Raw genomic sequence first — 72,089 nt, forward strand, 5'->3', positions numbered from 1 at the left:
AGATTGTCGCACAGATGACAAAATGGTAGATATCGAAATAGATGACAGAGGGATAGAGAAACAATTAAAATCGCTCAAAAGAGGAAAGGCCGCTGGACCTAATGGGATACCGGTTCGATTTTACACAGGGTACTCGGAGGAACTTGACCCCCTTCTTGCAGCGGTGTACTGTAGGTCTCTAGAAGAGCGTAGCGTACCAAAGGATTGGAAAAGGGCACAAGTCATTCCCGTTTCCAACAAGGGACGTCGAACAGATGTGCAGAACTATAGACCTATATCTCTAACGTCGATCAGTTGTAGAATTTTGGAACACGTATTATGTTCGAGTATAATGACTTTTCCGGATACTAGAAATCTACTCTGTAGGAATCAGTATGCCTTTCGAAAAAGACGATCGTGTGAAATCTAGCTCGCGCTATTCGTTCACGAGACCCAGAGGGCCATAGACACGGGTTCCCAGGTGGATGCCGTGTTTCTTGACTTCCGCAAGGCGTTTTTTACAGTTCCCCACAGTCGTTTAACGAACAAAGTAAGATCATAAGGACTATCAGACCAATCGTCTGATTGGATTGAAGAGTTCCTAGATAACAGAACGCAGCATGTCATTCTCAATGGAGCGAAGTCTTCCGAAGGAAGAGTGATTTCAGGTGTGCCGCAGGGGAGTGTCGTAGCAAGGTTGCTATTCACAATATATATAAATGACCTTGTGGATAACATAGGAAGTTCACTTAGGCTTTTTGCGGATCATGCTGTAGTATATCGAGAGGTTGTAACAATGGAAAATTATACTGAAATGCAGGAGGATCTGCAACGAATTGACGCATTGTGCAGGGAATGTCAATTGAATCTCAATGTAGACAAGTGTAATGTGCTGCGAGTACACAGAAAGAAAGATTATCATTTAGCTACAATATAGCAGGTCAGCAACTGGAAGCAGTTAATTCCATAAGTTATCTGGGAGTAGGCATTAGGAGTGATTTAAAATGGAATGACCATATAAAAGTAATCATCGGTAAAGCAGATGCCAGTTTGAGATTCATTGGAAGAATCCTATGGAAATGCGGTGCGAATACAAAGGAAGTAGGTTACAGTGCACTATTTTGCCCACTGCTTCAATATTGCTCACTGTAACAGATAGGGTTGATAGAAGAGATAGAGAAGATCCAACGGAGAGCAGCGCGCTTCGTTATAGGATCATTTAGTAATTGCGAAAGCGTTACGGAGATGGTAGATAAACGCCAGTGGAATACTCTGCAAGAGAGACTTTCAGTAACTCGATATGAGCTTTTCTTGAAGTTTCAAGAACATACCTTCACCGAGGAGTCAAGCAGTATATTGCTCCTTCCTACGTACATCTCGCTAAGGGACCACAAAGATAAAGTCAGAGAGATTAGAGCCCACACAGACGCAAACCGATAATATTTCTTTCCACGAACAGTACGAGACTGGATCAGAAAGGAGAACCGATAGACGAACTCAAGGTACCCTCCGCAACACACCGTCAGGTGGCTTGCGGAGTATGGGTGTAGATGTAGATGTAGATGTAGAAACTGTACTGAAGAGTTAGTCGAAAGAACGGTTGCTTAAGTTGCTGACTTTATCAACGAGTTCCCAGTCCGTTAGAATTCTTACATTTAACATTTCAATTCCCACTGCTCTCTTAATTTTTAATTTCTCCGATTTATCTGATGACGCACTAGAAGAAGAAACAGGAGTGGACAAGGAAGAGATATGGATCCCCTATTAGAAACAGAGTTTAGGAGGACTCAAGATCAAATAACAAAGAACTGTTAAATAACACTCTATCGAAATTTCTAAAATCTTTGGCCGAAATCGCAACTGAACTATTTACGTCGTTGTGTAGAATGAATGGGACTGGCGACTCTATCAGGCTATCTGAAAAACATCATCCACATAATACCGAAGATGGCAAGAGCCGACAGGTCGAGAATTATAGCACTATCAGCTTAACAACGCATGCACTCAAGTTTCTTACAAGAATAACCTTCAGAAGAATGGTAAAGAAACTGATGATGTATTAGGTTAAGGTCAGGAAGGTAGTTCTCACATTGCGGTTTACAGGCCGGCCGGTGTGGCCGAGCGGTTCTAGGCGCTTCAGTCTGAAACCGCGCGGCCGCTACGGTCGCAGGGTCGAATCCCGCCTCGGGCATGGATGTGTGTGATATCCTTAGGTTAGTTACGATTAAGTACTTCTAAGTTCTAGGGGACTGATGACCTCAGATGTTAAGTCCCATAGTGCTCAGAGCCATTTGAACCATTTTACGGTTTACAAATGAAGCAAGACGAAGAAATATCAAGACGACGTTAATAGGATTTTTCGACGTGGAAAAAGCGTTCGACGACGTAAAATGTTGCAATATATTCGAAATGTTGGGAAAAATAGGTGTAAGCTAACATGAAAGACGGATAACTGGGCTGCATAATACGTACAAAATGATGATGATGATGACTGGTTTGTGGGGCGCTCAATTGCACAATTTTCAGCGTCCGTACAAATTCCCAACCTTTGCTCAGTCCGATCTCGCCACTTTCATGAATGATGATGAAATGATGAGGACAACACACACACCCAGTCATCCCGAGGCAATACGTCCAAGAACTATGGGTGAACAATAAGAGCGGAAGACCTAGAACGCAATCTAGGTTTAAAAATTGTGTAATACAAGGACGTAGGGTTCCGCCCATAACAATCTGTACACCTAAGAAGCACTGGAGTAAATAAAAGATGCAAGAGTAGGATTAAAATTCAAGGTGGAAGCATATCAAGATTCACTGATGACGTTCCTATCATGAGTGAAACGGAAGAAGAATTACTGGATATGCTGAACGGAGTGAATGAGTAAAGAATATGGACTGAGTGTAAATCGAAGAAAGACGAAAGTAATGAGAAGAAGAATGATGGACGGAGCAAGAACGACATAAAAAGCAAGCTATCTCTCTCTCTCTCTCTCTCTCTCTCTCTCTCTCTCTCTCTCTGTCTCAGTCTGAACAGGCCTCCGAAGACCTACGGACCGACCGCCGGGTGTCATCCTTAACCAATAGGCGTCACTCTGTTTCTAATAGGGGATCCATATCTCTTCCTTGTCCACTCCTGTTTCTTCTTCTAGTGCGTCATCAGATAACTCGGAGAAATTAAGAATTAAGAGAGCAGTGGGAATTGAAATGTTAAATGTAAGAATTCTAACGGACTGGGAACTCGTTGATAAAGTCGGCAAGTTAAGCAACCGTTCTGAAGGGCTATGTGGTCAGCACATCGCTCTCCCGGCCTTTTTCAGTTTTTGTGACCAAAGCCGCTACTTCTCTGCCAAGTAGCTCCTCAGTTGGCCTCACAAGGGTTGAATGCACTCCGTTTGCCAACAGCGATCGGCAGACACGGACCGTCACGTCAGCATCCAAGTGCTAGCCGGGCCCGACATTGCTTATCTTCGGTGATATGACGGGACCCAGTGTTACCACCACGGTAAACCCGTTGGTATAAATAGCAGACTAGCATAGACAATAGTTCAGTCCTGGAGAAGAGAACCCTGCTAGTGTCAAACATAGGCCTTAATTTGAGGAAGAAATTTCTGAGAGTCTAGGTTTCGAGAAGGGACAGGTTGACAGGACATCAGTTAAGACATCAGGGAATAACTTCCACGCTTCCAAAGGAAGCTGTAGACGGCAAAAACTGCAGATGGAGACTGCGATTGTAATACATCCAGAAAATAACTGAGGAAGCAGATTGCAAGTGGTAGTGCGAGATGAGGAGGTTGACACAGGGCAGGAATTCCTGGCAGGTCGCATCAAATCAATCCGAAGACTGATGACTGAGGGAAAAAAATCGTGCCATGGATCTCAGCCTATTGGCTCCTGTGTATCCACCGACAATACATACACTATCGGTTCATCTTTCACCCCTCCATGCACTCGCAAATGCCTAACGAATGCGACTGAATGAAGTGATTAATCCCTGAACTTGTAGGCATATGCTGTCGAAACATCTCTTCCATTTATGCCATAAGTGGAAAATAACAAACACTTTACATGAAGTAAACAGTCAGGGAACTTTGATTATTACGCTATTAAATGGAACTGTGTCGTGTAAGTACATATGAATTAAAACGGAAACAAGAATGCTTAAAGACTGTAAGGAGCAATATTAGATAAGATTCAAATATACGGGCAGTGAAATAGTAAACTCTAAACTACTAGCTTCAAACGTAATATTAGGAGACTTTCAGCCATGAAGTCACGAAGAGAAAATGCAAAAAAGAACTATTATAGAATTATGTTATTGATTTCATTCAACAGAAACAACTACACTGCTTTAAGGGGACGTAGTTGCACAGGAATAATTACAGGCAGTGAGTGACATCATGAAACACAGTAAATACATAGTAGAGGTGAAGTAGGCCTATATTTATAATAAAACATGATACAGATTTCACCAACAGACCACAAAAACGTTCATGTTTCACATAGGTCAGAATCCCAACAGTGTCGATACCGGACCCTCTGTAAGAAATATACAATCCTCGGGCGCTAATGCAGGTATTTCACCTGTTATTCATGCTGCATAAGATGCTACATGCGTCTTGATGATCTCATTCCCAAATACGTACAGGACTTTCCCATCTAATCCCTTTACGTGTTTAAATTGCAAAAGCAAATATAGTGCTTACTAGACTACGGTGCGGAATTACACCGAAAGGTGTTCATATTTCAAGGAAACCATGGCATCCACATCGGTTACTTAGACACTTCACGTTCCAGTGAATGAATACAGCTAGGTGAGTTTCACACTACTACTGTTTGCGCGATCCGTTATGTCTCTATCTTCCTAAATTCCATAGAAAACTGAGGTTATTGAGATGCGTCCGAAGTTCTGACCATGTGACTGCTAAACCTATTAAAGGACAGAATGACCTGCGAATTTTTCCGGTTCTGTAAGTTCTAACTGTAACGTGTGTGTTGGTGGGAGAATAGCAGTAGCTGTATTATTGCGATCTCGATTGTTGAATTTAACCTAAATAGCTGTAGTTATGATAGGGGTCTTAGTCATAGCTCTTGTTAAGAGTGTGAATTAATTATACCAACTATCATTGTCTTCGTAACCATTGACAGTATTCGAAGCATTGGTTCTCAATGATATTGATAAACATACACAACGATTATTGGCTGAGAGCCAGTTCGTAGTCACAAAAGAGAAACTTGTTCATCTCAGCTATCATTGTAATTCTTCATGCAGTTGACGGTTTTCTTCCACGTACTAGCACATTTCGCTAGTTATATAGAATTCACTACTCAACTTATGATTATTGTGGTGTCACCGCCAGACACCACACTTGCTAGGTGGTAGCCTTTAAATCGGCCGCCGTCCGTTAGTATACGTCGGACCCGCGTGTCGCCACTATCAGTGATTGCAGACCAAGCGCCGCCACACGGCAGTTCTAGAGAGAAACTTGTTCATCTCAGCTATCAGTGTAATTCTTCATGCAGTTGACGGTTTTCTTCCCCATACTAGCACATTTCGCTAGTTATATAGAATTCACTACTCAACGTATGATTATTGTGGTGTCACCGCCAGACACCACACTTGCTAGGTGGAAGCCTTTAAATCGGCCGCGGTCCGTTAGTATACGTCGGACCCGCGTGTCGCCACTATCAGTGATTGCAGACCGAGCGCCGCCACACGGCAGGTCTAGAGAGACTTCCTAGCACTCGCCCTAGTTGTACAGCCGACTTTGCTAGCGATGGTTCACTGACAAATTACGCTCTCATTTGCCGAGACGATAGTTAGCATAGCCTTCAGCTACGTCATTTGCTACGACCTAGCAAAGCGCCATTCCCAGTTACTATTGATGCTGTAAAACATGTACCGTCAACAGCGGTGTTCACCATTTACGGATTAAAGTTAAGTATTCCAACAGCTACGTCCTTTTTTGCTAAAGTCTAACTTCCATGTCCTGTTCCAGACCCCACGCCAGCCTGCGTGAGCTAAAACGCGTGCCTTTCGGCTTCTTCTCATAGTGGGTTGGCTCTCTTGCCAGTCCACAACAATTATATTTTACGTATAGCCTTAATTAAGAAGGTGTAGTTAGTTCGGACTCTCACCACATGCTCGGAAGTATGATCTGCATTATGTTATTAAAGTTGTATGAAATGAGAAGTTAAAGTGGAGTAGATAGTAAATACGATTAAAGAATGAGCAAGGTATAAGCAACTTTTTTCTTTTTTTTGCGCGGTAGCCCCTTTACATTTAAAAAAAATAGTAATATTTGAGAAGCCGACGGTATGCCTGATGATCTTAATTTCTTGTTCAGTGTTGAGTCTTCTGAATGGTTTGCTGTGGCCTGAAGCGAATTCGTCACATAGTAGCAGTTGCAACTTACAACTAAAATTATTATTTGTCGTGTGTATTCCAATCTCTGTCTTCCCCCATGGCTTTTGCTCTCTGCAGCTCCCTATAGCACCATGGAAGTTTCTCCCTGATGGCTTAACACGTCTTATTAACATGTGCCATCTTCTTGTCGGCGTTTTCCATATATTCCTTCCCTCGCCCACTCTGTAGCACCACATTTCAGAGGCATCGATTCTCTTCTTTTTCGGTTTTCCCACAACCCATCATTTACTGCTGCAATGTTGAGCTACAAACATATTGTCACAAATTTCTTCCTAAAATTAAGGCTTATGTTTGATGCTAGTAAACTTTTTCTAGCCACGTATGCCATCTTTTTTCTGAGCAAGTTGTTCTTTTCTCCCTCCTTGCTTCGTCCATCCCGCGATATTTTGCTTCCAGGGTGGCATAATTAGTGAACTTCCTGTACGTCGTGATCACTGTCGTATCTCGGGTTGTCAGTACTTCGTAGACTAGGAAGCAGGAGTCAGAGCAAAGTAACTAGGCACATTACAGAATGTCAATAGACAGTGCTGTAATCGTATAATGAAACACACTTACGTATCTTTTGAGGAGCAGTAATGTCGAACATAATAAATATCTCTAATCTCTGAATACAGTCTTTTGTCAGATCAACAGTAAACTATCATTATAGCCGTGTCGGTTCTCGTAGACCTAGGTAACTACGATGTTGGCAACCGCTGTCCCGTTGAGCTTACTTGTCGAAGTGAGGGGACAATCTGCGCTGATGGACCGCCTTTCCAATGCTGCCATCGACGTCGTTTACTCCAGCACCTGTGAGGTCGCTCGTGTCGCCTAGTCTTCCCGGAGAGGGGAGGTGCGGCGACTCATTTGCGTCTACTGCCCCGCAGACGCCAGCCCTCGGGGTCCGCAGATACTGGCGGACTTTCGACAGCCCACCTGTTAGTGGTGTCTCATGACGAAACCAAAGTCCCCAATTTTGGAGTTTTCTTTATCGCTAAACTCTCTTGTTGTAATCACCATAACTTTTGTCTTTGTTCGGTTTAGTTTCAATCCAGAATTTGTAGTCATTAGATTATTCATTTCATTCAACAGGCCGTGTAAGTCTTCTCGCTTTCACTGAGCATAGTAATATTACAAACGTCCGTTATTGGTATCTTTTCATTCTGAATTTTAACTCCACTCTTGAACCTTTCATTTCCGTCGCTGCTTCTTCGATTTACAGACTGGACAGTAGGGGAAACTGATTCCATCCCTGCATTGCGTCTTTTCTAATTCGTGCACGGTTGTCTGTCTTACATTCTTATTGTTCTCTCTTGGTTCCTCTACACTAATTACCCTTCTTTCACTATAGCTTACTCCTGGTTATCTCATATTTTTCCAACATGTTGTGTCATTTTATATTGTCGAACGCTTTTTCAGATAGGCAGATTCTATAAAATACATGAAATGTATTCGTAGTTGCGACCGTGGACTATTATTAGCTGTGTAATGGAATGACGACAGTGAAAACTCCTGTCAAACGACGACTCGATCCCGCGAGCAGTCGCCTTACCATTTGTTATCCGAGCGCGACTCGAGGCCAAACCCATACGTCCATGCATGCATGACCGAAGGAACTTCGCCTCGTAATTCGGAATAATAAAGGAGCTGAAATATCGTAAATTCTGTGAAGGTGTCTTAAGTTCTCATGAGTTTGGGGCATTATCAATCGCCTGCTCAGATCTGGCTCTTATTTGTCTGTACTTCTCTAAACTGCAAACTAATTTTCAAGCAGTATTCCCTCAGCTTCATTTTGTCTATATTATTCTGATCACCAGCTTAGATACATGATTATTTCAGGTGATTGTTCGAAAATTTCATCAGACCTTCGTACTTTTGCATGGATGATGTTCTTACGAAAGCTCAATAGTAGTTTGGTTCTCAGTTTCCCAAATACTGTAGAAACTGTGATGAAACGTTAGCGCATTCTGTCTAATTTGGACACGAGTCTTACAAAGCGGTTTAAACTCTGCTTCTTATACTGAATTCCATATGTCTTCCAAACAGTTTCCTATTTCTTCTTCTACCACGTCATCACACAAGTTCTACTCCTAGTAGAAACCTTCAGTGCACTGTTTCTACCTATGCTCTCGTTTCCTACAATAAGCAGTCGCATTTGGATTGTACTGTTAACGGTAACGCCTTCGTTTCTGATTTCACGTAAGATTTCCGGGCGAGGACTACTCCTCAGGAGGATGTCGTTATGAGGAGAAACAAAACTTGCGTTCTACAGATCGGAGCGTGGTAAGTCCGAGCCCCCAATCGGGCTGGTAAGTAATTTTTTTTTTTAATCATTCTTCTACTGGTTTGATGCGGCCCGCCACGAATTCCTCTCCAGTGCTAACCTCTTCATCTAAGGGTAGCACTTGCAACCTACGTCCTCAGCCATCTGCTAGGTGTATTCCAATCTCTGTCTTCCTCTGTAGTTTTTGCCCTCTACAGCTCAGTCTAATAGATGTCTAGAAGTCCTATCACCCTGTCACAGTCCGCCTAATTTTCAACAATCGTCTGTATCACCACATCTCCAATGCTTCTATTCTCTTCTGTTCCGAATTTCCCACTGTCCATGTTGCACTACCATACAATGCTGTAATCCAGACGTACATTCTCAGAAATTTCTTCCCCAAATTAAGGCAGATATTTGATATTAGTAGACTTCTACCTGCCAGGAATGCCCTTTTTGCCATTGCTAGTCTGCTTTTGATGTTGCTCCGTCCGTCATTGGTTATTTTACTGCCTAGATAGCAGAATTCCTTAACCTCATCTACTTCTTGACCATCAATCCTGATAAGTTTCTCGCTGTTGTCATTCCTACTACTTCTCATTACCTTCGACTTTCTTCGATTTACTCCGAATCCACACTCTGTACTCATTAGACTGTTCATTCCGTTCAACAGACCATGTGATTCTTCTTCACTTTCACTAAGGATAGCAATGTCATCAGCGAATCGTACCATTGATATCCTTTCACGAAATTTAATTTCACTGCTGAACCTTTCTTTCATTTCGATCATTGCTTCCTCGATGTACAGACTGAACAGTAGTGGCGAGAGGCTACATCCTTGCCTCACAACCTTTTTGATACGAGCACTTCGTTCCCTTATTATTCCCTCTTGCTTATTGTACATACTGCATATGCCCCGTCTCTCCGTATAGCTTACCCCCACTTTCCTCAGAATTTCGAAAAGCTTGCCCCATTTTACATTGTCGAACGCTTGTTCCAGATCGACAGATCCTATGAACGTGCCTTGACTTTTCGTTAGCCTTGCTTCCAAAGTGTGCAGCAAGGTCGGAATTGCCTCTCTGGAGCTTTTACCTTTTCTAAAGCTGAACAGATCATCATCTAATACATCTTCAGTTTCATTTCCCATTCTTCTGTGTATTATTCTTATCAGCAGCTTGGACGCATGAGCTGTTAAGCTGATTGTAAGATAATTCTCACACTTGTCAGATCTTGTAGTCTTTGGAACTGTACTGGATCCCCTATCAATTCTAAATCGCCTTCTGTTTCTGCTTGTATCACATCAGTCAAATCTTTCCCCTCATAGAGGCTTTCAATGTTTTCTTTCCACCTATCTGCTCTCTCCTTTGCATTTAATAGTGGAACTCCAATTGCACTCTTAATGTTATCACCGTAGTTTTTAATGTCAACGAATGTTGTTTAGACTTTCCTGTATGATGAGTCTGTCCTTCCGACAGTAATTTCTTTTGATGTCTTCACATTTTTCCTGCAGCTGTTTCGTCCTAGTTCCCCTACACTTCCTGTATATTTCATTCCTCAGCCACTTGTATTTCTGTATTTGTGAGTATCCCGGAACATTTTTGTACTTCCTCCTTTCATCGTTCAATTGAAGGATTTCTTTCGTTACCCATGGTTTTTTCGCAGTTACCTTCTTTGTACCTATGTTTTCTTTCCCAACTTCTGTGATGGCCCTTTTTAGAGTTGTTCATTCCTCTTCAACTGTACTGCCTACTGAACTATTTCCTAATCCTGTATTTATAGCCTTAGCGAACTTCAAAGGTATGTCGTCATTCCTTAATACTTCCGTATCCCACTTCTGTGAATATTGATTCTTCCTGTCTAATGCCTTAAACTTCAGCATAGTCTTCATTACTATTATACTGTGATCTGAGTCTGTATCTACTGCTGATTTCGGAATCTCTGTCTGACTATGATGTAATCTAACTGAAATCTTCCCGTATCACTCAGCGTTTCCCCAGTATACCTCCTCCTCTTGTGATTCTTGAACAAAGTATGCCGGCTGCTGTGGCCGAGCGGTTCTAGGCACTTCAGTCCGGAACCGCGCTGCTGCTACGGTCGCAGGTTCGAATCCTGTCTCCGGCATGGATGTATGTGAAGTCCTTAGGTTAGTTGGGTTTAAGTAGTTCTAAGTCTGATGTCCTCAGATGTTAAGTCCCATAGTGCTTAGAGCCATTTGAACCATTTGAACAGAGTATTCGCTGCTACTAGCTGAGACTTGTGACAGAACTCAATTATTTTTTCTTCTCTCTCATTCCTTTTTCCGAGCCCATATTCTCGTGTAACTTTTTCTTCTACTCCTTCCCCTACAAATGCATTCCAGTCTCCCATGGCTATTAATATTTTGATATCCCTTTCCATACTGTACTACCCTTTCAATATCCTCATACACTTTCTCTATCTTCAGTTTGCGACGTCGACATGTATACCTAAACTATCGTTGTCGATATTGGTGTGCTGTCGATTCTGATAAGAACAATCCTGTCACTGAACTGTTCACAGTAACACACTCTCTGCCCTACCTTCCTATACATAACGAATCCTATTCCCGTTATACCATTTTCTGCTGCTATTGATATTACCCTATACTCATCTGGCCAGAAATCCTTCACTTCACTGGCCCCTACTATATCTAGATTGAGCCTTTGCATTTCCCTTTTCTGATTTTCCAGTTTCCCTACCACGTTCAAGCTTGTGACATTCCACGCCCCGACTCGTAGAACGTTTCTTTCCGCTGAATATTCAATCTTTTTCTGATGATAACCTCCCCCAGGGGAGTCCCCTCCCGGAGATCCGAATGGGGGATTATTTCGGAATCTTTTGCTAATGGAGAGATCATCATGATAATTCTTCAATTACAGGCCACACGTCCTGTGGATACAGGTTACGTGTCTTTAATGCAGTGATTTCCATTGCCTTCTGCATTCTCATGTAGTTGATGATTGCTGATTCTTCCGCCTTTAGGGGCAGTTTCCCACCCTTAGGACAAGAGAGTGCTCTGAACCTCTGTCCGCTCCTCCGAGCTCTTTGACAAGGCCGTTGGCCGAATGAGGGGTGAATTCTTATGCCGGAAGTCTTTGGCCGCCAATGCTGATTATTAATCAAAATTTTAGCAGCGGCGGGATGAGAACTCGGGACCGAAGAAGGTTAGATTACGAATCAAAGACGCTACCCCTAGACCTGGTAGGTAAGAAAATTTAAAAAGTAAAATGCCCGGGTTAAAGCTAGTTATAATGGGAATTAGTGAAGTTCGGTAGCAGGAGGAACAGCACTTCTGCTCAAATGAATACAGGGTTATAAATACAAAATCAAATATGGGTAATGCAGGGGTAGGTTTTATAACGAATAACAAAATAGGAACACAGATAAGCTACTAGGAACAGCATAGTAAACGCATTATTGTAGCCAAGATAGACACTATGTCCACACCAACCACAGTAGCACAAGTTTGTATGTCAACTAGCTCCGCAGATGAAGAGGATATTGAGGAAATGTCTGACGAATATAAAAGAAATAATTCAGATAGTTAAGTGAGACGAAAATTTAATAATGATGGGGGACTGGAATTCGACAGTTGAAAAAGGAAGAGAGGGAAAAGCAGAGGTGAATATGGACTGGGGGAAAGGAGCGAAAGAGAAAGCCATCTGATAAAATTTTGCCCAGAGCATAATTTATTCGGTATGGGACTCATGAAAGTAGGTTGTGTACTTGTAAGAGACCTGCAGACAGCGGAAAGTTTCAGATTGATTATATGATGGTAAGACAGATATTTCGGAACCAGGTTTTGAATTGCAAGATATTTCTATGTGCAGATGTGGGCTCTGACCACACATTATTGTTTGTGAACTACAGATTAAAACTGAAGAAGCAGCTAAAAGGCCGTAATTTAAGGAGATGGGACCTGGATAAACTGAAAGAACTAGAGGTTGTAGAGAGCTTCAGGGAACAACTGATAAGAAGAGGGGAAGGGAATAAGTAGAAGAAGAATATATAGCTTTGAGAGACGAAATAATGAAGAAGGCAGAGGTCCAAGTAGATAAAAAGGACGAGGGCTAGTAGAAATAGGTATCACAAGAGATACTGAGTTTAATCGATAAAAGGAGAAAATATAGAAACACAATAAATGAGACAGGTGAAATGGAATACAAAACTCTAAAGAATGAGATCGATAGAAAGTGTTAAATGGCTAAGCATGAATGGCTGGAGGACAAATGTAAGGGAGTAGAAACGTGTTACCAGTGGTAAGATAGATGCAGTATACAGAATAATTAAAGAGACCATTGGAGAAAAGAGAACCACCTGTATGCATATCAAGAGCTCAGATGGAAAACCAGTGCTAAGCAAAGAAGGGATAGCAGAAAGGTGGACGGAGTATATAGGGGGTCTGTACGAGAGAGATGTACTTTACGGCAACGTTATGGAAATGGAAGAGGATGTATATGAAGATGAGAAGGGAGATATGTTACAGCCTGAAGAATTTCACAAAGCACTGAAAAAACAAAGTCGAAACAAGGCCCTGGGAGTAGACAGCATCCAATTAGACCTACTGATAGCCTTGGGAGAGACAGCCATGACAAAACTCTTCCATCTAGTGAGAAAAATGAATGAGACAGGTGAAATATTCGCAGGCTTCATGAAGAATACATTAACTCCAATTCCAAAGAAAACAGGAGCTGACAAGTGTGAAAATTACCCAACTATCAGTTTAACAAGTCACGGCTGCAAACCACAAACACGAATTCTTTACAGAAGAATGGAAAAAACTTGTAAAGCCGATCTCGCGGAAGATCAGTTTCGATCCCGGAGAAACGTTGGAACACGCGAAGCAATACTGACCCTACGACTTCTCATAGGCGGCAGGTTAAGGAATGACAAACGTACGTTTATCGCATTTTCTAGGTAGCCTATTTATATGTTTGTATGTTGGCATCGCTATAGACTGTAATAATATCTCTGACAGCGCTGTACGCCTTCTGTAAGAGACTCTGTGGCTGGTCGGACTCGCACTTGGGAGTTAATAGTTAGCACTGATGGAGGTGAGCAGTGTTAGCGAGAGCGGACGGTTTGGACGTGCGTCCGTCATGGAGATTTGGTATTGGTAGGACATGGATTATAAAGTGATGATTGATGTATTTTCTAATGCTTGGATAATGGAATTATTGATGATTATATAGTTTTTGTAACTTGATGTCGTATGATTAAGGTAAAATCTGCTAAATACATTGTTTGCTCAGCAACAAATCTTTCCTTTGCTAACCACATGCATATTAGTAGTTAGTCTAAAGTAGTTAGAATCTGTTCATTTAGCTGGCAGTAGTTGCTGCATGCTGTATTTGCTGTGGTTCGTGTCATGAAGATATTCTGTGAGGTAAGTGACTTATCAAATGAATGGGTTATTGTTAGGATTTCGTCTAATTCAGGGCCATTCATTTTTGTTAACTATTTGCAGTCAGAATGCGTTGCGTTTGTACTCGCATATTGTGGGTCATAAATGAATAGAATGAGTTTGAGTTGAATTTGTTAGAGAAAATTCTGTAGGTCAGTGTCTAAATGATAAAAACAAGTAAAGCATTCGGCAGTTTAAGAACATTCAGTTGCATTCAGTGCCGGCCGTGGTGGCCGTGCGGTTCTAGGCGCTCCAGTCCCGGAGCCGCGCTGCTGCTACGGTCGCAGGTTCGAATCCTGCCTCGGGCATGGGTGTGTGTGATGTCCTTGGGTTAGTTAGGTTTAGTAGTTCTAAGTTCTAGGGGACTGATGACAACAGCAGTTGAGTCCCATAGTGATTAGAGCCATTTGAACATTTTTTGCATTCAGTATTCAGCAGTGTCAGAATTAAATAGAAGTTTCAGTTTGTAGATTTCGAGAAAGCTTTTGACAATGATGACTGGAATATTCTCTTTCAAATTCTAAAGGTGGCACGGCTAAGACACAGCGAGTGAAAGGCTATTCACAATTTGGACAGAAACCAAATGGCATTTATAAGAGTCGAGGGGCACGAAAGGGGAGCAGTGATTGAGAAGGGAATGAGACAGGGCTGCAGCCTTTTCTCGATGTTCTACAATCTGTAGACTGAGCAAGCAGTAAGGGAAGCAAAAGAATAATTTCAAGTAGAAATTAAAGTTCAGGGAGAAGAAATAAAAACTTTGAAGGTTGCCGATGACATTATAATTCTGTTAGAGACAGCAAACGACTTGTAACAGCAGTTGAACGGAATGGACAGTGTCTTGAAAGGAGGCTAGAAGTCGGCCGTGGTGGCAGAGCGGTTCTAGGCGCTACAGTCTAGAAACGCGTGACCGCTATGGTCGCAGGTTCGAATCCTGCCTCGGGCATAGATGTGTTTAATGTCCTTAGGTTAATTAGGTTTAATTAGTTCTAAGTTCTAGGGGACTGTGACCTCAGAAGTTAAGTCCCACAGTGCTCAGAGCCATTTGTTCAATTTGGATGATATAAGATGAACATCAACAAAAGCAAAACGATGATAACTGAATGTAGCCGAATTAAAGTGATGCTGAGGGAGTTAGATTAAATGAGTTTTCGCTATTTGGGAAGCAAAAAAACTGATGATAGTCGAGGTGGAGACGATATTATAGAATGTAGACTGGCACTGGAAAGAAAAGTGTTTCTGAGGAAGAGAAATTTGTTAACATCGAATATAGATTTGTCAGGAAGTCCTTTCTGAAAGCATTTGTATGGAGTGTAGCCATGCATTGAGGTGAATCATGGGCGATAAATAGTTTAGACCGGAAGAGATATGATGCTACAGAAGAATGCTAAAGATTAGATGAGTAAATCAGGTAACTAATGGGAAGGTACTCATTAGAACTGGGGAGAAGAGAAAACTGTGGTACAACCTGAATAGAAGAAGTGATCGGTTTTGAGGTATCAGGGGATAACCAATTTAGGACTGGAGGGAAGCGTGGAGGGTAAAAATCGTAGAGACCAAGAGATGATCACAGTATAGATGTAGATTGTAGTAGTTACTCGGAGATGAAAAGGCTTGCACAGGATGGCGTAGCATTGATATCTGCATAAAACCAGTCTTTGGAGTGAAGGCCACAACGTACACACACACACACACACACACACACACACACACACAAATGACTGTTTTGACTTTTCTGTACGCTGAATCCCTCCTTCCTATGAGAATTTGTTTTTGATCACTTTTTCCTACAGCCATTTCGCCTTAGATTTGTATCTACTTCATTCAAAAGTGTTTTAAGGGGCTAAATTCCTGTCTTTCCCTGATTGTTGCTGAACTTCTTTCTTTAGTCGAACTGCTGAACTATTTCTCTGGTTATCCAGGGTTTCTATGGTGTTGAACTCCTTGTGCCTACGTTTATCTGTGCAACTTTTTAGGTAGCCCTTCTTAGGGATTTACATTTCTTTTTAACTGAATTGCCTATTGTGGTATTCATTATCACAGTACCTCAGGCTTAGTAAACTTCAAAAACATCTCATCATTCCTCAGTATTTAAGTATTCCATTGTTTTCCACACTGTTTTCTGGAACTTCAGCCTACTCTTCAACGTTACTATATTCTTCTCCAAGTCTGTTTAAGTTTCTTGGTATGTCTTACAATAGTATATTTGATTTTATGTTATTTGCGTTAAGGGCAGTTTTTCGGATGCAATATAACCTTAAAGATCTTTATAAGGCTCCTTTAATAGGCTAAATATTAAGTCAGTAGTAGCGTGAAACATATGTGAATCTCACAGACAACACAGAGAGCGCAAAATAAAAATGAGTGGAGAACCGGCAACGTGTCTGAAAGCCTTTCGTCGCTTTTGTGGATGTTCTGTTAAAAAACAGATCCAAAAAGTGACTTGACAGACTTTTTTAATACTCCAGATTTACGTCTAAAGGAGCCGCTTCGTTACACTCGATACACGTTGCAGCTGGTCAACGATATTAATTTTTTGACTGATTTAGAGTTCTGTGTCCGAACAAATGCCAGTGTCATTCAAAATACTGAACAGTAATCTCGTTGGGTAGTGCAGTCTTTGTGTTTCTATCGATGGATTTTATCCTACGCATTTTCCTGTAATACTTTTGAATGAAGAAGCCGTGGCAGGATTAATGCAATGGCAATAACGCCTGAAGGGTTTCGGGATGTGCAGATAACATGTAGGCAGCATTCGGCCATTCGGAATGGGGCTAACGCTTAATCAGTAAGTGCGATTTACGTTTCTATGCTTTACGTTTTTGTATTTCTCATAGCTTTTAGAATTTTCAGGTTTGATCGGTGTGCTGAATAGTTGACGACGTTTCGAGCACTTAGGCGGCTGCAACTGATTTCCTGACTGGTACTTCTGCAGTGTATCTCTCAGCCGCCTTATAACTCGATTTAATGAACATGCTGAGATAATACCACGACTGTGTTATTACACTAAGATTTAGCTGCACCACACACAAAGAATCTTTTACAGCCTGTCAAACGTGATGTGTATTAATTTGAATTTCTCTCATTCCAGTATCAGACGAAAAACAGTCAAATGTCCAAAACTGGTATATTATAGCTAGAGAAAATGAACAGAGCCTGTGAAACAAATGTTCAAAGGTAGCGCAATCTTTGGATTGTTTCAAACGATTCAATTTTCTCTTTTCTCTCGTGGAACATTTTCTTTGCAGTTATATTTAAAAACTTTAACCACATTTTCATATGAAAGTAATCTCATACAACCAGTCACCGTTTATCTAGCTTCAGAATTATATGTAGTGTACTGTTTGAATGAAGTTATATGTTTAACTTCCCATTTGTTATCTTAACCTTCATCTTCCCTTTTTACGAAAACAGGTGTTGCTAGAAATGAACAACTATGTATGCTCAGTATGAAATTTTGGAATTACGTGTGCTTCTTGAGAACATCCTGTAGTTTATACCTGCTACCGACATGGCAGGGCCCGAACTGCTGAACTAATTACTTTTCAGTTTGAAACTAATCAGTGTTAACTGCGAATTTTTGCAGGGTCAGGTGAACGACGGTGCAGAGGTCGTTTACGCACGACGTAATCTGTAATTATAAACCAATTTCCAATAACCGTTTATATACATTCCGGTGGCCCCTCTTTTTAAGGCTTTGAGCAGATAGTTGGAGAAGCAATTCGTGAGGGTAACGTCTTAGACCGCCTGGCAACGAACAGACCTGAACTTTGAAACGCGTACGTTTCATATGTATTCATTACCAGCGATGGCGAGGCATGACAGAATCTCTGACCAGAGAGTTATTTATCGTTGCTAGTCTTGGCTTGACCGTGCGAGTGTTCAGTTGCGAGTAGTCAGTTGCGAGTGGCACTCAGTCGGCAGTAGTTGTAGCGAACGGACGGTTGTACTGAGCGGGCGTTGGCATGCGTCGGCGGCGTGCTCTCCTTCCATCTCTGGTCACGATTCAGGACGAGGTATATTGTTTTAGATGGTAATGGAGCAGCATTGCGCTCAGCTAATGACACATGTTAATTGTAATTAATTTGTTCAAGAACTGCCCCAATAATAATTTTCTTATAAAGAAACTGTATTAAACAAAAAGATTCATTTCAAGTCAAGTAATATTTCCTATGCATTCCCTCCAAGAATTAAAATTAAACATGGGCCAGCATTGCACGGAGCTGTGCCGAAAAATAAGAGCAGATATTGATGGAGTTTACTGATGTAAGAATTTTGGTTGTTGTGTTCAGGTTTAATTATTGCACAGGGTCAAGGTCAGCGCCGCTGCCCTTATAAAATTTGTCAGGTTTAATTATTTGTGTTCAGATGTTACACATACTTTATGCTTCATTATTTAATTAATTTTATTGTGGGATTAATGAGCAATCTTCATTAGTTAATGTTTGTGGGGAGTTTATATTTGGACCATTATTATTCTTTAATTTTGCAAGGAAGTTACGCTTGGCTCATTTTCATTAACATTGACTTTTCAAATTTCTTGTGGGGAAGTTGCAACTTATCGAATCAGTTAACGTAGAGGGAGGTAGCAATGATCATAAGTCTGTGACAGCATCTATGACAACGGGTATGACAAAGAATTTTATTAGAAGTAGGAAGATATTTTTGTTTAGCAAGGGTGACAGCATACAAATTTCAGGGTATATGAAGAATCGGCATCAAATATTCGGTGATGAGAACGAAGATGTTTAAATGTATGGTATAATAACCGTTTTAGAAAACTTCTACGTTAACCAAGAGAACTTCACCTCCGGTTCAATAGAAGTAAAAATGTAGCTGACAAACAAAAGCTGAACGAAGCGAAATTGAGCGTAAGGAGAGCAATGACTGAAGCGTTCATTGATTTTGAAAGTAAAACGTTGTCAATCTGAGTAAAATCCCTGAGGGGTTTCGGTCGTATGTAAAATTTGTAAGCGGGTCAAAATCATCTATTCATTCACTCAGTAACCACATTGGCACCGAAACATAATATGACAAAAACAAAGCGGAAATGGTGGGTTCGGTCTTCCAAAACTGTTTCACCGCCGAAGATCGTAGCACGGTCCCCTCCTTTCAATCGTTGTACGAACGTGAAAACGGCAGTTATTGAGATAACCGATTGCGGAATAGAAAAACAACTAGAATCACTTAGTAGTGGAAAGGCGTCAGGACCAGCTGAGATACTTGTAAGATTCTATAAAGATTATGCGGAAGAACATGCTCCCCTTCTAGCAGAAATTATCGTAGGTCGCTTGAGTAACGAAAGGTACCTAGCGACTTGAAGAAAGCGTAGGTCATTCCTGTTTTTAACAAGGGTCGTAGGACAGATGCACAAAATTTTAGACCTATAATGTTGACGTCAATCTGTTGTTGAATTACGCAACATGTTTTATGATCAAGAATTATGACGTTTTTGGAGAAGAAAAATCTCCTGTATAAAAATCACCACCAATTCCGCGAACAGAGTTCTGTGAACTTACCTGACTTCAGTAAGGTATTTGATACCGTTTCGCATTGCCTTCTAGCGAAAAAATACGAGCTTATCGGGTATCGGAGTAGATCTGTGACTATATTGAAGACTTCCTTGCAGTCAGAACTCAACACGTCTGTCTTGAAGGAACAAAATCGACGAATGTAATTAACGGTGTACCCAAAGGAAGTGTGAGAAGAAGGCTGGCTCTGAGCACTATGAGACTTAACATCTGAGGTCATTAGCCCCCTACAACTTAGAACTACTTAAACCTAACTAACCTAAGCACATTACACACATCCACGCCCGAGCAAGGATTCGAACCGGCGACCGTAGCTGTCACGCGGTTCCAGACTTAAGCGCCTCGAACCGTTCGGCCACACCGGCCGGCCAGTTTTGGAAGACCGTTATTGTGTACGATACATTTAAATGGTCTATTAGAAGGCGTCGGATGTTCTCTACGGATGTTCGCAGATGATACCGTTGTCTATAACAAAGTAGCGACGGTAGAAGATGGTAACGATTTGCACAATGACCTCCAGAGAATTTATGAAAGGCTCCGGCAGTTGACCCTGTTCTTAAATAAATGTGATACATCGCTCATGCATAGAAAAAGAAATTCACTAATGTGTAGCCACACTATTGATGACAAACCACTGGAAAGAATATCTGCCGTAAAACATATAGGAGTAACTACCTACAGCGACCTTAAGGGGAATGAACATAAAAATCAAATAGTGGGAAAAGCAGATACCACAATCAGATTGATGGGAAGAATCTTAAGCATATGTAACTTATCCACGAAGGAAGTAGCATATAAGGCGCTTTTTCGAGCCATTCTTGGGTGTTCTTCGTCGATCTGGGATTCGTACCAGTTAGGACTGATAGAACAGACATAGAAGATCCAACGAAGAGCGGCACGTTTCGTCACGGGATCGTTTAGTTGGCACGAGTGCGTTACGGAGGTGGCAGACGTTACTAGAGACGCGTTGTGCATCACGGAGCGGTTTACTATTGAAATTCGGAAAGAGCACTTTCCAGGAAGAGTCGAACTACATATTACTTCCCCCAAATAGGTCTCGCGTAATGACCACGGGAAGAAAATTTGAAAAATTAGAGCCAATGCAGAGGCTTACCAACAGACATTCTTCCCATGCACTGTTCGCGCGTGGAACAGGGTTGCAGGGCTCAGCTAGTGCTACAAAAAGTAACCTCTGCCAGACACCAGCAGGTGGCTTGCGTTGTATGGTATAGATGTTGATGTCCGAAATAAAGGCAGGCCAGTCCAATTCAGGAATGTTACTGTCCACAGACCACTGCCTTACAGATGCTGCTTTTGAAAGGGTGCATTGTGCTACTGATACAATCAACCATCGTATCAAAACTATTCCACTGTTGTACGCAGTTCACAATGATGTGAAGTGCGTTCATATTGTTCTACGTTTTAGTGTTTCCTTAAGCACGTTAGGGGAGGGGAGGGATTCCCCAACTACGAGAAGACTCTCATACCGTACTTTAAGTAACATTGGGAACACACATTATCAAGATATTTGCCTAGCTCAAGCCTTTCCAAGTCAGCCACAGGGTATAGCCTGATTCACCACTCCAGATCGCTAGTTTCCAGTCATCCACTGTTCAAAGTTCTCTTAGCACAACCCCAAGCGTCACTTCACAATGACTACACAAATATGTGGCTTATGAGGAGCTTCTCGACCACTGCATCCCGTTCTTTACAACTCTGTCAGCACATGTTTGTACAACCCCCTGTTGCTAGCACTTGCAAACTCACGAGTGATTCTTCCAACAGATTTTATCTGAGTTGTCACAACCACTCTATCCAACGCTCGACACTCCGTGTACATGAGGTCAACTTGGTCTTGGATCAGTCGTGGTTGTCCCTTTGCGTTTTGTAAGGAACTTAATAGCTTTTTAGTATTGGAAAATGTATAGATAATTATTCGACTCTCTCAACAAAGATCCACTTGAAAAATATTTAACATTGACTGACAAAAGAAGTTTTACGCTCTTCGTGTATTAGTTTTAGTATTAGTTACCTTTCATTGTTCTCATGTCCTGTTGATAAGACGTGCTGTGTAATTTTAAAGTGAAATTGTGCTAAATAATGAAAGCTACTTATGAAACAGAACGACTTTCTCACTTACTGTACCATGGATCACAACTCCCGTAAGGGACTGATGACCCTGTAGTTTGGTCCCTTTCAACCTCAAACAAACCAACCAACAGTTCCTGTTACTCTGGAAGATTACTATTATTTTCATTTTATATCGAGAATGAAGATAGAGACGACGATCTTCAGGACGCCGCTGCTCAACAATAGAGGTACTCAACAATAGAGGTACGTGAATGTGTTCATCTCTTTCCCTTTGTGGCCGCCTATTTAGGTCATATTTGCCGCGACATTCAGAACCTGCAACTTTCTTTTCATTTCATTACGAAGTCCGATTATTTTCTTTGCATACATTTTAACCATAATTCTCTTTACCCAGGCCACAGGGAAAGAAAGTACTTAGAACGTGTGCCTCTATCCCGATAGTACGTTCACAAACAAATGAGTGTTTACCTACGTAATTATACTGATGACCCATTTCCCTTACAATATTAATTCTTATTTTGAACTACTCACTCGCGGATGTACGTGCCCTGTTATTCTGTGTAGTCAGTCGGGTGTATTCTTTAATAACGTTACTTATAGTATCCAGTGGCTTAGTGTCCAAAATTGACCTCTGCCTATGTCGCAATGGCGTTTCACGCGAAATACATATTATGCGACATCCCATAATAACTCTCACTTCAAAATAACGACACCGGATGACGAAGCTACTAATAATTTAACAGGGCGGTTACAATGGCGGCTGAGTGCCATGACCTTTGTTTCAGAAAAAATTAGTGCAAATTTTAGGTCGAAATATTTAAGTAATTTTTTCCTCCCATTATTGGGAATATAACCAATTGTTTCTGTTACATGTTACGCCAACTGCGAACCAGATAAGAAAATTACTACGGAAATAAGTCCATAAAATTGACAAATATTTATCCTAACAAAATTTCGAAAAGAAGGAAGTTGTGTAAAAACGCTAAACCGGCTACTAAGAAAACCGACTGGCAAAAGAAACTACGTAAGGTAAGAGCAACAGCACTTCTACGCCTTTGGTTGATCCTAAATGTGGGCTAGTTTTTCATTTTTTCTGACACCTACTGCGTAGAATACATTAATTTTTCCACATTATTTTATTTTAATTTGCGTAAAATTTGGTAGCCTACTTATATTATACGTGAATGTATCACAATATGGCTGATAATTTTCATTGATTGCGCAGTTAGAAGTCACTTATCAATCTTCTGTTTCACGAGAGACATATTTTACTACACTGAATTTTACGAACGAGCGCGACGTCGTCTGTGATTTGTTTACGTGTAGTACGAGACGCAATAGTAGTGAAGTTCGGCAGTATGCTGATTTACGGATATATATAGCTATGATGAAATTAAGATCTGAAACCAAAACGATGGATAATTCATCCGATGAGCAATCAGTTGCACAACCTATACCTAAAACAGAAGTAGAAAACATTGCAGACACTGGTAACGCTGTCGCAGCGATTAGTGGTACTCAGTCGCTACCGACAGACGATAAAATGTCAACTTTTGAGACTGTTCCAGATTCCGCAAATGTACAAGGTCCAGTAGAGCCAGACATTATGCAGATGTTTTGAGTAATGCAAACAGATTTGATGTCACAATTTGTAACTCAGATAACAGCCCAAATTAGTACACAGATAGGAAATATAACAGCCCAAATTAGTGCACAGATAGGGAATGTAACAGCCCAAATGAATACACAGATAAGAATGTCACAGCACAGATACGCAATGTCACTACACTGGTAGACAATCTCACGTCACAGATATGGAAGTTAACAACTCAAATGAACAGGCTTACCAGTGATGTAAAAAACCTTACTGATATCCACAATAACATGACAACACAACTGACTACTAAAAAGAGAGAGAGCGGATCAGGTAATAGAAGTGGTACGTGAAGATTTAGATTCCATCAATCAGGATATTGATAATTTTAAAAACACAGTTAAGGATGTGAAACCGAGCTCAATACAAAAATGCAGGAAGCTGTAAATCAAGTTGAGGAGATGACAAAACAGCAGAAACAGCGGTTTTAGAAATTTTTAGAAGAAAACGCACACACATAAACCGCACTTCAGAAACAGAGCCTCAAAAAGCAATAAGTAGAACAATGGAACAATCATACACTACACAAAACACATCTGTAGTTCAACTGCAAACTGACATGGGCCAGATACACGAAAATTTGACACAGACCTTACTAAGTACCGGCCGCGATGGCCGTGCGGTTCTAGTCGCTGCAGTCCGGAACCGCGGGACTGCTACGGTCACAGGTTCAAATCCTGCCTCGGGCATGGATGTGTGTGATGTCCTTAGGTTAGTTAGGTTTAAGTAGTTCTAAGTTCTAGGGACTGATGACCTAAGATGTTAAGTCCCATAGTGCTCAGAGCCATTTGAACCATTTTATTACCACGCTGGCAGAATCAAATAGTCGGGCAACTTAACAGGAAACTTAGTACAATGAAATAACGATACCAAGACGCAGAAGAAGAGCTTGACAACATACCCACAGGAAGGAGCGATAGTGCAATTAGTGACTATCCTACTTCGAATGTACATGTGTGGTCACCAAATTATGAGATGTACTGTAACCAACGACAGAGTGACGAAAGAAATAAACTGCAGATAGCTGAACTCACTTTGTTATCAGTTTTGTTACAAAACAGTCTTATAAAACACCGATAGTTTCAACTGTTTATCCCTAAAAAATTGTGAGCATCCGGTAATTTTTATAAAGTCATTCAAAAATATACTGCTTAAAACTTGGTCGGAAAGGCAAAAGCTATAATATGTTACGGGTTATACCCAAGACGATGGAGTGTTATGGATGATAGAAATGTCAGAAACTTGTCATAAATTAGAACAGTTTGAAAGCGCGTTCGAGTTATATCCATGGCGATGGAGCGTTATGGATGATGGAAATGTGAGAAACTTGTCATAATTCAGAACAGTTTGAAAGCGCGTTCCTTTCAAATTACTGGTAACATTCCCTTCAAGAGAAATTCAGAAAAGCACTATTCAACCCTGAACAATATAATCCAAAATTTGGATCATTCCGAAAGTATTTTAAGAAATATTTAAATAAGAGAGGTTCTGGGATGAGTCACTGCCACGCACTGACGTCCTACGCATTCTGAAAGCTAAACTACCGCGTAATATTCGGAAAAAGCTAGTACAAGTACCTGAAAGCGATTTGGAAAATTTTCTATCTGTCTTGGACTCTATTGACTTAATTAATGAAGATGGACGACAGAGCCACACCAACCAAAGCAATTTCCGTAGCAGCGGTGGCAACCAGCCGCCGTTGCGCCAGCCGCAGTACGGCTTTAACAAGGTAGCGTGCGCGGCTCAGTCACAACCGGCTTTTGTCGATCCCGTCGCAGCTGCGCATATGCCAGGCCCGAGTTCGGGAGGCAATTTTAGTAATAACTATAACCAAAATTTTAACACAGGGTATAAAAGGAAAAGGAAAAAAATGGTGACAGAAACTACTCTGACTACTCCGGTAACCGGAAACCTGATTAGAATAGAAAGGATAACGGGAGTCAGTGGGGTAACGCTACAGTAATTTTCTGCCTCAATTTTTCAACAACAACACGGCTGACGCACAAAATGTGCAGTGGCAGTACCCGATTAGTAATCAACCCTATCAGTCCAAAGCGCAAAGTAACATTAAGCCTATAAACGCAGGACAGAATCATGATCGCAGTGCGCAACAGAGGACCAACGCGTTGGAAGTGAAGATTATAGAAGTGACAAACGAAACGCCTGCAAACAGTAATAATGGGGCGTTAAACTAAACGTGGCCTTATTATGCACCCCAGTGTTGGCCAAGAATAGTCGTGGGGGTGATCCATGCTACCATGGTAGTAATTTGCTAAGGTATCAAGATGAAGCATCCCATTTGTTCCAAGAAGACCTGTAGATTTAAATGAAAAGGTAAGACAGATATTGGTCTCTATTACAGAACTAGCTCAACGTCGCAAGAAACAGTTTGATAAACAGTTCCACGGTATTACCAAATTTGTGGCTAGAAAAAAAGTATTGCTTAAGACCCATATGAAATCTTCTCTTTCTTCTTCTTCGCGGATGGATGACTTACGACCATGCGTAACTGGCCCAGACGGTATCCCCGTAAGATTTTATATTGACTATGCTACAAATATAGCACCGTTCCTATCCATCATCTATCAGAGATCATTGGAACAGCGAAAAGTTCCACGGGACTGGAAGAAGGCCCAGGTCATAGCAATCTATGAAAAGGGTAGAAAATCGGATGCGCATGAATACCGGTCAATTTCACTGACTTCGATTTGTTGTAGAATCATGGAACATACAGGGTGATTCAAAAAGAATACCACAACTTTAGGAATTTAAAACTCTGCAACGACAAAAGGCAGAGCTAAGCACTATCTGTCGGCGAATTAAGGCAGCTATAAAGTTTCATTTAGTTGTACATTTGTTAGCTTGAGGCGCTGTTGACTAGTCTGAAAACCAAACTATCCGAGGCAGCCCGTGACAGAGCACCTCATCACTGGCCTCCAAGAAGCCCTGATTTTACCCCCTGCGATTTTTTCTTATGGGGGTATGTTAAGGATATGGTGTTTCGGCCACCTCTCCCAGCCACCATTGATGATTTGAAACGAGAAATAACAGCAGCTATCCAAACTGTTACGCCTGATATGCTACAGAGAGTGTGGAACGAGTTGGAGTATCGGGTTGATATTGCTCGTGTGTCTGGAGGGGGCCATATTGAACATCTCTGAATTTGTTTTTGAGTGAAAAAAAAAACCTTTTTAAATACTCTTTGTAATGATGTATAACAGAAGGTTATATTATGTTTCTTTCATTAAAACACATTTTTAAAGTTGTGGTATTCTTTTTGAATCACCCTGTATTTTGTGTTCCGACATAATGACCTTTCTAAACTCTGAGAAGCTCATCTGCAGAAACAAGCACGGTTTTAGGGAACAGTGGTCATGCGAGACAAAGCTCGCCCTCTTTGTGCATGATATACAACAGGCTCCCAAGTTGATGCCATAGATCTCAACTTTCGAAAGGCGTTCGACTCAGTTCTGCTTTGTCACTTGCTACAAAAAGTGCGATTTGAAGACAGTTTCAATAAGCACTTTTGGTGCATTAATTTTTTTGTACTGTTGTTTCGATATACAAGTGCAATTGCAGCATTTACGTTAGTGAAGTGCTGTTGTTCTCGAAAACGTGTTCCCTTATGCCCTGTGAGATGTAAGATAGTATCGTGATCGCGAACTGTAGTACTAGAAGCACGTAATTTCTGAGAACACAATCACCTACTAACTTGGGAAATGAAATATTTTAAGCAGTATGTACGCCGATAAAGTTGTGAGAGAATACAGGAGCAAATAACGAACGTGGGCATAAACTACTAAAAACTAGCCAGTGGTCTCGTGAGCTCAGTTTTTCTTTAACGTTAAAAATAAACGGGACAGTGAATTATTCAGTGTCAGTGATTTATCAGTGACATGTGAGTTACACGCATAGAGGCAAGTGAGAACAAGTTTTATACCACGAGGCTTCTACTTCGAAATAAAGGAGTTTGGTGAGTCGAAGAAACCTGCTACGGTACGGGTGTTTGTGCAAATTATAGGACAGTGTGCCTTTGGCAAGCTAAATAATTAAGTGCAGCACTAACTTTCGTGCAGTGAACGTAGGAGGTGGCCTGTGGTCCCTTCTCACAGCCAACGTGTACGACGGAGTTGACAAAAGTGCAGTAGTTTCGTAAATGTAGCTAACGCTGCGTACTGATGCACTGACCGGCACGCGCGGCGTCGCTACGTGGCCGTTTGAGCACAGTTACTGGACTCCAAACGGTGCGTAGCGTGCTGCCAGACTAATTGTTGTGTGTGCGGTTACCTGTAACTGACGCATTATTGACTAACGGCGTGGTGAAGGAGGACAGTTTGAATGGGAAGCAAAATCTGCCTCCAAGTGGACACTCATCATAGTGCAAAGAGATGTAGTGGCACGATTTCCTGACCCACTAAATGAAGTCATACCACTACAGCTCATGATTTACGTCACGTGTTACGAAATAAAAACGACACCCATGTTAATTGAATAGCACCTATATTTATGTGTATGTTAGTGTTAACTTAGACTAAGTACTAACATCTGTGAATTTTGTTTGTTACATATTTATCTTGCCCATGACGAGACAACTATAAAACCCAGAAAGGAGATATACTGGGACGTTATCAAATAGATCCTGGTATAAGAGAGGGAGGCAGGGGAGAGCATAAGCAACTATAAGGAAGAATGTATCCCACTTACTGTTCCAGATACTCTTGCTAATCCTACAGTCTGGCTCGACACACAAAAATATACGACGTTCTTGTGAAACCTTTCTTTATTTTCAGGAAAAATGTGATTGAGGAATCATAGAAAATACTTGTGAAATATAACTTTGTTGTCAACGTGCTACTGAAAATGTTATTTCCACGCGGGAATAATGACGCTACAAACCAATTATAAGGAAATGAACTATGGGATTGTAAAAAATGTAATGTAATATTCCTATATTTGATGTAAAGGACGATGCAGGAATTTCTGTGTTTAGTATGTAAGCTAATGTATATTATGTGTACCCGAGTGTATATGCTTTGTTTTTATGGACAAGTGCCAGGGCCGCACCAGAACTATATAAGCGAAGTGCTGATGAGAAATCCCTTAAAAGACACGAACAGTGCAATTGAATTACATGTTTAAAGGAATGAAAGAACTACCAGTGTGTAAAGTGGTTGGGCTCATTGTCCGGAATTTGACATTTCTTCGGACAATTCGCCCAAGGGGGCGATATGTTGTTGTTGTGGTCTTCAGTCCTGAGACTGGTTGGATGCAGCTCTCCATGCTACTCTATCCTGTGCAAGCCTCTTCATCTCCCAGTACCTATTGCAGCCTACATCCTTCTGAATCTGCTTAGTGAATTCAACTCTCGGTCTCCCTCTACGATTTTTACCCCCCCATGCTACCCTCAAGTACTAAATTGGTGATCCCTTGATGTCTCAGAACATGTCCTACCAACCGATCCCTTCTTCTAGTCAAGTTTTGCCACAAACCCCTCTTCTCCCCAATTCTATTCAATACCTCCTCATTAGTTATGTGATCTACCCATCTAATCTTCAGCATTCTTCTGTAGCACCACATTTCGAAAGCTTCTATTCTCTTCTTGCCTAAACTATTTATCGTCCACGTTTCACTTCCATGCATGGCTACACTCCACACAAATACTTTCAGAAGCGACTTCCTGACACTTAAATTAATACTCGATGTTAACAAATTTCTCTTCTTCAGAGACGCTTTCACTGCCATTGCCAGTCTACATTTTATATCCTCTCTACTTCGACCATCATCAGTTATTTTGCTCCCCAAATAGCAAAACACCTTTACTACTTTAAGTGTCTCATTTCCTAATCCAATTCCCTCAGCATCACCCGGCTTAATTCGACTACATTTCATTATGCGATATTGAGGAACTTAATCATTTTTCTTATTGATAAATGTGTAGATAAGTATTCGACTCTCACACCAAAGATCCACTTGAAAAGTATTTAACACTAACCGATTACATAAGCTTTACGCTCTTCGTTTATTAGTTTTAGAATTATTTACCTTTCATTGTTCTCATGTCCATATGATAAGACGTGCTGTGCAATTTTAAAGTGAAACTGTGATAAATAATGAAAGCTGATTATGAAGCAGAACGACTTTCTCACTTACGATACCATGTATCCCACCTCCTGTAACTGTGAAGGATTGTTATTATTTTAATTGTATATCGAGAATTTAGATAGAGGCGACGATCTTCAGAACGGCGTTGCTCAACGACAGAGAAACGTGACCGCCTATTTAGGTCGAATTTGCTGCGTGCGACATTCAGAACCTGCAATCTTCTTTTCGTTTAATTACGGTGTCCGATTATTGTCTTTCTCAGTTGAATAAATGCATTTTAACCACAATTCCTTTCACCCAGGCCACGGGGAATGAAAGTAAGTGCGTATGTGCCTCTATCCCGATCGTACGTTTGCATACAACTGTGTATGTCGCGACGTAATTATACTTATGACCCATTTCCCTTACAATAATAATTCTTATTTTGAACCACTCACTCGCGAATGTGCGTGCCCTCTTGTCTAGTGTAGTCAGTCGGGTGTATTCTTTACTAACGTTACTTATAGTATCCAGCAGCTTAGTTTCCACAATTGACCTTTGCCTGTGTCGCAACGGCGCTTCACGCGAAATACTTATTACGCGACATTCGTAATAACTCTCATTTCAAAATTGCGACGCCGGATGACTAAGCTTCTAACAGTTTAACAGGGCGGTTACAGTCTCCACTTCACGTACGCATTACCAAAAGGCAACTTAGGCGGATTTAGAAGAGTTGGTTCGATAAGATCCAAGGACTAGTGCACTTTCAAAGTCACTAAATTCTGCTGACCGAGAGATGATACGTAGTTACTGACTTCTGTATGCCAAAAGATTTCAGTTATTCTTAGGGCAAAAGCAGCCAAACCTAAACGTTTCCGCAGGTCTGTTTTATAGTTTTTCCAGTTTAAGTTAGCATCAATACGCCGACGTAAGAACGTAGTTTTCTACCCCGTTTTTCCTTCTCGTTGGTATACTTGACTAGTATGAGGTGCGATATTTTTGAAAATAAGAAATTGGGTGAAATGCATATTTTCAAAGTTTGAAACTAACCCATTCCGTAACTTTCGCGGAAACTGATGTTACTATTTTATCTGTTGATGTTTCCTTTTCAGCTTCACTTCTCTTCAGAAGCATTTATGTCAATTTTCTAATTTCTTTTTAAAAACTAGTTTCTGAAATCTCTCTTACACATGAACATTCTTCTACAGTTCTCCCATTCCCTTTAACAGAAATAATATTTTTGTGGCGGTGTTCGTAGCGACAAACACTTGGCTGTAGAAATGGCTTACGAAGTCACCGCCACACTTTTAATAGCGGGCCGACCGGTCCGCTGGACCAGTGAACAGAAAGATGAAAGCCCAAACACTCATATTAAATAAAAGTCGGTACTTATCTTTTATTAATGAAGATACAGTAACACAGTAGTGAACTCGGTGTCTACAGAAATCTGTCTAGTTCGAGTCGAAGCGGCTAGGTCAGCGTCGGATGACGACAAACAACAACTCTGCCGCGATGAACACACAACTGACTAGCAAGTACACAATTCGGTGGCGAGTATACAACTGAGCGGCGAATACAGAACTGTCCTAGCGCTCGCGACTCCAGCGCTTAAGAACCCAGAAGCCAGCGGTGGCGCGCGCAGACTTGCGGCGATTTGCTGTCTCGCTGGCGCTGCTTATGCGGACGGCGTCCGGACTTTGATGCTGCCAACCTTTTGGCAGCGGGCTCGGGTGGCATTACTGGCTAGGATATAACAAATATCATCTTCCATTGCTTCTATCCCTGTACTTTGTAAGTAGGCTGTTTACGTTTTTGTGTTGGTAACGCCACGTAGTGCTCTGTATGAAAATCGCTGAGTGCGCTGTGTGCAGTTTGTGGCTGGTTGAACTCATTGTTGGAATATTCGTTAGTGTAGTGTTGGGCTGTTGGATGTGAACAGCGCGTAGCGTTGAGTGATTGGAGGTGAGCCGTCAGCAGTGGTGGATGTGGGGAGGGAGATGCCAGAGTTTTGAGAGGTTACTATGAGCGGACGATCTGGACATGAGTCCATCAGAAAAAGGAAATTTATAAGACTGTATATCATATATATATATATATATATATATATATATATATATAATGACTTTTGAACACTATTAAGGTAAATACATTGTTTGTTCTTTATCAAAATCTTTCATTTGCTAACTATGCCTATCAGTAATTAATGCCTTCAGTAGCTAGAATCTTTTATTTAGCTGGCAGTATTGGCGCGCGCTGTACTGCTGTAGTTCGAGAAACGAAGATTTGTGGGGTAAGTGATTCATGAAAGGTATACGTTATTGGTGGTCAGGGCCATTCTTTTGTAGGGGTTATTGAAAGTCAGATTGCGTTTCGCTAAAAATATTGTGGCAGCTTAGTGATGATCAGAATAAGTAAAGAGAGAACTGACCGAGTAAGTTCAGTTTTGCTCAGCTGTTTGAAAATCAATTAACGTTAGAGTTTTTCCAGCACTGTCATTCTTTACATACAAAGGGGAAATTTCACTTTCTTATAACAATTTCCCGTACTGATGTTATGTTATTAGGTGATCTTTCAGTTCCTGACAAGATGTGGGTACTCCTGGATTTTGGACAACTTTTCTTAAAGTTTTTCATTAATTTTTATAATAACGAAGTGTTTCTGACTCATGAGATCAAGGATAAGCAACTATATAATTTCACAGACACTAACCCTTAAACTAATGTAATTAAGCTTATATATATTTGCAACTAGAAGGCAACGGCCTTGCCGCAGTGGCTACACCGGTTCCCGTGAGATCACCGAACTTAGGCGCTATCGGGCGTGGTCGGCACTTGGATGGGTGACCATCCAGGCCGCCATGCGCTGTTGCCATTTTTCATGGTGCACTCAGCCTCGTGATGCCAATTGAGGAGCTACTCGACCGAATAGTTCGGTCAATAACACCGTCATAACGACTGGGAGAGCGGTGTGCTGACCCCACACCCCTCTTATCCACATCCTCCACTGAGGATGACACGGCGGTCGGATGATCCCGGTAGGACACTCGTGGCCCGCAGACGAAGTGCTTTTATTTACAAATATAAGAATATCTGAAAGTAGCTTTAAACTCCTATGTAAGTGATCATAAGCGAAAGGAGAATTCCAAACGGTCTAGCAGGCAAAGTGTTGCCAATCATCAAGCAGCGGTGCACCTTGACGCCATTTTTAAGCATTATAACAAAACAAAATGGCTTTTACTTGCACGAAAGTAATACAACTTGTGATAGTTATTGCACATTACGTCAGAGGTATTTATGTGTACCCAATTTGACGTAAATTCCACGGATATAGCGCAAATCTTAGCCCTTGATCTCTTTTTTACACATAATTTTAATGATACCCAGTTTTAAGTAAATATTACAAAAATAATTTATATCTTTGATTCAGGAATCATATTTTAGCATCGTTTTAATTTTATGCCAGAGGAATCGATGTGTATACAAATTACGGAAATACCACAGTAACGATTCGCATCTTTGACGTTGACGCCATTTTGATTGGCTAGATATGAAGGAAGGTAGTCATGCAGTTAAAAACCACAACAGGGCTAGTTCCACCATTTTGATTATTTTTTTAATTTTCCCACGAGCGCAATTATGCCAGTTCCATTATCGTTGGCTGGAAATTGAGTGAGGGGAGAGGTTCAGCTTTAATACTTACAAGGGAAACTCCCCATTGCAGCCTGCCCTCAGATTTAGTGGTACGATGGCCCAATGGACAGACTGTCAAAAAGTAAAGACAAATCAAGCATGAAAACAGGTAGAAGCTGTCATGATCTGTGAAAAAACAAGCAAAATATAAACAGTGGACTGTCCGAGCTCAAGGCGTGCAACATCGAGCGAACTGGAGGAGGAAGAGGAGGAGGAGGAGGGGATTAGTGTTTAACGCTCCGTCGACGATGAGGTCTTTAGAGACGGAGCACAAGGTCGAATTAGGGAAGGATGGGAAAGAAAATCTGCCGCGGCCTTTTAAAGAAACCGTCCCGCAATTGCCTGAAGCGATTTAGGGAAATCATGGAAAACCTACACTCCTGGAAATTGAAATAAGAACACCGTGAATTCATTGTCCCAGGAAGGGGAAACTTTATTGACACATTCCTGGGGTCAGATACATCACATGATCACACTGACAGAACCACAGGCACATAACAACAGGCAACAGAGCATGCACAATGTCGGCACTAGTACAGTGCATATCCACCTTTCGCAGCAATGCAGGCTGCTATCTCCCATGTAGACGATCGTAGAGATGCTGGATGTATTCCTGTGGAATGGCTTGCCATGCCATTTCCACCTGGCGCCTCAGTTGGACCAGCGTTCGTGATCGACGTGCAGACCGCGTGAGACGACGCTTCATCCAGTCCCAAACATGCTCAATGGGGGACAGATCCGGAGATCTTGCTGGCCAGGGTAGTTGACTTACACCTTCTAGAGCACGTTGGGTGGCACGGGATACATGCGGACGTGCATTGTCCTGTTGGAACAGCAAGTTCCCTTGCCGGTCTAGGAATGGTAGAACGATGGGATCGATGACGGTTTGGATGTACCGTGCACTATTCAGTGTCCCCTCGACGATCACCAGTGGTGTACGGCCAGCGTAGGAGATCGCTCCCCACACCATGATGCCGGGTGTTGGCCCTGTGTGCCTCGGTCGTATGCAGTCCTGATTGTGGCGCTCACCTGCACGGCACCAAACACGCATACGACCATCATTGGCACCAAGGCAGAAGCGACTCTCATCGCTGAAGACGACACGTCTCCATTCGTCCCTCCATTCACGCCTGTCGCGACACCACTGGAGGCGGACTGCACGATGTTGGGGCGTGAGCGGAAGACGGCCTAACGGTGTGCGGGACCGTAACCCAGCTTCATGGAGACGGTTGCGAATGGTCCTCGCCGATACCCCAGGAGCAACAGTGTCCCTAATTTGCTGGGAAGTGGCGGTGCGGTCCCCTACGGCACTGCGTAGGATCCTACGGTCTTGGCGCGCATCCGTGCGTCGCTGCGGTCCGGTCCCAGGTCGACGGGCACGTGCACCTTCCGCCGACGACTGGCGACAACATCGATGTACTGTGGAGACCTCACGCCACACGTGTTGAGCAATTCGGCGGTACGTCCACCCGGCCTCCCGCATGCCCACTATACGCCCTCGCTCAAAGTCCGTCAACTGCACATACGGTTCACGTCCACGCTGTCGCGGCATGCTACCAGTGTTAAAGACTGCGATGGAGCTCCGTATGCCACGGCAAACTGACTGACACTGACGGCGGCGGTGCACAAATGCTGCGCAGCTAGCGCCATTCGACGGCCAACACCGCGGTTCCTGGTGTGTCCGCTGTGCCGTGCGTGTGATCATTGCTTGTACAGCCCTCTCGCAGTGTCCGGAGCAAGTATGGTGGGTCTGACACACCGGTGTCAATGTGTTCTTTTTTCCATTTCCAGGAGTGTAAATCATAACGGCCGCACGACGGTTTTCAACATTTATCCTCCCGAATGCGAATACAGTGTGCTAACCATTGCGCCACCTCGCTCGGTGAGCGAATTGGAGGAGCCACGGCGTTGTAGTTTCGTGGCTGTAGTGTTGGAGTTCTGCAAAGCTGGAGATCCGTATACTAATCTCCCTCGTGTTCCATTTTTTTCCACAAAATTATTAGCTGTCCGTCCAGTCTTTGAACGTCTGTTCGCTGTATTCATGTTTGTGTCTGCGTCGTGGTGTAACGTCAGTTTGCATTAATGAGGTGGAAGGAAGAGACCTATTATGAAAGTTGATTTCACACAACTGTTTCATTAGCATCCGCAAACGGTTGATGACAAGACGACAAGTCAATCGAATCCACCACCCGAAAACACGTCTGGAGTGTCATACATGACATTGATGACAGTATGTGTGTCATACAACTGTAAACTCTTATCGACACACCTAACTTCGACGCCTGCTGAGTGAATGCAATATGTCTCCCGGAAATATTTAGGAGTTCTATGAAAGTGAATGTGATCACTCTCAAAGAAATAATAAAAACATAATATTTCGCAACAAATGAACCCAACATTTGCACAACCATGTAGTTTTCCCTGTGCTCTATCAAAACACGTTTTTAACGTTTTTGAAGTTTCCACATTTAATCCATCAAATCCTGCAAATATCTAATCGAATCTGAATATGTCCCGAAATTTCAGAGAGCGAAGATAGACGATGCCTGTGGACATTGTATCACAGATAAAGTCCCTTTGACTGTTCAAAGATGTCACTAAACCCGACCAACGGTGTAAACAATCACGCATCAGCTGCGCCTATTAGATGTATTAGATGGGTAGGGGAGGGGGGGGGGGCTTCGACAGCCGATCAGTTCCAGTCATTCCACAAGGAAGGAAGTACACGGCTCGTGTGGTTTGTAGTTCAACCATGCCTAGACCGTCAATACCGCGGTTCGTTCGCATCCGCGTTGTTACTTTGCTCCATGAACGGCTCTCAACACGGGAAGTGTCCAGGTGTCTCGGAGTGAACCAGTTTTCGGACTTGGAGGAGATACAGAGTGACAGGGTCTGTCAATGACACGCCTCGCTCAGGCCGCCCAACGGCTACTACAGCAGCGGATGACCGCTAACTACGAATTATGGCTCGGAGGAACCGTGACAGCAACGCTACCATGTTGAATAATACTTTTCGTGGAGCCATAGGGCGTCGTTTTATCACTCAAACTGTGCGCAATAGGCTGCATGATGCACAGCTTCACACCCGATGTCCATGGCTAGGTCCGTCTTCGCACACATGACACCATGCTGCGCGATACAGATCGGGCCAACAACATTGCGAATGGACCGCTCAGGTTTGGCATCACGTTCTCTTCACCGATGAGTGTTGCATATGCCTTCAACCAGATATTCGTCGGAGACTTATTTGTAGACACACTGTCCAGCGAGTGCAGCAAGGTGGAGGTTACCTGCTGTTTTGGAGTGGCATTAAGTGGGGCCGACGTACGCCGCTGGTGGTCACGGAAGGCGCCTTAACGGCTGTACGACACGTGATTACCATCCTCCGACAGTGCAACCGTATAAGGAGCATGTTGGCGAGGCATTCATCTCGATGGACGACAATTCGCACCCCTATCGTGCAGATCTTGTGAATGACTTTCTTCAGGATAACGACATCGCTCGACTAGAGTGGCCAGCATGATCTTCAGAAACGACCCTTATCGAACATGGTTCAAATGGCTCTGAGCACTATGCGACTTAACTTCTGAGGTCTTCAGTCGCCTAGAACTTCGAACTAATTAAACATAACTAACCTAAGGACATCACACACATCGATGCCCGAGGCAGGATTCGAACCTGCGACCGTAGCGGTCGCTCAGTTCCAGATTGTAGCGCCTAGAACCGCACGGCCACTCCGACCGGCTATCGAACATGGCTGGGATAGGTTGGAAAGGGCTGCTTATAGACGACGTAACCCACCAACCGCTCTGAGGGATCTACGCCGAATCGACGTTGAGGAGTGGGACAATCTGGACCAACAGTGCCTTGATGAACTTGTGAACATTTTGCCACGACGAATACAGGCATGCATCAGTGCAAGAGGACGTGCTACTTGGTATTAGATGTACTGGTGGGGACGGCCATCTGGACCGCCATCTCTGAATGTGTCACTGTATGGTGGCACAACATGTGTGTGATTTTCATGAGCAATAAAGAGGGCAGAAATGATGTTTATGTTGATTTCTATTCTAATTTTCTGTACAGGTTCCGGAACTCTCGGAACCGAGGTGATGCAAAACTTTTCTTGATGTGTGTAGATACACGATCACGTAAACAATACTGCTCTGTGAGTCTGCGAAGCTTTGCAAAATTATAGAATCTTTTCACAAAGTATTTCATTTCGCTAAAGTCAAACACATCTAACTGCTGCACAACAGTTGTACAACCTGGAGGAATGGTAATCATCTAGTGCTACACCAAAATTTCACAATGCCTGATTGTTCTGTCCTGTATAGCTTTCGAGGAGATAAGTAGAATCTTTGTTTGTAAGGAGCAATCACACGGTCATTAAAATCTTTCACTACTTTTTTCTCCGTTTTACCTGACGCAGTACAATTTACAATATCAATGGAGGTATGCACCAGTATTCTGCTCACCAGTTGCTGAACTTGCTGTCCCAGTATACAATTTTTTCCTGAAAACATAACTATAATATACGTAAAATATATCCTGCTTCATTAAGGGCATGTTGTATGATGTAACTGTGGGAAGTGGCGTGCAGTTGGTCTACACTAAGTGTCGTCTTCTAAGCAAAATATACAGCGTCGGACTATTTCATTCCACAGATAAAACTGGACTGGTCCGTGTTGATGGTATACACGTCTTTGTACTGTTGGAATTTGGCATTAGTTGTTGCAACAAACGTCTTCCAAGAGTCTGTAAGTTCTTCCAGTTCATTTGCATAGATTTTGCTTACATATTTGGTAATTTTTCTGCTCGTGATTTTGTATTTTCCTTTGAAACTGAACAGCTAATGAGGTGAAGCCTTAACGTACAGACGGAATCGTTTAGCATAATGCAATCCCCAAATCTGTAAGTCTGTATCATAATCTGCACTTAGTTTATTTCTGGCTTGAATAAATCGTTGGTTTACATGGTTTTCTAATTCACTGAACTTCTATCTTAGGGTTCGACCTCGTTCCACAATTTCTATACAGTACTTAACCATGCTTTTTTCTGATATTCTTTTAAACTTCTTGAATTTATTTGTAGCTTCACTCCATAATTTATGTTTGTGTCTTTCAATTAGTTTGGACAGCGCTCCGTAACGGAGCATTTCCTTCATGGAATCGAATGAAATGCCGTCAGGCTGACGTTGCAACACCTATTCTTCGTACGTATCATCTGCATTCTCATCATTTGGTACATACAGACCCGCAGCATCAGCAACGAATCTTGGTCATCACTCTTACTATTTTTCGGCAAATGTAGGAAATAACCATACAAATATGCACACTCATCTGACCCCTTGAGGATCTTGTTGATTCGTTAAGGTTCGTAAAATGTTTATGCTATGCAAGTCGCGAGCTATATTTTCTGTATTCATATTGCTCAAGGAATATCACTCGTGTAGTTAACACGCCCACGTCCAAAGGCACAAACAGTCCGCTACCACCCAGGAAGCTTCGTCAGCAGGAATCTTCTCTCCGCCGTGCACTGTAGTCAACTGACGTCCATCATGTCACTGTTTCGTTTTGTTGCGATGTTCGTTTGTTTAGGCGTAGCGTCCTCATGCCACAGTGCAGTTATCTCGCATCGGAGCTACTGCTTAAATTGGTGCCTGAACAATTAGACAGGTTTATATCCGAGATTTTGTGTGTTTCCATCGGCACACGACACTGGGATCCCACAATTACAAGGCGATGAGCCTCAAGATATACGTGCCTTATACTGTATTTGTCCTACACAAGTACCACATGTTATGAACCTTGTGTGCCGTACTGGAAGTTTTGACTCATGAATTCCTTAGTTGTAACATAGTTCACACACGTTTATTTGTTGTTTTCATTTCAGTGAGAGGTATATGCGGCACACCGTCTGCTCTCACTATTCGTTACATTTACTTGCGACGGTAATACATTCTTACCACATGAGTCATATTCTGTAACCAATGTGTAGTATGACAGTTACCAAGCCTACAAGAAAGAGAATAGACACATATATGACCGGACGGGCAGTTCATAATTTTGTGAAAAAAAGTGGAGCAAGACGAAAATTTAGACTCAGGTCTCCTTCTTTGGATTCCTACATCGTGACTACATAACAAAGATGGTGTTGCTCTTCCAATTGGCTCGATGATGTACTTCTTTATCTTGGACCAGTCTCTGTTTCTCTTTCGCTTCTTTCTTCACAGTTCAATACATTCAGTATAGCTTTTTCCTGTTTTCATGCTTGATCTGTGTTCAGCTTTTGATGCGCTGTCCACTAGGCCAACTTACCACTAAATCTGAGAGGGGAGCGATGAGTAGTTCCCTTTGTCAGATACATTTGGCGAGGAGAAGGGAGCGGCGGATTTATTGGGCGCAACCGAGCTAGTTAAACTGTTTTTAAATTTTCTGTTAATTTTTATATTCCCCTCCGTCGTCATAATTCATTTTTGAATTTACGCTGTATTTTGAATTTCCCATCGTATATTATTGTAAATGTGCTACATTTTTTAAAAATTTCCGCTATATTGGATTTTTGAGTTTCCCGCCTTTACCAGCGCCTGCATTGCCCGACTAGCGGCGGAAACTTGAATTATGTGCCAAAGAATACCTTGATAAATTACTGTCATGGATTGAAATTATCAACGAGCACCCCAAACAAGTTGAACTCAGCGGAAAACACAGAAATTTGAGCAACACCACTATAAACATTGCTTTCGTCGAAAGCCAAACTACAAGAAAAAAATCTTTTCCTGTCTTTCAATTGCATTTCCATGTCGTTCGCCATTGGTTGAAATGGTTCAAATGGCTCTGAGCACTATGGGACTTAACTGCTGAGGTCATCAGTTCCCTAGAACTTAGAACTACTTAAACCTAACTAACCTAAGGACAACACACACATTCATGCCCGAGGCAGGATTCGAACCTGCGACTGTAGCGGTCGCGTGGTTTCAGACTGTAGTGCCTAGAACCACTCGGCCACTCCGGCCGGCTCGTTCGCCATTTCTTCAAAACGTCTGCATAATGTTCATGTTTCAGCTATACATAAAATTTTAGAAGAACGGACTAACAAGGGAACCTCCCCATCGCACCCTCACAGTGGATAGGCCATGAAAAACTGAACACAGATCAATCGAGAAAACAGGAAGAAGTTGTGTGGAACTATGAAAAAAATAAGCAAATATACAAACTGAGTAGTCCATGTGCAAGATAGGCAACATTTAGGATCGTGCAAGATTAGGAGTGCCGTAGTCCCGTGGTTAGCGTGAGTAGCTGCGTGGTTGAAGTCTTCTTTCGAGTGAAAACTTTAATTTTTTTATTTTCAGACAGTTATCGAAGTTCAGGCACTCACACACGATCAACTTCGCTCTCCAAAATTCCAGGACATGTTCAGATTTGCTTGGATATATGCAGGATTTGCCGGTCTACACATGGAAAAATTTCAAAATGTTAAAAACATATGTTTTGACGGAGCACAGGGAAAACTGTGCGACTGTGAAACTGTTCATTCATTTATTGCAGTTTGTGTGACAAACTCTTACGTTTTCATCATTTTTTTGGGAGTGATTATAACTTCTACAAGAAAACCTAAATCGGAGAAGGTAGAAGAATCTTTTTATTCATTCGCCAAGTGTATAAGTTAGGTGGGTCAACAACATATTCCTGTCAGTGTGACGCACATGCCGTCACCAGTGTCGTATAGAATATATCAGACGTGTTTTCATGCGGAGGAATCGTTTTACCTATGACCTTGCGATCAAATGTTTTCGGTTCTCATTGGAGAGGCATCTCCTTTCGTCTACTAATCGCACGGTTTTGCGGTGCGGTCGCAAAACACAGACACTAAACTTATTATATTGAACAGAGACGTCAATGAACGAACGGACAGATCATAACTTTGCGAAAATAAACTTTTCACTTTAGGGAAGACTTGAACCAAGGACCTCCTTCCTCGCAGCTGCTCACGCTAACCACGGGACCACGGCGCTCCTGAGCTTACGCTCTCCTTGATGTTGCCTATCTTGCGCATAGACTACTCAATTTGTATAATTTGCTTATTTTTTTTATAGTTCCACACAACTTCTTCCTGTTTTCTCGATTGATCTGTGTTCAGTTTTTCAAGGCCTATGCACTGTGCCAACTTCTAACTTAATCTGAGGGGGATGCGATGGGGAGGTTCCCTTGCAAGTATTCTTTGACAAATTCTCCATCACAGAAACAAGGTGATGCATTCACCGTTTTAAATGTTTTAAATATGTGACCTCTGTTTCCTTGCAGGATCGCTAAGTAGTAGCTCAGTTTCACTGCAGTATTATTATCAATCGCGAACATGATACCTCACTTGTATTAGTGATAATGTCCGCCCCAGTAGCTGAGTGAACTGTTCCGTTTCAGCTGCGCTAGCAAGTGGCCGCCATTAACTGCTGCGCTTCACTTCGGTGTTTACATCGCTGTACTGGTGCTCCGCCGAATGCTGTCCGTCCATTAATCTCCGTGTTCGTTCATATTCCTTGTGATCTGATCGCTCTTTCTGGTCTTGCTGATGCTAATTGGAATTTCGGTTGTTTAACCGAAATTGCGTCGTTGGATTAACCGTGGCTATAAACTTCAGGAGGAATACTGTGGTATTTAATCAATTATTCAAAAACAGTCTTAATCGCATTTATTATTATTATACCGGCAACCGGTTTCAACCCGACGTTGGGGTCATCTTCCGGGAGTGTACAATGTGAAATTATAGATATCCGTCAGAAAGACTCCATTATACAACAGCGAAAATTACGTAAATTTAAAATATGTTACCCATTGGTCGACTGCTGGTGGTGTCACTCCTCTCTACATAACGACAGGAAACTATGCGAGACTAACAGCATACACCGAAAACGTACGTTCACGGATGAACATGAACAACAAAAATCTATACATTATTTAGACCTAACTATTTTTAACGATAATGGACACCACAACTTTGGCATCTATCGGAAACCTACCACTACAGATACCATTATCCCTGCAAAGTCATGCCACCCAAATAGATATAAAAAAACTTTCTTCTTCACAATGATACATAGGTTGAATAGAATAGACTAATACCGGAAGAGAGACAGAAGGAGATTAACATATTAAAGCAAATTGCGATATCTAATAGATATAACGCAGATATAGTAGAGACGATACAACAGAAAATACACGTCAGACAGGCGAAAATACCCGAAAAGAGAACTTTAGCGAAGATGCTGTATATGGGGACTATATCAGATAAGATGAACAAACTGTTCAAGAAGTCAAGAGTTCGGATGTTACGATTGCTTTCTCTACAAATACCATAGCCAATACTCTTAGGCATAGTATAGGAGATGTTAAAAACAAGATGCTTGCTAAATCAGGAATTTATAAATTGACTTGTAAAGATTGTAGCATCGGGAGAAGTTATAATACCAGATTTAAAGAAAATACTACTGGAACAGCACGTAATAAATCACTCTTCGGACAGCATTTAGATATGGAAAAACATAGAGAAATCATTATAAAGGAAAATCTGAAGATACTGCATGTAACCCAAAAAGGACCTACGATGGATATTCTAGAGAGCCTGGAAACTTTTATATGTAATGAACGGAATCCAGCAGCGATGCTGAATGAGCAAATAGTGAGTCACGATATAAATTTTTTCGAGCTATTCGAAAATATTATTTGTACACAATGATGCTACTTTTCCTTTTATTGTTTTAATTCTTTAATTCCTTTAATGAGTACTACAAACGTGTGAAACGTTCATGAAACGTCCCCTTAGAAAAATTAATGAAATGACTGTGCTGATAAACCTCTTACATTATTTCATTTCCAAACAGCTGAGCAGAGCTGAACGTACTGACATTTCGCTTTTTACTTATTCTGATCAACACTAAACTGACATACAACATTTTAACGCAACACGATCTGACTTTCAACAATCCCTACAAAAGAATGGCCCCGACTAACAATAACCTACAACTTTCATGAATCACTTATCTCACCCAAATCTTCGTTACTCGAACTACTGCAATACAGCGACCGCCACTACTACCACCTAAACAAAAGATTCTAACTACTGAACGTACCAACTACTGATAGGCATAGTCAGCAAATGAAAGATTTAGATAGAGAACAAACAATGTATTTACCATAATAATGTTCCAAAGTCATCATACATATATATATCAGTTCATGATATCCAATATTCCAAATATACTCTTTCTGATGGACACACGTCCAGATCGTCCGCTCTCAAAATTCTGCCATTTCTCTCCCCACATCCACCACTGCTGGCGGCTCACCTCCAACTGCGCAACGCTATGCGCTGTTCACATCCAACTGCCCAACACTACAATAGCGACTATTCCAACAATGCCCCCCAGCCACAGACTGCACACAGCACAGCCAGTGATTTTCATACAGAGCGCTACGTGGCGTTACTAATATTAAAACCTAAACAGCCCACTTACACGTGTCGTACACTTTTATCCTATCTTTATATTTTTTAGGTTATCCTTGACTGTCGGTATTTCCATAACCTCAAATAAGTGAAAACATCTCTGTGGATGAAGAGCCATGACATACCACTACCACGGCAACGGACGCCGTGGTCAGGGCAAAGATAACATTATATGAACACACCAGCTGCTACCATGACGACGGCGTCCTCGCTACACAGACTAGAGGGCGCCTGACATACGCTTCATAATCCATGGCAACGGCGTCCTCACCACAAAGAGTAGAGTGTTCTGTAGTCCTTCCATATTAGCCGTTTTAATAAATTGACTCAAATGTTTTCTACGTAAATGTACGAATAGATATATTATAATACAAGACGACACCAATTTTTGTGTGTCACAAATTGTTTTTCTATATATTAAGGCACATAATGTAATATACTCTTACGAATTTTACGAGTTGACTGCGGAACATTTGTTAGTATTTTATATTTAATACTATAATTGTAACTCTTTTTAAATGGAATGGTTCCGTTTTCTGTTATTTACTGTCACTTAAATTTATGCTAAACCAAGGTGACTAGTACTTACATATAACAAACTGTATTTAATGCCGTTGATCGCCGCTGGGGGTGTTGCCGTCTGTTCACGTGATCTCAGCACGCTATTTAAGCCCATGCGAAGGGCTAGTCTCGCATAGCTTCCTGCCGTTATGTAAACAGGAGTGACACCACCAGCAGTCGACCAATGGGTAAAATGCGATTAAGACTGTTTTTGAATTGGATTGATCATACTAATCGCTGCTTCATCACCACAACAATGTTGTCCAAAAAACTCTGGTATTTGCTTTTGACAAGGAATCCCGTCCTGTTCAGCCGACATCACCGGAAATAAATGACTGGATTACACAGGTAATTCGTCTCAATTCTGAAACCGTCCATACCCGGCAACTGGATCAGGAAAAATACTGAGTTTTTGTCAAGTTCATCAGTGCTGCGACTGTTGATAAAGTGTTACGAAAGTGGGGCAATGAAGTAGATTAAAATGGCTCTGAGCACTATGGGACTTAACATCTGTGGTCATCAGTCCCCTAGAACTTAGAACTACTTAAACCTAACTAACATAAGGACATCACACACATCCATGCCCGAGGCAGGATTCGAACCGGCGACCGTAGCAGTCCCGCGGTTCCGGACTGAGCGCCTAGAACTACGAGACCACCGTGCCCAGCTTTCCATCTATAGAGCGGACATTCACTACAAAGCTGTTCACGTCTTGAATCTTCCCATTGAAATTGAAACTGATAAGATTAAGAAAGCTCTTTCAAACTACGGGGACGTTAAATCAATTGCAAACGAAAGATGGTCGCCTCGCTTTAAACTGCAGTGTTTCAAAGGAGACCGGTGTGTAGAGATGGACTTTAAGACGAACATTCCGTCTCACATAACTATTTGTGGGTATAAGGCACAAATCGTTTGACAAGTTAGGAAGCTACATGTCATATATGTAACGATACCGGCCACTTCAGACAGGAATGTTCGCGGCGAAGTGTTGTTCTTAAAAGTAATTTGATACAGCGTCAGAAGCTTACCTTAAATGGTCTGTTACCAAAGAATGGCCTGGATCAACAGGTTGAGGATGTTAACGCAGCGGGCCAGGCTCATGTCTCCCTTCACGATAACAGTCAATTTCCCCCGTTCACAACAAAGGGAAACCCTGTTACCACTATTCGTGAAACTGAAATGCAACCAAAAAACGACCTCTGGAGACAGTTCATATTTGTTCAGAGGACGAGCTGTCCTGTCCATCTCCCTCACTTCGCAAGCAAAAACAGTGCGATGAGGAGGCAGAGGAACAGGAAGGCAAAATGCGAATGGAAACTGAAGAACAGAAACATAATACACATACGGTACCAGAAAATGAAGGGGGTGTAATCAGTATTAATTTGCAAGAAACAACAGGTGCAGTAGCCGACTGCAAAGATCAGAAGCTATCTGTTAATAAAAAAATTCAGGGAGAGGTTGCAGAACTGCTGTCTCCATTTGTTTCCCTCGATCAGGAGGTAAGTGATATTAATAAAGAATGAGGAAGTGGTGGCCAAACTGAAATTACGGTCAACACCTCAGGGTAGGCGCCGGCAACAAAAATTGCGAAGGCGTCTGCTGCTGCTCCAGATAAGCCGCGACATAAAATACCGACTCAACCAAATGAGAACGTAGCTCGTAACCAAGGGAAGGGAAAATCCGGTAAGGGCGACCCAAGCCCAAAGAATGTTCGCTTCGAAACGGTCCTACACGTATTACTGGAGGAAAAATCAGAAAGTTTACCAGTCTGCTTGCGGTACAAGAGAAAACATCGGAAGTAGAAAAAAACGGGAAAGTAACTTATAAATTAATTGATGTGTTATTCCATGTTCAGGCTTCCGAGAAAACTGTTACAGCGTAACTGAACTCTGAACCACGAAACTAAATTAGTTCAACAAAACAACAACAGAGTGACAGCGCAATGACACAATATTTTTCTGTCACCACTATAAACACAAATAAAATTACGTCCTGTTTGAAATTATCGGCCTTTAAGGAATTTTTTACTAATCTGTAACTGATATTGCCCAGTTACAAGAAGTTCTAATTTCGGATTTAGTAATTCCCGGTTTGTCAGTCACATGAATGTGTCTCCCGAAACAAATGTTGGAACAGTTGTTTTGGTGAGGGAAGGGGTTACAGTAAGCGAGGTGGAACAACTGGAATCCGGAAGAGGAATAGGACTAAATATCTATGATGTGACTAGCATCAACTTATATGCCCCTTCAGCAAGTTCTCACCGAGCTGACAGGGCAAGTTTCTTCAAAGATGACCTGATATACTTATTAAGGAAAACTCCAAGACAGTTATTACTTGGAGGTGATTTTCATTGTGTTTTAAATCGTAAAGATCAGTTTCATAGATTTAGGTTCTCAAGTGAACTAAAACAACTAGCTACTGGTTTAGCATTAAAGGATATATGGGAAATCAAATACCCCTCCATTGTTGAGTTCACTTCTGTCACGGCAATATCACGTAGCAGGTTTGATAGATTATATATTTCTAAAAATCTGGAAACTTCCGTGACAAAAATAGAAACCATTCCTACGTACTTTTCAGACCATTCATGTGTCTTAGCTTTCATAAATCTAACAAGACAGTCAGTTCGCCGATTCATGGGCAATATGCCTGCGTGCTCGTAGTAGATATGCCACTGCTATCGACTGAAGGGTTAAAATGGCGAAGCCTAAGTTGAGGAAGGTTCTTATTCAATACAGTGCCCAGAGTGCAGGAGAATTGAAACGCATTATAGAATATTACTATTCCGCTTAGAGATATCTACATGATCAGGTCTCAGCACATTCCTCACTTCGGATAGCAGCCATCAAAAAAGTCAAAGCCAAGTTAATTAATATCAAGAGAAATCAAGTGTAAGGATTGAAAATGAAATCGAAGACAAATTCGGTGTTAGAAGACGAAGCTACTTCCCGGTATCATTTAGTGAATAAGGGCTTTTATTGATGAAATTGGAACAAAAAATGGCAAATTCTCAGTACCTAGTAGGATATCATGGACGAGACTTATCGCTATTATTGCGAGCCATATTCTGTACATCATAATAGTTATTCTTCCTTGGAAGAATCTCTTTCATCCTAGCCCCACAGCTGACAGAAGACAAAGAAAATTTTCTCGAGGTTGTCAGTGAAGAGTACGTGTATGAGACTCTATGCGCCTCACCACCAAAAAAATCCCCAGGACCCGATGGTCTGCCAGCAGAGTTTTATCTCTGTTACTGGCCAATTGTAGGTGCGAAAATCACGGACATTTTAAATGAGGTTATTCAGGGTAAAAAGATTCCGGCTGCGTTTAAGGAGAGTAAAATTGTTCTGGTGCCAATAAATAATGGGAACAAAGATTTAAATAATTTTCGTCCAATTTCACTGCTAAATTCTGAATATAAATTAATAACTAGAATAGTAAGCAAGAGAATTTAATGACTTACATGTAAAATTATTAGTCAACGCCAGAACCGCGCGCAAGGCAGAACCATTTTTCAAAATCTAGCAGAATTCAGGGATATCATAGCAATAACTTATTAACAAACATAAAGTGTGCTTAATTTTTTTAAAGATTTTTTATAAATCTCAGAGGTTTTGATAATATCAACGTCTTTTGATAATGTCAACGTCGAGTGGACAAAATTAGGCCAACAACATAAAACACTTGGGATCACCCTGACAGCATGCCCCACGAAAATGACAGCTTCAAATTGGAAAGTTGCAGCAGATAAAGTCCAAGGAGCCATTATAGAGAATTTAACTCGATATATGAACCAAGCTCAAAAAACAAAGTATATCAACTCATGCATCCTTGCAAAAGCTTATTATATTGCCCAGCTGTTTCCAATACCGAGAATGACAGCGAGGAGAATAATGTCCAAAATCACCAACTTTTTGTGGAGAAGTGAAGTGTTTAGAGTACCTCGTAAAGTAGCCACTTTAGATCATGAAAATGGTGGACTCGGATTAACTGATATAACGGATAAAGCCTCCGCACTTTTTATCAGAAGGCAAGTTAATTTAATAAGAGACTCGCGAGAAAGCATAACCAGCCAACTTTTTGTGGTGCAGAATATCAACAATCGTTTACAGCATGTGGGGATTGTCTATGTTGAGTTTAGTTATGTAAGTGTCGAACATCAAGAGCCATAATGCGGGAATGAAAGAAAAGCGACGGAAAGAACAAAATAGAACGACAGTTTCCGAACATTGAGTGGACTGAGATTTGGAAAAACATTAGTTCTAATGTGCTCACGTCTAATATAAAAACGTCATTGTACAAGGCAGTTAACAACATAGTTAGCACCAATGAAAGACTGTACGCAATCGGACTCTGTGATATAAAATTTATGTCCACAATGCCATCAAGTTGACACAGTAATTCATAGATATACTTGCAGTGGTCACATGAATAGTTGGAAGTGGATCCGGATGCAAACAGCTCTGATTACAACGACATCCAATGAGTATATATCGCTGCCACTGATACACAGGCCTGAAGCACGCTTTCCCAGATTAAAAAAATAATGCTGTGTACTGGTTGCTGGAAAAGTTTGTTTATTACGCCCTTAACAAATTAGGATCCGACAGCACCATAGAGTTCAAGGTACATATGCTGTGTGTATTCCACAAAATTAGAAGGTATTCGAATCACAATAAAAAGTTCAGTAATATGTTAAAAACTATATTTAAAAGAATGGGCATTGGTTAAAATAAAAAAGAAGACTGTATTGACAGTGATGTAGTTACCTTAACGATATTATTTAAAATTTTACTGTATATTTTTGGTGTGTGCTTTTTCTACTTCAGAGAGTAGGTAGTTTTTGAAATTTTATAAGTTAATGTACAGACCTTTTGTGACAGTCAGATTGTGTGTCTAATAGTGTCAAAACACAAAACATTACAGCTGCATTATTGGTTTATATTAGAAATCTGGAAATTGACAGTTTTTATGTAAATGTCCTTATCGATTAGTTAAAACCATAATATTCTATCTGGTATAATGTAATATTCAACGTCTGGCACATTGCTCTGTTCATTTTTGCGCTGTGGGGACAGTTTTGCAGTGAAGGACTTATTATATAGGTCTAATCATGTCAGATACATAACTTTCAATTAATGTCCAGAAAGTGTAGTTGGAAGGCTAGACAACTTTATAATATCTCATTTCCGCCATTCTCAAGTATTTGATTATGATTATTAAATTGTTTTTATGTGCGATGGGCATAAATCCTCCATATTCTGTTTTTGGTGACTTCCATACATTTGTTTGAAATGCTCTGAGCTAGTCTGACTAAGCTGAGAATGTTAAAGATCAGTTTCTACCCTTAACAGGTGTCTCACAGAGACGATTTCCTTGTGTGCATTAATATATTAAAAATTATCCCACCAACTTGCTGATATCCTTCATAAAGGGCTATTTCTGCTTCTGTAAAGATTGGAGGACATATAATTCTAAGTGCAGATTTTATTTCTTCATGTTGAAGTTTGAATGTCTTTTAAAAAAACTATTCTTGATGTTTAACTTAATTCTTTCTGGTAATTTAGTCAGTAACACAATCTTCTACTGTATTTCTTTAAAATCAGCATAATTGCAATGATGAAACTGTTTTTGTTTAAATCATTTCATGTATAACATGTGTACATTGTTAGTATATGTACTTAGAATGTATTTGGAATGTGCAACATTGTTTCTTTAATAAATTTTTTTAAAAAAAAAAAAGTGGTCAGCGCGACAGACTGTCAATCCTAAGGGCCCGGTTTCCATTCGCGGGTAGGTCGTAGACTTTTCTCCGCCCAGGGACTGGATATTGTGTTGTCCTAATCATCGTCATTTTATCCCCGTCGACGCGCAAGTCGCCGAAGTGGCGTCTAATCGAAAGACTTGTACCCGGCGACCGATCTACCCGTCGGGAGGGCCTAGTCACACGACATTTCCATTTCCATTAGTGGTAATTTAAAAAACAAATTACGTTTATATACTTAAATGCTCAGTGCTTTCTCGCGGGTAACTCTTAGCTCTAGATGTGTGACATTAAATGTTCAGTATTCTGACGACTACTTTCTCACCAACCAGTCTTAAATATCGTTTCACATGTTACTTAACTTTCTATTACATGGGAATCACTTAGAACAACTTTGTTTTTCAATTAAATTTTAGTAACCTATCTTCTCACTCAGGGTTGAACCATTTAGATTCTTTAGACTTTCGTTAACTATTCATCAGCCATTTTCATATAATTAGCTCTCCCTCACTATCACAAAGGAGACCTTAACCTAGAAAATGATAACCCAGGGCCTATTCCCAAATGCGTGCCGGTTTAAAATGACTAGAGGGACGGAAGAGAAAATCAGGTTGTCAGAGTGGTGGCTAGGCACGGTAAGCAATGCTAGTCTCTGCAGGTGCTATGCAAGAACCGATCCATTGCATTAAGAAACCTTTTAATGATCTCTACTTGAGTTTCTTGCCTAGTCTAACGAATTCTACTAGAATTACTTTGAAATGCTGTTTGAATTTAAATGCGTTCCACGTCAGTATTCTAGAAATAACCCTGAATTAATTGGACACTCCTAGACTTGGTCCGTCTAATACAGCTCACCATTCATCACACATAGTTTTGAAAGAGAATACACGTATTAATGCAGCGGAGGGAACGCATAAGACGAGGATATAGAAGCAAGGAAACCCGGTAGTTTGGCTTGAGGGGATCGAGTATGCCAGAGTAGGGGGATGAACCAACAGGAAACTTCGCGATACCTCTTCCCTGAATGTGGCCGTCGTCTGGAGAAGTTCCTCGAAATGGGAAGGACGTGATCGGTTAACCGATGTGCAATTACGCGCCATTTGTGCGGAGCAGTCGCCAGGTGATTAACATCCACAAACGACTTACGTGTGCCTCTCTGTTAGCTGAACAACGAACCCCATATATCTTGTGTCCTTGTAGTCCAAGCACGGTAGAATTTAGTTTTTGGGTGAAAAAGAACACTACATACGATTTCATTTTGATCTGTCTGAAACCGAAAGCCTGCTAAACTGCTTTTAGACTCTTCATTGTGTGGCCGATGAACGATTATGTCTCTTTTCCAGTGGAAGCCCGTAGCTGATCAGTCACTATTTCTGTTTCTTAACGCATGTAGGTTGTATTCCCAGTATTGCGAACTGTTTTTCAGTTAGTAGGACTGGGGGGGGGGGGGGGTGCTAAGTCGCAGGAGTAAATCTGTGAAAGCACTGTAACTAAATTAGTAGCTCTATTGCAAAGTGAATATGGCGGCCAGAAAAGCAATGCGATAATGATGTGATCCCCCACACTAGAGCTCACAAGGGAATGGTGCAGACCGATACATCGAAAAATGTTCTGAAATTTTTCGTACGGGAAGAATACACGTAAACTAAAGGAGAGTCAAAATTTTATCTGTCAAGTCGTATTTGAAAGTTCCTTTTTTAATATTGAAGTTTCCCACTTTTGTCACACGAAGTGCCGCCTACAATAGCGATTTCTACAGCCCTTCCTACCAAGCGAGCGACCAGGTAAATAACCAGACGCAGGCCTGACAAAAGAAAGTAACACTGCGTAGCGGGAAGTCCGAAGAGACACACGTGAATCTTAAGCTACTAAGCCATAACAAAAAGTGATTCTGCTTGAAACCGAGGCAGGAGTTTCAGAAGAATACCAAGTTGGTCAAGGTGTGAATGAGAACTTGGATTGAGGAGAGAAGCGTGCTAAGGTAGTCTTCAGGCGCAGTTGTGCAAAGCCAGCGTGCCAGGGTCGGATAGCAGTTAGCGCATCTGCATAGTTGCAAGCGATCTAGGTTAGAATTCTTGCTTTGGTACAAAATTTTCATTCGTCGCTAAAGTCTTCATACATACATCATACCTGTTCGAGACTTGAAAAGGCTCTGGAATCATACGGCTTCACTGGGTCATACTAAAAACGCCCCATATCATATATTATTTGCAAAACTTGCAGTTCATATCTACTTCTTAACTATTGCAGATGTAGTTGTTACACAAGTGACTAGTAGAGGAGCCAGCCGTAGTGGCCGTGCGGTTCTAGGCGCTACAGTCTGGAGCCGAGCGACCGCTACGGTCGCAGGTTCGAATCCTGCCTCGGGCATGGATGTGTGTGATGTCCTTAGGTTAGTTAGGTTTAATTAGTTCTACGTTCTAGGCGACTGATGACCTCAGAAGTTAAGTCGCATAGTGCTCCTCGCCATTTAAACCATTTTTAACTAGTAGAGGATACGACACCAGTCAGTGTATGGTGTTACATTACAGGCGACTTCCATTAATCAGGACTTCAATTAGTTGAAATGGTCAGTAATAATCCCTATATAACAGTGCTAATGATAATTTTTAAATAATTTAGGATTTACTAGCAATGAAACAGATGAAACAGATCCTTTTTTACGCCCTATAGTCGTCAGCAAACCGCGAACTGTCTGTTGGAGACGAAAACAAGTAATTTCCTTACACCGGACACATCTGAAAAAGAAATATTTATGTACTGAGGACCTTTGCACTAATTACTGGTTTCGTGTACATTTAACTGAAATGGAGTAAGATAATGTAGCGGCCGTTGTTCTGCGTATTGTGTTGTTTACCTCAAATTGCTAAAACGTGATGATGGAAACTGTTAGTGCAACAAATTACTGAAGTTTAACGTTACTGTTCCGCTGATAAACCAAAACTGACACAGAGTTAACAGAAATTATATTGTCCAACAATGGATTTAAAAATGTTTTACAATGTGGAAAAGTTTCCCTATGGAGAGTCTGAATCACACTATTAGTTCTGGGTGTAATCCAAATTATGTTAACAGTCTTTTCGACATCCTTTCAAGGACTGAGGTGCTCTTATCCGGCCCAAAAGTCCAACAAATCCAATGAGTTATCACTTAGTTTTTTTCTAGAAAAACCGAACTAATAGACTTTAAACAAAGCTTTTTACGGGATAACAAGAAATTTTGTCTTTACGTCACCAACGAATTTGTCTACATTATTAGGTATTAATGTGGCAATGGCTTTGCTTTCGCGTCAGTCCAACGAAGTTAAGCGCCGTCGGGTTCGCCTAACACTTGGATGGGTGACCGTCCGGTCAGCTGAGCGCTGTTGGCAACCTGGGTGCTTTTAACCCTTGTGAGGCCAATTGAGGAGCTACTTAACGGAGAAGTCAAGAAAACCTACAAGGGCTGGGAGAGCCATGTTCTGACCACATGCTCCGCCATATCTGCATCCGGTGACGTCTGTGGGATGAGGATGACGTGGTGGTCGGCTGGTATCGTTGGGCCTTCAGGCCTGTTCGGAAGGAGTTTTTAGTTTAGTATTAGCTATTAATGACATCTCCACTATGTTTACTTGAAGCCCATAATTTTGCAAGGTCCTTTTCTATATAATCTACTGAATCAGTTAACTAGGTCGGAGACTTCTAGAAATGAGTAACGTTCATTTCACTTGCAGTTCAGTGAGCCCTGTCTCGCTAGCGATGCACTGACTCCCACGAGCAGTTCTAAATTTTTAGGATTGCCTTTCTCTCATACTTTTGCTAGTTTAATTTTGGCGCATATTTCCTAACTCGAATTAATCATTCTTCTATTTGTACAATTCTCACTCAGATTTTACGGAACGAAACTAGCTTTACATACTGCTTAACTTCAGGCGTTTCCTTCCTCCTTCTTTTAACCAAAATATTTGCGGTCTTTTTTTATCACTGAAATCTACTGACGTATTTCATTATACTTTATTTTATTTTTTCTTTTCTTTTTTTGGGGGGGAGGAGGTAGAAATGTGCTGTATTTTTGTTCAGGACTTCAATTAGCACAACAATCATCGTTAGAGCTACAATTCACGGAATCCTCTGAGTTATTTTCAGTTTTTTCACATTTTACCAAAAGTTCTAGTGAAATGTCGGCGTGATTCGAACGAACATCCAAGAAATTAACTAACAAATATGATAAATATAGGTCTTCAGAAAAATTTGGTGATTTTTGTTGCATATGGTTGAAATGGCTCTGAGCACTATGGGACTTAACATCTGAGGTCATCAGTCCCCTAGATTTAGAACTACTAAAACCTAACTGTCACATCCATGCCCGAGGCAGGATTCGAACCTGCGACCGTAGCAGTCGCGCGGTTCCGGACAAGCAGCTAGAATCGCTCGGCCACCTAGGGCGGCATGTTGCATATCACGTTTTCCATATTTCACCTTTCCAAAGAACCTGCACAAAGACAGATGCTGTTAGCATATGCGAAGAAAACACAAAGAAGAATAATTCACTTTTATTTACATTGTTAGCACTTAGCAATATTCAAAGGCAAATGCTAACTATTATACATACTAAATGAGTTACAAATTTGAGTAATAGTAACTGTGAACAATTGTGTCAGAGAAAATATCACGGAAACTGACAGTCATCTTAGAAATAACGATCACGTTGTGCTTTGTTATATGTTTACCAATGCGCGGTAATCAATGTTGTGCACCTGACGTATTTCACTTGCGTTTGCGTTGTGTGCTGCAACCAAGGTATAGGTGTACAGGTTTTTAGTCACTTAGCAAACTACGAATTCGGCAATTTTCAACATTTTTTTAAAAAAAACTTGCAGTGTGTAATAGAAGCTAAAATTTTCTTTCATTGTATTTCTCGTGTATAAAAAAATCAGGAAGAGTTTCGACATGTCGGATTGGATAATTTCCTTGTCAGTGATGTTATTGGCTGAGTATGAAGCACCTGCAATGCCTACGCACGTGGTCGACTACGCTTGGGGTCGAACAAAGCGAATATGTAAATGCTTTATCTCTTTGTAACATAAACTTGAGATTATTATCATGGCATCATGAATTTCTCCATTTGTGAGCGTAAAATACGACAAATTAGGCACACAGCGCTCTGCTTCGTCTAGATTTACGCATCCATTCGTGAGGTTGACTCAGGCTGGCGTGTAAGTACTGCTTTCACAACTATAGCGAGATCCTCGAGTAGTTGCCGCAAGCAACGAAACTCTACATATTTGCAAAGACGTCGGTGATTACAACTACCCCTTACCGAGCTACAATGACGAGAAAAAAAGTCGGAACAACAGTAAATAATTACTGCAAAGGAATGAAATTTCCGGATTACATTCGTCTATGTAAAATATTTAAATGATTAACATTGCAAGATCACAAGTTAATGTAAGCGCATGATAAGCCAATGCAAATGTGAACGGTGGTGTCTTAATAACCGGTGGAACCATCAAAATTTTGAATCCAAGCATACAAATGGGCATGCATTTGCACAGGTGTCAGATGTCAGTTTGTGGGAGGGAATTTCATGCCTGTCTCACTTGTTCGGTCAAAACAGTGACTGTGAATACTGATTGTGGATGACGCTGGGGTTGTCTTCGATGATGTCCAGTAGGTGATCGAGTGGAGACAGATCTCGTGATGGTGCAGGGTAGGAAAACATGCCGATAACCTGCATGTCATATTGAGCTAAGACAGCGATACTTGGGCGATCATTGTAGTTTTGCAAGTACTGGAAAACTGTCCATGTATGGAAGCGCAACAGGTCGAACCGCCAGACTGACGTATAAATTTACAGTCAGGCTGCTTAGGATAATCATAGGAGCGTTCTAGTTGCCATACGAATGAGAATCCAGACGATAACTCCAGGTGTACTTCTAGTATGTCTAGCACACAGACAGGGTGGTTTCAGGCCCTCAAGTGGCCTCCTTCTAACCAACGAATGGCCATCACTGGCACCGAGGCAGAACCAGCTTATATCAGCGAACACAACGGACCTCCACCGTGCCCTCCAGAGAGCTCTCGCTTTCCACCACTGAAGCTGGAAATGCTGGATGTGTGAGGTCAGTGGAATGCATGTTGCAGGGCTTCTGACTCGAACCTATTCCTGAAGTAACGTACTTCGTTGGGTTCCTGTGGTGCCAACTGCAGTTCAGATTCCTGCTACAGACGCAATACGATTCGCCACAGCTATACGCCGAATACTATGGTATCCCCTCTTGTTAGTGTTACAGGAGCATCCAGAGCCCTGTCATTTTGCTACTGTACCCTCTCGTTACCACCATTGGCAGCAATAGTCTAAAATGACAGCATTCCTGGCAAGTTCATCTGCAAAATCGCAGAAGGGACATCCAGTCTGTACTCATTATACTATTCATTCTGTTCAGCAGATTATGTAATTCTTCTTCACTTTCACTCAGGATAGCAATGTCCTCAGCGAATCGTATCACTGATATCCTTTCACTTTGAATATTAATTCCACTCGTGAATCTTTCTTTTATTTCCATCATTGCTTCCCCGATGTACAGATTGAAGAGTTGGGTCCAAATACTAGATCCATGTCTTACCCCCTTTTTAATACAAGCACTTCGTTCTTGGTCGTCCACTCTTATTCCCTCTCGGCTGTCGTACATATTGTATATGACTCGTCTCTCCTTATATCTTACTCCTACTTATCTCAGAATTACGAACATCTTACACCATTTTACATAGTCGAACGGTTTTTTCAGGTCGACAAATCCTAAGAACGTGTCTTGATCTTTCTTTAGTATGGGTTCCATTATTAACCGCAACGTCAGACTTACCTCTCTCGTGCCTTTACCTTTCCTAAAGCCAAACTGATCGTCATCTGTCGTATCCTCAGTTTTCTTTTTCACTCTTCGTTATATTATTCTTGTGAGCAATTTGGATGCGTGAGCTGTTAAGTTGATGGTGCGGTAATTCTCGCACTTGTCAGCTCTTGCCGTCTTCGGAATTGTGTGGATGATGCTTTTCCGAAAGTCCGTTGGCATGTCGCCAGACTCATACCTCCTACACACTAACGTGAATAGTCGTCTTGTTGTTACATCTGCCAGTTACTTTGGAAATTCTGATGTAATGTTACCTATCGCTTATGCCTCATTTGATCTTAGGTCCTCTAAGGCTCTTTTAAATTCTTGTTCTAATACTGGGTTCCCTATCGTTTCTAAATCGACTCCTGTTTCTCCTTCTATCACATCAGATATATCTTCCCACTCACAGAGGCTTTCAGTGTATTCTTTCCACCTATCCGGTGTCTCCTCTGCATTTAACAGTGGAATTTCCGTTGCACTCTTAATGTTGTCACATTAGCTTTTAATGTCATCGAAGGTTGTTTTGACTTACCTGTATGCTGAGTCAGTCCTACATGTGATCATTTCTTTTTCGATTTCTTGACATTTTTCTTGCAGCCATTTCGTCCTAGCTTTCCGGCACTTCCTATGTATTTCATTCCTCAGCCACTTGTATTTCTGTATTTGCGAGTCTCCCGGAACGTTTTTGTACTTCCTCCTTTCACCGATCAGTTGAAGTATTTCTTCTGTTAGCCATGGTTTCTTCGCAGTTACCTTCTTTGTACATATGTTCACCTTTTCAACGGCTGTCATCGCCCTTCTTGGGGATGTCCATTCCTCTGCAACCGTATTGTTCCCTTAGTTATTCCTTATGGCTGTAGCTATAGCCTTAGAGAACTTTAAGCGTATCACGTCATTCCGTAGTACTCCCGTGTCCAACGTCTTTGCGTATTGATTGTTACTTATTAATGTCTTAAGCTTCACCCTACTCTTCATCACTACTATGCTGTGATCTGAGTCTGTATCTGCTCCTGGGTACGCCCTACAATCCAGTATCTGATTTCGGAATCTCTGTCTGACCAAGATGTAATCTAACTGAAATCTTTCCTTATCACCCAGCCTTTTCCAAGTATACCTCCTCCACCTGTGATCCATGAACAGAATATTCGCTATTACTAGCTGGAGTTTATTACAGAACTCAATTAGTCTTTCTCCTCTCTCATTCCTTGTCCCAAGCCCAGATTATTCAGTAACTTATTCTTCTACTTCTTCTCTACAACTGCATTCCAGTCCCCCACGACTATTAGATTTTCATCTCCCTTTTGATACTGTGTTACGCTTCCAATATCTCATATGCTTTCTTTATCTCTTCATCTTCAGCTTCCGACTTCGGTATGTATACCTGAACTATCGTTGTCGTTGTTGTTTTGTTGTCGATTATGGTAAGAACAGCCCTATCACTGAAATGTTCATTGTAACACACTCCCTGAGCTACCTTCCTATTCATAACGAACCCTACTCCTGTTACACCATTTTCTGCTGCAATTCATATTACGCTATACTCATCTGACCTGAAATCCTTGTCTTCTTTTCATTTCACTGATACCTACTATATGTACCCTACCGTTCGTGAAAATTGAAACACCTAGAAGGAAACACATATATTCAGTTTATTTAATATCACAGGTTAGGCACATGACAAGTAACAAATGATTACCTTTTCAAATCTGTACATGTCCTCTGAGCCCTACTATTCAGTATGTCGTGTGGCCACCTAGCGCTGCAATTAGATTGTTATACGCCTTGGCATTGAGTCAATAATTTTCTTTATACGTTTGTGAGGGGTTTCCATCTACGCTTTTTGTATCCAAGCCCACAAATGCGTGACTCCATTTACTGGAGGACCATGACGCACCAGGTGCCGAACAACCATATCCCAGACATGTTCGATGGGCGACATGTTAGGAGAACGTGCAGGTGAGGGAAGCAATGGTACCCGTCGCTATGCAAAGAAGGCCTGCACATTCATTGCAATATGTGGCCGATCACCGTCCTGTTGAAATGTGGCCTGTGGAGATGCCTGAAGCGGGGGAGTGCCTCAGGCTCCACAACCTCCTTTAGGTACAGGTTGCTGTTCAAAGTGCCCGCAGTACGTACGAGGCGAGATCGGTGATTGAAACCAACAGCACCGCAACCCATAACACCTGGTGTTTGTCCGTTACGCCGCTCCACATTGCAGCCCTCCAGGTTGCTATCACCACGGTACCGCCGGACACGTATGGGGCCATCACTGTAGGACACGTTGAAGCGGAACTCATCCGAAAAGATTACATGTTGCCAATAATCACCCCAGTGGCGGTGTTCAATGCACATTGCAGTCGGAGGAGCTTGTGGTTTCTGGACAATGGAAGCCGCATTGATGACATGCGTGCAACCAGTACAAGCTGCAGCAGACGGCGACGCAGAAAAGTTCACACCTGTTGCAGTGCTCCAGCGACGAGTCAACATTGTGGATGACGCTGTACGGTCCGTAACGGCCATACGGACAAGATGACGGTCATCCCGTTCTGTGGTCATGTTCCGTGGCCCAGTTCTCGCTCGTCGCTGCGTACGACCCTCCTCTATACGCTGCTTCCACAAACGCATCACTGTCGTAGCAGTATGCCCTGAGCGAGCCGAAATTTCGCGTTATGACAACCCCGTTTTCCAGAGACCGATCATTCTGCCCAGTTCGAACTTGCTTTCATGCCGATATGGCTTCCCTTCCACGTCGACGAGGCGTACTGACTATCGCTATGTTGTTTCCATCTTGTACGACAGTTCTGCACTGACTACACTAGGCTCAACGCCGACCCTGTCGGACCGACACGAGAAGGCTCTGCTCGATCTACGTGTACCCCATCTCACTGCAAAACGTATCACGTATTGCTTGCAAACCCGTCGCCACTTCCTCCAAGTGTGGCGCTATTCGGGTAATTTCTTCTCGGTGCTGCATTTTTCACAAACGGCAATGTAGATTGATCCTTTGCATTTTCCTTTTCAGATTTTCTATTTTCCCTACCACGTTCAAGCTTCTGACATTCCGCGCCCCGACTCGTAGAACGTTATTACTTCGTTGATTATTCCATCTTTTTCTCATGTTAACCTCCCCCTTGGCAGTCCCCTCTCGGAGATGCGAATGGGGGACTATTCCGGAAACTTTTGCCTAAGGAGCGATCATGGCTGATGTAACGCCAGATCTGGTAATGGACAAGCAATCGGAAACCGCTCATCGATCCGTAATTGTAGTTCCTGTTTGCATAGTTGTAATCTCGATCTAACTAACCTTATTGTACATTTTGTATACGCCACAGTTCGGAGACCTTTAGAGGCAGAGGACTGTTAATATGTAGACAATAAGAATACAGATGTAGAATGTTAATAATATAGTTTTTATTTAAAAACCAACATTAAAAAATAGTTTCTACGTAAAATTTCGGAGGTAATAGTTTTCAACCTGTATCCTTCAGCACCTAATAAACTTGAGTGATCTGATCCATTAAATTTCTACATATACATCTGCATCTACATCCATACTCCGCAAGCCACCTGACGGTGTGTGGCGGAGGGTACTTTGAGTATCTCTATCGGTTCTCCCTTCTATTCCAGTCTCGTATTGTTCGTGGAAAGAAAGATTATCGGTATGCCTCTGTGTGGGCTCTAATCTTTCTGATTTTATCCTCATGGTCTCTTCGCGAGATGTACGTAGGAGGGAGCAATATACTGCTTGACTCCTCGGTGAAGGTATGTTATCGAAACTTCAACAAAAGCCCGTACCGAGCTACTGAGCGTCTCTCTTGCAGAGTCTTCCACTGGAGTTTATCTATCATCTCCGTAAAGATTTCGCGATTACTAAATGATCCTGTAACAAAGCGCGCTGCTCTCCGTTGGATCTTCTCAATCTCCTCTATCAATCCTGTTGGTACGGATCCCACACCGGTGTGCAGTGCTCAAGCAGTGAGCGAACAAGTGTACAGTAACCTACTTTCTTTGTTTTCGCATTGCATTTCCTAAGGATTCTCCCAGTGAATCTCAGTCTGGCATCTGCTTTACCGACGATTAATTTTATATGGTCATTCCATTTTAAGTCACTCCTAATGCCTACTCCCAGATAATTTATGGAATTAACTGCTTCCAGTTGCTGACCTGCTATATTGAAGCTAAATGATAAAGGATCTTCCTTTCTATGTATTCGCAGCACATTACACTTGTCTACATTGAGATTCAATTGCCATTCCCTGCACCATGAGTCAATTTGTTGCAGATCATCCTGCATGTCAGTACAATTTTCTATTGTTATAACGTCTCGATGTACTACAGCATCATCCGCAAAAAGCCTCATTGAACTTCCGATGTTATCCACAAGGTCATTTATATATATTGTGAATAGCAACGGTCCTAAGACACTCCCCTGTGGCACATCTGAAGTCACTCTTCCTTCGGAAGGGTTCTCTCCATTAAGAATTTCGATTGAACAACAGCATATATTCGGCTTCTTATTCTAATATTTCGGCCATCTTCAGAGGGAGCCGTAAGACTGATTCTTCAGCATTCGCTCCATCCTGTTAAAGTCTCGTACCACGCCACCGTGGATGCGACCGCAGATACACAGGCGCCAGAAATGCCGATCTGCAATGAATAGACACAATCCGCATGAATTATGTCTGAGGCTGCGAAGTCGATACACCCTGGGGTCTAGATGTATAAGTCTGAGCTGCACTGTCGCGGACATTTACTTAAGTTTAATATTGAAAGCACCGTATTACATGACTTATCCAAGCTGAAGCCGCTATCTTTATTAATAAAATTGTTCGTCAAGCGGATTTCAGTTACCTTTTTCACCACCAAGGTGTACCTGCGATGTTCCGTACGTCCTTCATGAACTGTGCGAATCATCTCTCCGATGTACAATGTACGAAAGGCCGTATTCGCATGGGGTCTTGCAAACCCTCGCCTTCAGTAGTATCAAACTATCTTTATCGGAACAGAAGAGTGGTGCTGGACGAGTCATTAACTTCATTTTGTGTTTGCTGAGGGTTCGTCCCATTTACGACAATAGGCTTTCCACGTACGGCAGAAAGTTATCTGCATGGCTTACGGCCAATGTTTTGTTTCATTCGTAGCGCGTTACCTGTCTGTGTGCGGAGTATCCTTAAGCTTGAAAAGCTCTATTTAAATGTAGGAGCTCGTCGTGCAGACCGCTCTCATCAGCAATGATGTGCGCTCTATGAGATGTTCTGTGAATACTCATAATCTTCGAAGGATGGTGACAACTACTGGCATGCGACAGAAATCTGTATGTGTCGGTTTCCGACGTACTGCACATCCCAAGGTGCCATCATGTATGCGGCGAACCAATATATCCTAAATTCTTTGACGTATGCGCAGTGGCGCGGTCCGAGGTTGTAAAAAGTTCGGTTCAAGTACTGGAGTGTCAAATCTCGGGTCACCCTGAAGACTACTGAACGATGTACAGCCGACATATTAGAAGTATAAGTTGAATTTACGCGCCTACATCCGAAATATAATGGAGCAGTCACTGCGCCGCGAAAACATGAAGATGTGCACGTGCCTTGGATATCACTGCTAACATGGCTAGCTGAAAATGTTCGCAAAAAAATTGCTGAAGGTAGGTGATTCTCTCTCTCTCACTGCTTGTAATATAATGGAAACGAATTGTAATTTGTTCGAGAAAGCAATTATTTAGTGAACACTTGTGAGGATTTGAATATATACCTGAGGAGTGAAAAATAACTTGGCAAGAATCTCAAGTTATGCATGTATATTGTGCAGAAAACTAATACAAAATTTCATGTCTACGTCCCGGTGGCCTTCGACAAACGACGTAACCCTACATGACAAGACATTTTCAAAAGACTTCGAAAAATAGGGTTGTATTTATTTTAGCGCCCACAATAGTGGGAAAACTGTATTCCCCTATTACTGAACAGTAAATGAGTGTTACCGAAAATATGAGGTCGAAAAACTTCTAGCTCTGCTCACAGGAATGACAAATGAAATATCTCGCGTAAGAAAGTTCGAAAATCCACATAAAACATGATCATCCAAAAACAGCGCATGCAAACAACCATATCATCATAACTCAGAACGATGTCGCACCAGTGTGCTCACTACATTTATAACAAGACAAAGCAACTATACAAACAGAGAGGCACATCCGTACAGCAGCATGCCCAAGACTAAAGCAACCATACCATATGATGGGCACATCCATACAGCAGCAGGCGCAAGACGAAAGTATGGCCCAGAGTCTACTGACCATGTGAAGTTTGCTTTCTCAAGTCTGCTCATCAAGAAGTACTATAACTTTGCTGACCTCAGAAATTAAGCGACTTGTTGAAGACATGCAATTCTGACAAAAGGTAAATCTAGCAGTTGGCTACGGCGGTAAGGTTCTTTGAGTCATACAAGTGCTCATCCATTCGCATAAGAATACGTGGCATGAAAGTTGTCAGTAGGGGATGATTTTTACGGCTACGAAACGTTCTTGGTTCTCTATATATTATGTTAATCCCAAGAGGTAAACGTCCCAGACGAATGAAAAATACTCTAGTATCAAACGATCAAGTGTTTTGACAGCTACTATTTTCGTGGCTGGATTACATTTCATTAAGATAATTCCAATGAAAATCTGCCTGGGATCTACTTCTCGTATCAATAGTTGTATGTAGTCACTCCACTTTAGGCCACTCCGAACGGTTACTCCTAGGAATTTTACGACGGTCTCCGTTTCTTTAATATAAAGTAGCCAGGAGTCGTTGAAATAATATAATAAATATTGCGTTTAGAAATACCAGCAGTCAGTAAACCATCGTGTTTGCCGATTCACAGAAACACTAGTGGCACTACATGTCAACGATTTCGTCGCTTAGACATCACGGATTTGTAAATTTTGTTGTGAAACTGAAATCTCAATAAAGTGCGGAATTGTTGATCAACGAGGTAGTTTTACCGAAAGTGGCGTCAGCACCATAGCTAATGGACTAAATACAGAAGCAAATGCAGCCAATAAGAACTAAACAACGAATATCAGGGGGAAGCTTAAGCAGCTTTCAGCACGGGATACTGAAAACCTCGACGGAAGTATAATTACCCATATGTTAACGGGTATCTTTCTTCGAACACATTTCTAATCCGCTTTTCCTAACTTTGACCAATAATAATATCATTACGAATAGGGATTTTTTTTTCAAACAACCACTATATAAAAGTGATCTACATGAATTTAATTTCACTTAATGTTTCCCTTTTACTATTGCAATTTTCAAAAATGTTAGTGTCTGTCTCCAAGGGTGACGACGATGTTAACCGAATCGGCAAAAAATTTTAAGTTCACTCTATAGATGGTACAAAGTGCCTTCATGTTAATCACGCGCTATGTTCGAATGACAGTTAAACGTCATAGTTTAACTAAAATAGTAATTGTTTCGTAGCACGCGTTTATATTTATCAACCTAGTTGTATTTTATCTCTTCTTTCGTATGACTTATTCCGGAAGTTTCAAGAAATTTATTCAATCCATTTTTCGAATCTTACATTCGACGCACATGATTACGCTGCTTAAGACCACGAGGAAGTTGTGTATGTATAACTGCATAGATTTCGTTTAAGCGTTTCGTCATGACAAAGCATGTTAGTAACCTCGGAGGCAAAAAAGAATCAGTTATTCTTATCAGTCCTGGACTCCATTTCCATGCCCTGCCTTCGAATGCCACGTAAATATTGGTTCTGCTCTTTCAAATGGCACCACTCGTATATTGTTACCTATGGGCAAGAGGCGTGCATGAGCGGGCATATGTGTGTATGTGTGTGTTTATATGTGCGTGTATGTTTGTGTGTGTGGGTGCTTGTGTGCGTGCGTATCTCTGAACATATGTTCCAAGTGTCTCGGAGAAAGGAAGGTTGTCCCGGCTTTAGTTCTGTTATTGCTGCGGTTGTTTTTCATTTAACTCTTCCACTGCTTCTGTGTTTTCATAGCGTCTTCAGCACAGTGAGGATGTGCGTAATACAGTGTGCCCTGCCTATGAAAATACGCCTGGACCCATTCAGAGCTCTTGCAGCTGCTTCGTTTCTCATGGCAGAGCACGTATATCTCTGTTACTTGCTGGAAGCTGCTGACTGTGTTACGTTATGCACATCGCTGCAGATACCATTCAAAAATTTTTGAGAACGTGTAACTGGCGCCGGAACAGTAAAGTGCGTACATTGACGTATTGAAATATTAAAGAAGGACAGAGAGCATCTGCGTTCACCAACAATAATACTGAATCAGGAAGAAACGGAGTAAATGAAATCTTTGAGAGTTTCGTAAGATGTAAGTTCACTGCTGAATTACAGGTAACACGGAGGGGGAAGGGGAGGAATGGCAGCAGGCAGCCTAAGCTAGATATGCATCGGAGTTAGTAGTAGCAGACAGATTACTGTTTGAACTATATAGCGATAAAAGAGGTAAGGGATTGGAATAATTTTAAATGCACATCCAACAAATAAAGCTGAATAATTTATAGTTACGTTTTCTTCAGGTACATGTGTGAGGTCTGTCTACACATCGAAATCTCCGTGGCACAATAGCTTAGCACATTGGTTGAAGAGACAAAAGCGAATGGCGCATGCCACCTCCACATTATTAATGTGTACCAGAGCTGTAGACATGTACCGAGTATATCTATGAGGCTTTTTGACCAATGTTAATAAGCTTAGCGCTGTTGAATACTTGGTACCGCACCGGAGCATTCACACGCACTGATGTCTCCGTGCAGGGGCAATGGTGTCGCGAGAAAAGAGGTAGCATATTTTGTCGTCATTCACAAAAACCACACTCCTCCGTTACCACACAGATAACTAGACAGACACAAAAACACACACACAAAATGATATATCTTTGCTAGCTCAAGCTTAAAGTTGTTTTCGCAAATTAATCCCACTGCTACCATCGTTGTTGAATCATTGCCATTTTATCGAAGTTTTGGCTTTTGCGGGGCGATGTGTCCTCGGACTATTCCCTTGGTCTCCATGAATTCTGAATATTTCAGTAGACCAGTTTGCAATAATAAAAAAATCTCTCACGTTGAGTTTAGGATGACGTAGAGCAGCCATTTTCATTTGGTTATACAGAGTGTTTGTTTTGAGACAAAGAACTACCTCGAAAACGACACATAGTGCGAAAAAATGTTCTATGCGAAAAGTTAATAATTGTGCTAGAACCAGCCATCTCCCGACCACCCCTCCGCCATATATTTTCAGCTTGGACCTACTCCCCCCCCCCACCTCTTTTCTACATATTGGTATTGTAAACCGAAAAATACGTTCTGTTTACTCATTGTTTCTCATTCTCTGATCCACAAGTATCAGTTATGTCTCATTTTGCAATTAAGAGTGAACGCATTTGATTCTAGATTTCATTTGCGATGTAAATGTAAACCCTTGTGTTCTAACGGTTGGTACCGATCTTCGAAGTTCACTTAACAGATACAATATTGATTGTGCAATACAATGTGCTTAACTGGTAGAATGGTTACAAAACTACGCTTAGCGTGATCCAGCAACACGTTTTTGGTATAATAGCTTTCTGTTTCCATCGTGACGCTCGGAATAAGTGAATAATTATGCCTCTCCTCACTCGGGTACTCATGACTAGTGCGCCTGTCACTGTCACCTCACGGACATTTTACCTTATTACAATGGTTGTATTTTGTATTCCACCGGTATCCGCGCAGCGGCCTGCTTGAGAGTTACGGTGTTTGGATGGAAACACACACCGAAATCAGTCATTGTGGTGGTGGGATAAGAGGGCTGCTACCGAAATCAAGCATTTCGGGGACACACCACAATCAACACTTTGAGTAATAGAAAACTACATTGACATACAAGTAGCTTACTTACCGGAAATGTCAATGTCTACCCATATTATTTTTACCCTACAATCACATTTGTAACAGTCAAATATCGTTTGTGCATCAGTACTGACCGTCAGAATAAAAATGGTGTACATTTACGTCATAAATGAAATGTAGGAACAAAAGCGTCGGTTCTTAATTGCAGAAACGGGCACCCTTGGTATTTGCTGGTTACAACGCCATCTGCCAAGAATAGGAAACAACGGTCTGCGTAAACACTACGCTTTTTTATGGAGTAGAGCCACAATATGCGATGAAAATGGGACGTCTCCATTGGTAAATACGATGTTGACCCTACCCATGCAGAAGGCCCGGTTAGGAGGTGGCCAGCTGTAGCAAAGCGGATGTTCGCTTCACTAATATTGATTTATGACCTAGAACGTTCTTTTTCATTTGATGTGTCTTCTTTGAGATACGAGGGTAATCCTCAAAGTAAGGTATCCTACTTTTTTATAAGTACATAGACCTGTTTATTTCTACAATGGTTTACATCAGTTTAGAGCTTGAACATTTAGCTATTTCTCAACATAATCACCATTTCTGTCGATGCATTTTTTTAGACGCTGTGGCAGTTTTTGTATGCCCATGTCATACAAGCTCTCCGCCATGCTGTTCAGAAAGTTATGAACCTCTTCTTTCACCTCGTCGGCGGGGCTGAATCGCTTTACGGTCAAATGTTCTTCTAACCTAGGGAACAGGTGATAGTCACTGGGTGCCATGTCAAAACTATTGGGTTTGTGGGTGAATATGTTCCACTTTAACAGTTGCAGGAGAGCAACGGTTTGCCGAGTGATGTGTGGGCGAGCGTTGTCATGGAGAATGTGTACGCCCTTGCTCAAGATTCCTCTTCTCCTGGTCTGAATTGCCCGTTTGAGTTTTTTCAGAGTCTCACAGTTCCTGTCAGCATTAATTGTGGTTCCAGTAATTCAGCTCCGGCGACGAGGTAAAGGAAGAGGTTCATAGCTTTCTGAACAGCATTGCGGCGAGCTGGTATGACATGGGCACACAAAAACTGTCACACCGTCTACAAAAATTCATCGACAGAAATGGTGATTTTGTCGAAAAATAGCTGTAAACTGATCTAAACCATTGTAGAAACAAACAGGTCTACGTACTTATAAAAAGATAGGAGACCTTACTTTTGGGACTACCCTCATATTTGGTTGACTTAAGTTAAAACAAATAATTTCGGTATACAATATAAATGGCTACTATTCTTTAGAGCAATTGGGTTCATACTGATGGTCCTTTGTTTTATTTGAGACTGCATAGTTTTACCAAATCTTCTACAATATTAACCTATTAATAAAAATCTTGTACAGTAATTTTCTTAAACATCGTATAAAAAAGGACTGCATTGAAGCCTTCAACAGAAGCTTTCACATCTGCAAAAGTAGAGTAACGATTAACATACAGATATTGCATTAACGTTTCAGAAGTAGAAATGTAAATCTGTTTGAAAATGTGATGATATTTTACTTATAATCTGTACAATTTTTAAATGCATCTGCTACTTCTGCACAAATTTTAGTTTTCAGGGCAGTAACACATGCATAGCTGCCTCCCCACACCATTATAATTGGATCTCCGAAACGATCATCTTTGACAATGCTGGATGTATCCTAATAAGGCGAGAATGTGAACACGCAATGCACCCAGTACAATTTCTGATCATGATCGTTTAGATGGTAGAGATGCTATGGTGAGAGGTGTTATATGCATTTGCATATTGATATCTAAATCATTGAAGAGCTCTTGGATCAAGAGGATAACGGCGCGAATGGACTGATCTTCCCCCTATCCTGTCTTACATCGCGTGGAGTACGCTCGAGATACGTTGCGGGGACACTTAACAGCACGTCCACGTGCCCAAGCGACCATCAAGCAGCTGTCAACCATGCTGCTGGAGGGTTGGCATGACCTGCTTCAAGAACTCTTTCCTACCTTGTGGCTTGCATAGCAGCACTTTGGAGAGCATCCTCAACCATCCTCCCACACCCTATTCAAAACCATATCCCGCGTTTTTTAATGTCCAGGGGTCCACCATGATTCGCAGTGACAAGTGTAATAAATGTCTCTGAATAAAAGTATATTTCTATTCGTCTGATTCCGTATTTCTTTAAGTTACATTCTACACTGTACTGTTCTGTACTTTAACACTTCTTTCTACGTCCATTCCCAGTTTCATCCACCTATGTTTTTTGGCTTTGATGCGTCATAGGCAAGTACCTTTCGTCCTTAAGTTTAATATGCCACCGTGTTTCTATTTCTACGATGAACTAGGGAGCTTTTCTAAAGATAATTATATAGCGGGTTCGTTTGCTAAATTTTTTGTTAGTTATCTCGAAATTCAATTCTTCAAGAAATTCCCAATTGCAGACTGTAAAACTGAATATTTCAGTAGATTCACGGATACTGACACGAGAATGTCTCAGTGATACTGACATTATTTTAGAACAATTTCATAGTATGCATACTAACATTACCTTCACCATAGACTTATTTAAGAAAGCAGGTCATTAATTCCTTGAATCTGTGTGTGAAGAACGATAATGGTGTTCATAGATTTAGCATCTACCATAAACGTACCTGTACTGATAACGTCATTCACAATAATTCTAATCATCCATTAGCACATAAGAAGGCAATTTTTCATTCCATGATTCATAGAGAAAGAAAATGAGAAAGAGGTTGTAATCATCAGATATGTAACACTGAACAATGGCTTGACAGTGCAGACGGTAGGTAGAGGAAATGTTTGCCGCAATATTACATAGATGTAATACATTCGAAGAGATTACCCTACAAAAAGAAGGGGAGATTAAAACTAAATTCCTGTCTTTCCTCTTTGCGGTTTCGTTCCTGACACAGTAGTTAGTTCTAGAACAGAAAAAGAGTGAACGTGCTACCGTTCTGGCAACGGTTCTTGTGAGACCATACGACATAGCATCCAACATAACAAACCACACATATTCTCTGGAGTTTAGAAAGTTAACGGTGGAAAAAGTTAGATTCTTGGCATAGGATAATCAGAGGGTTTGCCGTAAGATTTAGAGAAAGCATTAACAGCAGTGAAATTTAAATGTATTCGTTTGGGAACCATTTTAGGACGACCAAATACGTGCTGAACGAATTCAGAAACTCCTTAAAGATTCCTCATACATGTGGAATTGGAAGACAGGTTGGTTACTTAGAAGAAATCGAAATTTATAGTACGTTCAGAGACTAGTTAGAATACACATAGAATGAGAAAACTGACCACAAACATTGGATATATATACATTGTTCAGGAATGTAAGATGTCGTTTTTACATATAGTTGGGTTTAGTACATTGTTTGTTTTGGCCAGCATTATTGATCATGCTACACTTGGTACTAATTAGTACCAGTTTTACCGTCCCTTCATATGTTCACATTTGTGCATTACTTGCGTGGTACCACATTCATATGCGATTGTTCGCAAATGCCTTATTCGTGTGTACCGCAGTTTTTAATCTGCATATAAGGTTCTTGACCCTTCTCTTCACTCTTATTTTATAGGTGTTGTTTACTGTAACTAGCTTTTGACCTGTAAATTCTCATTAAACGTACATTGTTAGTAGCACATCATAGGCTTACATAGGCTTAGTATGATACGTCATGTGTGCCTGTACGCTCGTGCTTTACGTATATGGACCTCTACCTTTTTTATTTATATTTAGGATCCTTGACCCCAAGATGTAGTGTCTTGTGACCAGGCAAGTCACACCACTTCCCCGTGTCAGATACGAAAAATGGCTCTGAGCACTATGGGACTTAACATCTGTGGTCATCAGTCCCCTAGAAAGTAGAACTACTTAAACCTAACTAACCTAAGGACATCACACACATCCATGCCCGAGGCAGGATTCGAACCTGCGACCGTAGCAGTCGCGCGGTTCCGGACTGACGTGTCAGTTACGATTATATAATTTAGAGGGTGAGTCACCTAAAACTTGCACCGCAAATATTGTGGAAATCGAAAGTGCTACTAATGTGCGGTTTTCACAGGATGGATTGGTAATCATTGGCTGGTATTGTTACCCAACAAACAGATTTCAATAATACTTAGAAAGTTTAGTTTTTGTGCAAATAGGCTTCTTTAAGTGAATCAATGCCTATTCACATTTACAGACTAAAAGCAGGGTAAATTAGAATTTCAGTGTCGTTTGTTGCAGGTTTCCAGTGTGAATGATATGATATTTTTAAAAGTTTCCACTCCGACTCTTGTGTCTGCCATGCAACCTGCGTAGTTTCTAGGTACAATGCCATTACTTTTGCTTGCAGTGTGCTTGCGTGTTCCTTGAATACGATGCGACTAGCTAGCCTGTTAGTTTATGACAGTTCAAGCACTCGGTCGTGAGTGGACGATGTGATTTATCAATACAATAAAAGCCGACATGTTCATGATGTGTGGCGTAGGAAGAATGGAGTTCATTCTTGTTCAGCGTACCCAGCAATATATCCCAATAGACGTCAACCATCTCGGCAACTATTTATCTACCTCTTCAACCAGTTAAGTAAAGCTGGTAGTTTAACACCTAGAAGGAAGCAAGTGACGACAGAAGAGGGAGAAATTATAATTCTTGATGCCCTTGCATTTGTTCTGCACGTTATCTCCCGTACAATCGTACGAGAAAGTGGCATGAGTCAGGCAAGTGTCCTACACATTCTCTAACGACATTGGTTCCTTGTCTACCACATCTCTTTCCATCAAGCACTGCATGCGAATGATTATGAGAATCGTGTTACCTTCTGTACACGGACATTAAGACAGGATACTCCAGATGTATCATGTATCTTGTTTACTGATGAAGCCACAGTTGCCGGCCGGTATGGCCGAGCGATTGTAGGCGCTACAGTCTGGAACCGCGCGACCGCTACGGTCGCAGGTTCGAATCCTGCCTCGGGCATGGGTGTGTGTGATGTCCCTAGGATAGTTAGGTATAAGTAGTTCTAAGTTCTAGAGGACTGATGACCTCAGAAGTTAAGTCCCATAGCGCTCAGAGCTATTTGAACCAAGCCACAGTTACCAATCACAGCCACTGAGCTGTGACTCTCAATGCGAGGGAACGCTTTCCTTCGGAAAGAAGATCTTTGCGAGAACCTTGTGGAGTCGAGCAGAGAAGCTACCCGCGATGTGTAGGCGTTGTGGCGCGAACGAGGAGACACGTACGGACAGCGGTCGTGAGAGGGAGTTTCGAGGATTGCTGTGGGCCGGCGCTGGGCGTGGAGACTGGAACGTAGTCAGTAGGCTGCTGCTGTCTTGGTTGGCTGCGATTGTTTTTCGCCGAGGTGGTCGGTGGAGCTCTGAAGTGGCGGTATCGTGT

This window comes from Schistocerca piceifrons, chromosome 1 (assembly GCF_021461385.2).
Source record: "Schistocerca piceifrons isolate TAMUIC-IGC-003096 chromosome 1, iqSchPice1.1, whole genome shotgun sequence".
NCBI classification, from domain to species: domain Eukaryota; kingdom Metazoa; phylum Arthropoda; class Insecta; order Orthoptera; family Acrididae; genus Schistocerca; species Schistocerca piceifrons.